We start from the raw sequence: 56756 nt of genomic DNA, 5'->3' as shown, positions 1-56756 counted from the left end.
GAGAACTTACTTGCACTAATTGACAGAATACATGACTCCAGTGTTTAAACCTGGTTTCAATTAGGGGGAAAATCCCATAACTCGATTCAGGAATGTGAAAAGTTCCTGCAAACACAGGAAAGAATATTCCTAAAATTGAAAGTTTTGTGGATTTTGCAACCTCACAGGGCCTCTGTGTGTGAAAAATGAAAATATTTCTTTTTAAATAATTCTAGTGCTTGAAAAGTTCTTCTCCATAAATTCTAGCCATGCAAAACTGGATGTGGTCTCTGGAAATTAGAACTATCATTATAACAAATACTGCTAAAATATATTATTTTTCTGGGGCACACTGGCAGCTTTTAGTGTTTCAGAAAAAACTGTGTCTCTGTTCAAGGGTTGCTGCACACAGGCAGCGAAGTCCTGAATTCATGGGGAATTTTTCTTTTATGAAGTTGAAGTGGTCGAGAGTCAAGGAAACACATTCTTTCTCACCTTTTTAAACCTTACAAGTAAACACTAAGACTAATTCACCTTCCTCACCTCTCTTTGGAATATTTCATTCCTCCTCATTAGTATTTTAATCACTGCTGGCAAAGGCAATGCTCTGTGGAACCTGAAAGGCTTAAGAACAGACACGTTACAACATCCTTTTAGGTGCTCAGTTTTGAAATTAATTTCAGCTTTTTTTCAGGCGTTGAACTGGCCCTAGTTTCTCTACTTCAAAAATTTAAGATCACGATTAATACCTTATAAATTCATCATGAATCCTACCTAAACTCTTTGCTACCTATATGCAGAGATCTCTCAAAGCAGTAAAAGAACCCAGACTCCCAGCTCCACATCCCTTCCTCAGCACAACACAACCCCATAGGAGAAGCACCTTCCCATGTTTCCTAATCAAAGTTTTATGAGAAAAGAGGCCCTCCTGAGTTTCACACTCTTTGTGGGAATACACTGCAGTATTACAAAAGGGAAAAAGCACCCCAAACAGACCAACAAGAAATACACTTGTTTTCAGGTACATCTGGAACGCGACATACGGTATCTGTAATGAGCAAACTCCTCAGAATTTCTGCTTAATTTTCTTTTTCGAGAAAATACACCAGTAAAACTATCTGCAGCAGGCAAAGAAGTAGTTCCCAGAAACAACCACTGTTCTAATACCTGTATCTTTAGAGAAAATGTAGCTCCCTTGCTCACCAATACTAAAATTGTTATGAATCCTATTTAATTAACAGAGCATGACCTGAGTAACTGTGGCATGAGCTGAGCTACTATAGCCACCACATGGCCCACTGTGAAAATGCCACAGGAACTTCTGCAGAAATTACAGTGGAACCACTATAACTGAAGTTCATGCGACTTACACAGCCCTGCTTTCTCCCAAGTTTGGTAACAGGCAGCATCCTCATGAACCCTTACATACAATCCCAAGATATCCAGCTCATTCAGAATGGTATTTATGAAATGTGGAAGTAAACTAGAAGTGTTCCTGAAGTTCAAGGCGAGAAAAGCTTTTGCAGTGCAGAGAAGCGACTTTACAATAATTGACGGGTTTTAGAGCAAGAGAGGGAGAGTTATTGCAGTTGACACAGCATCACTTCTAGCTTGGTTTTATTTCCAGAGTCATCAAATAGGCTGTCATATACAAACATTTGGAAAGAGAGAACAATGCTGAAGCATTTCAGTTTATGTAAGGTTTTCAGATAAACCAGGCTGCCGAGTCCAGTAACCAGACAAACAATGCCACTTGCAGGCTAAAATGAATCACTGCACCCTACAGAGAGCTCAGAGAGCAGTAAGGAATAGCACCTTCTTCAAGGCCAAAGCCACACTCCCCCACAGCAACCCATGGCCCCAGAACAAGACTGGTGACCAAAGGCAGCCCAGAAAGTAGCTACATCCCTCCAAGCCCTCATGCAGAAAGAGAGACTGCCAAGCAGGAGGCTTACAGAACTTTGTTCTCTTTATGTCACTTACTTTGGGGTAATACAAGCTATTCAGAAAAATAACAGGTATTTAAAACAAACAGAAAACATATTGGGGGGGGGGGGGGGGAGTAAGTGTGAAAATGCATTTACAAACGCATCTCTTTAAAGAGAGGAAGTCACACTATCTTCCATGACTCTGTCATATACCCACCATTTATACATTTATACTCCATACCTACGTAGGGGAAGCTGCTTCCCTGAGTTTGTCCCTCTCTCCTCCCGGTTTCCCTCATGCTCTGCATTTTAGCGACCAGCCCTTCCAGCAAAGCAGGAATGTCATCCAAAGCCGCACAGCCCTCAGCCAGGAGAGGGGGGAGAGCGACTGAGGCTGGTTCAAGGCATTTCCTCGTTGCAGGAGGTGAGTCCCCCACAGTAATTCCTGCCAGTCTGAAGAGCAAAGATCGTCTTCATAGCAGCACAGTGTGCTGCCAGTAAACCGCTGCTCTGGCCCACATCTCAGCAGTGTCTCAGCCATGCACTATTTATACAGATAATGGGTTGGAATATTTGTTCTTCCAGCCACGCACATTGTTAGACTTTATTTTTTTGAATGGGCACCACCTGAATGCAAGTTTAAGTGGTCATCTTACTGTGATTCTCTATGATAATTCAACATATTAAACTGTTTATTTAACTCCATAATTCTGTTTCCAAAGTTGTTAGGGTTTGATTTTGTATTTCCAGGGGGTGTGTGTTTTGATTTTATTTTTTTTAAAGTAGATTTTGGCATGTGACTAGCATGACAAATTCTCAGCCAGGAGAACAGGGAATTAAGCAGGCCATGCCTCTACAAATAAAAACCATGGCACAACTATGACACCATGGTGAAAATGTAGCCTGAAATACTTTTGTGTCCTTGGGAATGGAGCCGGTACAGCAGTGTGATGATTGCTGCACACTCACAGCCTTACACGTATCTTGGGGAATGACACTGGAGGAAAGGCAGTGCCAACCCATCTCAGGTTAACAACGAAACCACAGTGCTACAGGCCAACCACTTCTCAAGAGTGACTGATAGGTATCGAGGCCTTCAGTGAGGATGACAAGCAAATGGGTGTCCAAGAGAAGCTCCTGTATCTCCTTAGAGATTACAGCTCTGTTGCATCTTTAGGAAGCCAGCACTGGTCTTGTGTCCCCAGTCATCCCATCCTATGCATTGCCCAGCGCTCACTGTTGGGTCCTGTGGGGCACCAGCATAGAGTTACACTTGGAGCCCAAAAATTCTTCCTCTGAAACCAAACATTATCATCATTAGAGAGGCATAACAAAGGTAATTTTTCTATTATTTGCAAGAAGAAAAAAACCAAATGACCAGAAAAGGAATCATCATAGGCCAGGTAAGAGATAAATTATTACTACAGCAGAACTACTGAATTCCATTCCAACACTCGGGCACGTCTCACAATGCTGTGGAAAGTTATCAGGATACAAAAATCCATTCAAAACATAGACCATGCTCCTGGCAGGCTCTTTACTGCAGCAGATGTTTGTCAATAAACAGAAATTTAACTGTACCTCCATGGCATTTTGTTATCTAGAGCTGAAGAATACCACTACATATTTCACTTCTATATAGATTCATCTATTCTGCCTTAGTTTCTAATATCCATCATGATCTAATCTATATCAGCAAGACCGCTCCATTTCCCTGATGGGATAGGTGCATTCTATTAACATGAACAAGTTTTATGTATATCGCAGTCCTGGTGGCTATTTGCAAACAGACTTTCAGTTTACCAAAATGCAAGAGTCTTATTTATTAGGGGAAAAACCACTGATCTAGAATTAAACACAACAGCCTTACATTACAGATAAAGATGGGATGTTCTTTTCTTCCTTTCCACTTGCACGGCACTTTAAAACCTCTCCGTCTTCATGCAGACTTTGGGGAAGGGAGGGTTAAAGCGAAGCCCCCCTCTGCACCCCAAGTGCTTTCAAACAGTACATACCCTTTTCAACATAAGTGTGCTCCATAAAATCCTGACTGTGCTTATGCTCAGTATTGGTTTTGTAGCTTTTATTCCTGAAGGAATGTTGTGATAATTTAGCCTGAACTCCTTCAGTCTCCCCTCAAATTTCAGCCACTGATTACTACAGTGCTGTCACTTTTAGATATGCAACAACTCTTGATTTAAAAGGCTACAAAATATGGAGAATTTACCACATCCCATGACTGTCTTTTTAAGTAGCTCTGTTTCCACAATGCCATGAATGACAGCTTATTTTTTTATCCAACATAAAGGATATGAGGAAACCACAAGACATGACTGGGTTCCAAATCGTGCTGTTTACGAGCTACGTGCAAACATACAAACCCTGGTAGCTGAGTGTCTATCCAAAGTCCTGTATCAGACCTCAAGAGTTATGCTGTTTATACAGAATTTCATCCCCAGTATAGACTTTCAATGCATTTCTCTATAACACTCTTTACCCTTCAAGATTGACATAATTGACTGCAGATGTGCCTCAAAACATGCTTCACATTAGGTGGTTGATGGCAACTTCATTTTATAATATTGACTAACTCAGGCTTCCACCAGTGCCTTAAGCAGAAACCAGAACTACTTGATCTTCCTAGAACCAGGAGATTCAACAGCATTAACTTCACATCGTCAGCTGGGCAGGAGAAAACTGAACCCTATTCCTACAAATTACCACCTGACAGAAATTCCTGTGCTACCATTTAAACTCAGATCCTGCAAGCTTGCACACAAAGATCCCCTCCCTTGCAAGAGGAAGTATTTCCCCAGCACTTCCCAAACTACATCATTTCTTCATCCCCTTTGCATTTTGACTTATGGCAGCCGATCTGTGCTCTCAAACCACAGAGGTAGTTGCATTTTGGCACACTATCCCTCTACCTTTGTGTGTTAGACTATGACATACTGTTATGCTTTAGGACATCACGTCACCTGTTATTCAAGTTCGGTGAGAATAAATTAAATAATACAACTATTTCTATTTAAAAAGGAAGAAAAAATGTGCTTCCACAACGCTACTGCGTTCACCTTTTCAGGCAAAGACATGTATAAGGCCTGGACCAGCCTTCAGAGACTCAGACTCAGGAAAATGAGTCTTCATTAGAGGAAGAAATAAAAAGCAGCTCCACTTTCAGCAACAGTCAGTGTTGCATGTGACCAACAGATAAAGTAAATAATTTCAAGCCAGATGGACTGTCAAATGCTCCATGTTAATCCCTGTTCCTTTTATCATTTCCATCAGTGTCTACAGCAAAGCCTACTTCTCACCTCTCCAAGGCTCCTGCTTCAAAGCAACACAATGAATCAGAAACAACACAGATTACATACAAATTCATTTTCACTTTTTTCTTATTACTTGGGGAGTCAGTAGCATTTTCTTTCCAGAGTATCAACACCAGATTTACTCAAATAAATGAATAAAGGCTGTTTTCATTAAATGCATTATGTTTAAGCAACAGGGACAAATAATTTCCTGAAGAGCTGAGCACAAATACGAATACAGTCCACAGACATGGGTTTCATCAGTCTAAATATTTTCAGTCAAAGCAGCTCTGTATGCAACTAAAAATAAAATCAGAATAAATCCCAGCATTTTAACATCAAGTAATGCCCATTCTAAAAAAAAAAAAAAAAAGAGAGAAAAAAGAGCACATGTACGTGAGAGTCAACTGGATGGCAACAGGAAACTGTGAAGAAAAGCTCACAGGAATTCAGGTAATTCAGTAACACTCATACATTTCTCAGCATAAGGTTTTTCCTAACTAAAACCTGTTTGTGTTGCATCTCTATACCAAGGAGTGGTTCAAGAGCTTTGGGTAATAACACATCCTACTTCAAGGAACATTATAAACACGAACTAATTAATCCACAAGGCATGTCTGGGGGTTTGCTGGGGAGATGAGTGTGAAGCATCTGCTAATCCCCCCCCTTGCATGGCAAGCCATGGGCAGGCCATGGTGGAAGGGGCCACAACCCTCATAAACACGGAGCTTCTTAATTTTGGTGCTATTAGGGGTGGCTGGTGGTAGACTACTAGTGCTAGCCCAGAAAACAGCAGCTTTCTGATCCAGCAGCAACAACAAACTAGCTGGTGTCATGACTCTGCCTTTGGAGAACACGTAGGACAAAGAAAACAGTCTCCTTTTCAGAAAGGCACAGTCAGGGTGTCCGGCACTGAGAGTTATTGACAGAAATTGTACAATTTTTTATTGGACTTCTCTCCAGAAAACATGATAGGAACTTCTGCACCTGTGGCAGCACGTTCTAATTTATTAAACAACACACTCCCACATGGATGACAATCAATCCAGCATGCAACAGCACAGCCCAGAATAGCAGTTACCTTCTTCGTTATGTCAGTAAGAGTTCCACCCATGCTGCACCATGGATAAGCTCAGTGGCATTCAATAAGACCACTGTGTGACATCAGCAATTCTTCACATTGCTTTTTTTAAAAAATAAGAAAAAAATGAAGCACAACAAGCTAGAATGCTGTTGTATGACTGCATGCTAAAATCCCTGATTCTTCATCTGAAAGTTCCTTAAACATGATTATTCTTCCCACTGCGGCATGGATGCCAAACTTGGCCAGAAGCTCTGTGCTCAGCCAAGCTATGGCAAAGGAACCTCCTTATGCTCAGGAGAACCTATTCATTCCAGGCTATGCAAGCATTTTTAGAGGTTTTGACATACAATTCAACGTATATACACAAAGAATGTTTAGTTTGAGATAGAGAACAGAAAGCCAAAATCTCAAGAATAATCTAAGATTTCTCCAATGCTTCCTGACCTCCTTCATTGAGCTACTTTCTTCTGTGATCATCTCCAAGGGAGATGCCTTAGGTCTGTGTAAAACAGTGTAAAATTTTATTTAAAGTGCATTTGTAAAACTTAGGTCTGTGTAAAACAAGTGACTTTGCTTTCATTGAAAAGCAGTGCCACTGCCGGTTTTAGCCCCAGTGAAACAGATTTCCTAAACCAGCTTGGGAACGAATCCAACCTCACAGAAAAAAAACACCAGCAGATTTAAAAACATGACAACTCTCCAGGCTTTTTTTCTTTTTTTTAGTCTCTGCATAACTAAACAATCCACACAGCACTGAATATAATACAGGTAGTAATACTATTATTATTATCATCCTACTCCCTTACAGTGTTCTCTCTGGGAAGAATATGGAGGGAAAAAGAGCGCTCTGCATGACAGGTAACAGTTGTCTTACCTGAAAAACTCCATCAAACCTCTCAGAAACTATGCAGAGGAGAGCAGTACAAAAGCATGAAGAGAATATAAAACTGAAGTGGAGGCTATGCCCTTCATTCTGAAAATATTATTCGAGTGATATTTCTGCAAAGGATGGAGTCACAAATTGGCTTTGTTATACTGTTCTTTTTACTTGACTTGGTTCCTAAACTGACCCTCAAGAGATCTAAGTGAAGCATGTTGAAATGGCTACCAAGGAAAACCAGGCATATTTGCAAACATTTGAAAATATATCTGCAACTGTTTGACAAGGTTCCAAGGCTGTAAGCCCGATATCTGGGGAAACTAAAAGCAGTGACTGCAAAAGTTCAGTAGTTACCAAGGGAGATTTCAGACAAGGACAATGCTGGCCTTGCATTTAAGAAAGGAAGTCCTTTGACACCAGAGATAGCTAGCACTGAAACACAGCTGGCAGCAAAGCAGTAACACCTCCGGCATCCAACTCAAATGCACTAATGGTTACACTTACCCTCGCCAACCTCTGAGCAGCGTTCTAAGTGATACTTCGCATACAGTAAGTGGATAAAAATGCTATCAAGGAGAAGGTGAATAGAAAGCATTCTGATGGAAAAACTTAAATGCCTCCTACTAAGGCGTGATAAGCACTCAGAAATAAATCTTGTGCCGTACAAGATCTGCTAAGAGAAGTAATAAAATCTGGAGTAAGACATAAAACAAGAAGGAGGCAAAATGAGCTTATTACTGCCCTTTTGAAGGTTTTGGCTTCCTCCCTTCTCTCATTTTCAAAGCTTGAAGGTACGTAAAAACATCGCGAAGATCAATTCTCTATGGCATTTTTGCTCTACGGCCATGAATGACAATCCTACAAGCACAGAGAGGTTTTGGAGATTTTATTCCATACCTCATGGCCTCAACTGTGTTTTAGTCTGCTTGTAGGATTTACCACTGTGGTGAGAATACATTTTTTAAAGAAAAGGCAAACACTGCTATTTACATAGAAAACACATTTCCCTGCCTACTGAAACATAAGCTCTTAAGAAAAGTGTTTACTGAAATTTCAATATAATAAGGCAGCGGTTCAGTAGATTTCAGATATTCATTGCAGCACATTTTCCTTGAGAGGTTCTTTGTTTTGCTTTATCATTCTTGACATTTCATATAGCACGTTATGAGCTTTTGCAGAGGAACACCACTTCTACCAGAGCAGCACAAATTGCAGGGGTGGGGGAGGTCCATGCTAAACATTATTAAAAGATCTTCCTTTTCCAAAATCAGAAATGAAAGCAAAGGCATAAAGCTGTCTGGAAGCACAAATCCTTTTAAAAGCATCAGAAATGAGGGATACTCTCATTTTTATTAAGAAAGTCACCTGCACACCTGTCCGAGTTCTACTTATTATACAGGTCTTCAGTGGTCAGACGAGCACTGCACCCTGATTTAAGGAGGATGTACACAGAGTTTAGAAAAACCTTCTAGATTTCTGTCAAAAGAATCCAGATGACACAGTTAGAGCACAGCTTTGCAAGACCAATTCCAAGGAGTTCAGCCCCACACTGAAATTAAAATCAGATTTTATTTTAAAAATATACATTAATATTCACTTTTGTAGCAACACTGAGATTAACATTACTTTTAAATCATGATAATGGCAGCTTCTGGAAGTGATTTGTTGCTCTGCCTCTCCAGCCCATTTGGTGACTGCTTTGATATATAAATTGTTAGCAGATCTACATACTCTGAAATTCTTCAGAGCAAAAGCCATGCTTCTTGTTTGACTTAATAACTGTCAGAAACATCTCCCAAATATCAATACATATTAAACTACACTTATGTTGGGATAAATCTCCACAAGTTTTTTCCCCCCCACGCTCCCCCTTTCTTTCTGTTGGGTTTCTCCCCATCTACCATCATTTTTCAATCAGTGGTGCACAATATTTGTAACTTCTTTCATGGATCATATGATACATTTTAATGGCACATCCTTTGTTCCATTAACTTACTTTATTTTATGTTCACTTACTGCCAAAATCCCTAGGCTGTTGAAGCGTTCGCTTTTTTTTTTCTCCTGTACATAGCACTAAGTTAGCAGTTTCCTTAAAATTTTGAGTTAATAAATCCCTAAGTAATTAACTGACATATCAAGCTGTACTACACCATTGGACTACTGGGGTGAGGACTGGCACTGCATAATTTAGCCTCTCAGAAGTCCCAGATCCCTAGTTTTGGAAACTCTTTTATTTCCCTAAAGCTTCCTGACAAAATAGCATGATCCTCTTCAAACTGAAAGCAGTGACAGAATTGCCACTGACCTCACTGAGGACAAGGTTCCACCACCAACCCAAGGCTTCATGATTTCAGATTGTTTCTGTACAAGTCACAGGCATTAAGAAATGTGTCTCCACCTCAGAACTAAATTACGGAATCACAGAATGGTTTGGGTTGGAAGGGACATTAAAGATCACCCTCTTCCAGCCCCCTGCCATGGGCAGGGACACCTCCCACTACACCAGGTTGCCCAAACCCCAACCAGCCTGGCCCTGAGCACTGCCAGGGATGGGGGCATCCACAGCTTCTCTGAGCAGCCTGTGCCAATGCCTCACCACCCTCAGAGTAAGCAATTTCTTCCCAATATCCGATCTAAATCTACCCTATTTGAGTTTAAAATCACCCCTTGTCCTGTCACTGCACCCCCAGTCAAAGAGCCCCTCCCCAGCTTCCCCTTTCGGTACTGGCAGCCTTTGGGTATGCAGCAGTAGATAAAACCACTTGGCACTGAGATAGCACTTTTTATTGCATGCATTTTACAATTGATTATGCCTTTCAATCCCTTCTGCAAGACAGCCACACCATACTACACACTGGAAAACCAGCCCAGAGGTGCTGTCATTTACCCAGGGAAACACTGGTGAAATGCCAGCACCCAGCCCCTGTGGCTCCATGCTCCTCCACTGCTGGGAAGAAGCGCACAGGTCTCCATAACTAATCACCGTTTCTCTTTCTGACAACTGAGCTACAGCTCCATAATCCTTTGTTAACATCCACGTTTGTGATCTGATTCTACTGGAGAAAAAGAGGTTGTTAAACTGTTCAAGACACAATCCCAGTCTGTTGAACCTGCCTCAGTGCCCCAAAGCTCTTCCAAGCCATCTGGAGAGAGTTTAGGCAGTATTTCTAGTCCTAAAGCACATTTTCAGGCTGAAATCTCTGAGATGAGAAGCTCCAATACAAAACACCTGCAGCCAGTTGCAGAAATTTACCTGTCACATGCATGCTCTTCCCCATAGCTTCCTCTGCCTTTTAGCAGACCACCAACTTTGGCTACAGGCAATAACAACGAAAAAAGCCCGAGATTTATTCTTAATGCCTGACTAGCAACAGGTCCCGGCAAAACACCAAGTTTTCTACCAAGCCTTTTCCTTACTCTTCGCTCCTACTTTCTTATAAGACTATCATTATTTCCAACCTTCATGCTGTTTCCCTCAGAAAAAAAAATAAAAATATAAAAATAACAATTAAATCCAAAAATTTTTAACCTGTACCCCAATGTTAACAGTACCTCTCTGTTATGCACCTCATAGCAAAATTCTATCCTGATCCCTGTGTCGTATCAGCCTAATCTATGAGTACCTGTGTAAAAAAGATAGAAAAGACACTGCTCTAGTCCTCAGAGCTCCTGGGATCCCAACTGGCAAACAGCGCCAGCACCCAGCTTTATGACCATCAGCACCACATTGGCAGCACTTGAGAAGTCAGGGTGTGCTTCAGGACAGATTACATTACTGTTATTTGAGCTCACCCACCTGAATCTTACTGCTGCTCTTGTAATCTTGCAGCCACACCTGTCTTACTGATGGCATTGTGGTAACCTCAGTGTTAGCACTTTAAAAGGTATCCAGCAAAAGTTCTCAATTTTTTTTTTCTGGCCCGTTGTAAGAAGCCCCCAGACTTTAACCAAATTGCCTAAAGCCGGAGGACATCTTCCCAGAGTTGCTAGAAAAAAAAAATAATATTGCATGTCTTCCTTTCCCCCTTAATCATAGTTTTAATATCTTACTTTCCTAGATGCCTCAAGCTGAGTTGCAGATAGTGAGTTGGTTGGAAATGCTTCTTCTTGATTTTTTCCCTCTCAGCTGCTCTTGATATATAAAAAGAGCTGACCCACCTGCATACTTGATCTCCTACTATTGTGGTGCACTTAGAACTTTAAATATGATACAAATAGGACTTGGGTATCTTTCTGACATACGGATGAAGTTCTGGAGGGCACACAGTCATGGTAAGAATTACAGTAAAAAACACAATCACGTGGTTTTGGTATCTAATTTTGGTCTTAACTGAAACAGCCAAAATACCCGACTGTACTGAGAGAACCTCCGTGAAGGAGCTCGTGTTTAGAGTTCCAAACCCAGGAACTCCTGACTGTGACCAGACAGCCTTCAAAACCCCTTTGGCTTTGGAGCTGAGAAAACACAGTGAGTGAAGAGGTCATAGACCTTGTCTGGTGATTAAGAAAGGAATGGAGGAGACTAATTTAATTTAACCAGAGCGGGTGAGATTGGGGTTTCCACCCTAAAATTCCTCTCTGCTTCTCTTCCAAGCTCTGCTCGCTGCTCAGTCACATTGGTGCTTGCATTTCAGTAGCCAGCAGCACAGACTTGGTGCTATGCTCGAGGACGGCTCTGCCCTTACCCTGCAGAAACCAGAGGTGAGGACAGGTGACGGTCAGCTGGGAAAGTTGCTCTGGGCAGGACAATACAAAAGAAATGAGCTGAGGATAGCGCTGCTTGCTAACAGCTCCTTCCTACCATGGGCCTGAGGTAATGAAACGCTGGGCAAGGGGCCAGACAAGCCTCTGGATTCCTGCAACCAAAGGCTGCTTAAAGTTGTTGAAAGACAATATAAAGGTGGTTTTGTTTCAGCCACTTGAGACAGCCCCAGAACTCCATCTGGATTGTAGAAAGAGCCTCAAGAGTCTTGGATTTGTCTCCTTATTTAAAGGATATATTGGAAGTCACATCATTTGAGACACTGAAACTCAGCTGGGCATTGTACTAACACCTCAAGCAAGCGCCTCAGTGTGTTGCTAGAGACTTTGGACATTTATTTATTTTTCATATTAAGACACAGACTGAGAATATTCTTCAGAGGCCATACTATATCATAAATAATTAAGAATTTGTTCTAATACTGACAGCTTAAAAATTGCAAGGGCTGGGTCATTGGAACTTGAGAGCTGGAAGGAATCCAGCCCCTCCAAATAAAGGAGCTGGAAGGAACTCAGGTAACATCAACAGAGACATACAGTAATTTACTATACTAAACCAGTTCTTTTTTTCTTTCCTTTCCTTTCCTTTTTTCCCTATTCTACATAAAACTCCTGAAACTATTCTACCATACAACATAAAACAGAAATTACTGCAGAGAGGCAATGGATGTGAAAGTGAATAAATATACATATTTAAAAGGATAATAAAGTGCTCATAAAATTGTTTGCACAAATAGAGAAATCACAGTGCTAATGGCAGCTCCCCATACCGATATTATCAACACATACAGACTTCAAGTTGTGGTCTTTGCATTTAGATGAAATAACATTGCATTTGGTGGGGAGTTTTAACAGAAGAGATGCTTTGATTGAGGCAAAGGATTAAAGTTAAGAAATAGAAAATTCTGATTACCAAAGACACAGTTTCACTGTGAGGAAGAAATAAGCATATGCAACAACATTTAGGCTATAGAAAACTCTCCTGAAGAATATGCTGAAAATCACATTATTTGAGGCACTTGACATTAATCTGAATGTAATACTTGTAAGTATACCACGAAGAAAACATTTGCAGTAGGGGATTCCTCTCAATAACCTTTCCACATCCAGTTTCTACTAACAATAGGATCCACGGTGGCATGAAATGAACAGAGCCTAGCCTAAACATCCCATAAAACAAAAGAAAAAGAATCACAATATTTTATACAAGTCTCTCTATGTATCAGTTATCTAACACCATGCTGCTTTTTGTGACATTTTGCAGTAGCCTACTGCTCACTTGATCACTTTATAGAGGCTGAATAAAGATGACTAGGGATTTATCGCCCTCTTGTGAATAGGAAAAAGGTTGCAATCTCTCAGAAAAATGAACGTGCAACCGTTCGTGCAGTTGTTACTACTAATGAATCCTGTGGTAAAAATATATCTGTATAAGTAATAAACATAAATTTGGATTGCTAAAGGTAGACTCACTGGTCTGCTACCTTTAGCAGTGCAAATTTATGTTTATTAGCTCTACAGATATAATGGTAAACCAGGAGGTCGACCTTTAGGAACCAAAAGAATTTTATCAGAAAAGGATAGATTACAAAATTAAAAAACAAACTGAAATCAGACCAAACCAGGTATTTTTTCAATTAAAGTAGGAGATAGCAATCTAAATTCCCCAAAATCACTGCCTACAGCACTGATCTCAAAAGGCATGGCTTGCTCAAAGGTGAGTTAACCTTTCCTGACTACAGCCGCAAAATATCTTTCAATGTCAAAGCAAACAGGATGATGAAAAAAAACATCTATTTAGCCATGCCAGAGAAGAGGCGGCCTTTCAGTGGCAATAAATGATCATGGGTCTGAGTCCGCCTTTGTTGCAGTCCCTACTGAAGTCCCCAGAGAGAGGTGTAGGTACGTCTTGGCAGGCATAGGCCCTTCCTGGGTGCACACACAACACATCGACTGTATTAATACAAATTAATTCTACTTTTCTATCACCACACCAACTAGCCAGATAGCTTTCTCCTGTAGTTCTTCAACAAAGAAATCTTACCAAAACTCTCTCCTGAGATTATTAGCAAGCTGTAATACCAATAAGCCAAGTGCCATTTGATCATGAATAACAGAGGACTCTCATTATGAGAAGCAAAAATAACACTGTCTTACAGTAATCCGAGAGCATGTGTCTTGGTTCTACTGCCTTCCCTAATTTATAATAAACAAAACATAAATCCTACCCAAATGAAGGCATCCACAAGTCCTACTAGCACAACATAATAACCATTTCCACAAAAAGCTATGTATTAATACCACTTAGCATAATAAATATTTGAAGTGATACTGCAGTAAGGAATACAAATTCACCTATGTCTTTCCTGTTCTTAGTTGTGACACTTAATAAACACAGCTTTATAGCTACTATATTTAAATGCAATTAGTTCTATATATTTCCAGCTTAATAAGAAATAATACATATTCATTTCTGCTCATTAACAGTCAGTATATAACTCTTAGCTAATGAACATTCAATTACGTTCCCTGAATACATTGTGGGATAAATTCTCTTTTTGTTGCTCATATCAGTTCACTTCAATTCAGTTGCTTCTAATTAAAATTCTTTTGCTTCATGTAGACAAAACTAGTTTTTTTTGAGTCCCTTGAGACTTCTTTAAGAGTTGTTTTATCTTTATGTACAGTCAGCTCCCTAATTAATGCTTTAAATAGGGTAAACTTTACTGAGGCTCCTGGGTTCAGTTCAAAGGGAAAAAAAAAACGTTAATTTTATATCTCATTCTCACGCAATTCACTGGAGTCTCTCTTTTTCTTGTAAATCTACTTTTTTCTTTTGTTTTCAAGTGAATTTAATAATCAGGGAAGGTGCCAGCTTGAGAGCACTGGGAGTTGGAGATCCCCCTTCATCAGTCTAGAGTTTTCCCTACCCAGAGAAACAGAAGAGAAATTCTTGTCAAGTTGTCCAGTTTTGCAGCCACCACAGGTGAGGAATATTTACAGGAGGATTCTCCAAGGGGACAGCCCCAGTAGATTCCCTGAGATAAATACTACCTTTATTTTCAGCCAGCATCAGCAAGGCCCAATGCTAATGTATGTTTTCCTAACTTGTTAACTGAGCTAGCTCAGCAATCTATCTGCCTGTCTAGGACCTAAAATCTAACACAAGTCCTACTTACTCCACCAGAACCAACAACATGCAAGTTAAGCATTTACTCAAGTGTCTGCCTTTGCGGAGGTCATTATCAGGTATGACTTGCAAACTGAAGTGGCTAGGTTCTTGCCTCTGCTTTTACCTGCCTTCTGTCAGTTAGCAATGCAAAGAGAAAGGAATTCAGTAGAAGCACATTCAGGGCACTCTTAGAGGTTTCTCTCTCTAGTGTAGCATGCCAGGACACGTTCTTGACTATTTTACCTATACCAGAGAATGGGCTGGACTCCCATACTTAACAGACTGGGGATGGCAACTCCTCTCTAACAAAACATCTAGAAATAACTCAAATGTAATGACTCATTTACAAACTTACCAGGCAAACATTGTGTGAACTCTATGTACACCAATATAAGAGAGATAATACTAGAACAGAAAGTCCAATGTTTACTGAACAAGGGAAAGCGGCAGAGAAAGGAATTCTTGTTAAAAGAAACATCTAGTAGTACCCAGGAGAACCCTTAGCTTTAGAGGCGGTTCAGTTTTATTTAACATTAAATGAAAACTCCAAGATATGTGCATCTCTGCAACCGACTTGAAAAGAGAAAAACAAAGTGGGGGCTGGGAGGGGTTGTGTATACATGCATGCATTTGAACGCACACGTGTGTGTCTGCTTGGATGGACTATGTATGCCTGTCAGCACATCCTCTGGTCCACAACTACCTGAGCACCATGAAAGGAACAGGCCAAAACTGCTTCCGTTGTTTGAAGTAGGAATGAAACAACAAATTCTACTGAGGGACGTGCAGATCTAGATCCTCAGCAGATTGAAACTGATTGATGGAGCCCTAACAAATAACACCGTACATTATCCAGCTCATTGAATGTTCCCACGGATGGCATTTTTTATTGAGTGTTAAGTAGATATTAGTAATAGCGACTGTTCAGTAATGCTTGTTTCACTTACCTTATATAATCAGATATGTATTTTTTCCCCAAAGTCTGCCACTTAATTTGTCCTTTATCAGTATGGAACTTGAAACAGTAGAGGGTGTTTCTGATTCCTCTCCCACAGTAAGTATGCTGTCTACTATTGCAGCAGATACGGACTGCACAACAGGCCATGTTTACCCCTGTGGACATCATCAGGGAGACAAGTATGTGCACAGTGCTTAACAGTAAGCCTGAGTCTGCTTGGAGCCTCATGCAATGCCCTTCTGATTCTGAGATACAATTATCAGAAATGTTTGTGTTTTTTGTGGCAGCCTGCCGCAGTACTATTAGCATAGCGTGTTACTGAGGTTGTGTGTTGCATGACTAAGGCATGAAGACCTTTAAGGGTATATGGCTTACCAGGATAACACTGGAAGACTGTGCCAGGTGGAGAAAAACAAAGCTGATGTGACTTACATTACTCTATTTGGCTTCACTGTTCCCTGAAGAAAACATCCCGTCAGCTGCACCCAGATTTTCTCTTGGAAGGAATTAGTCGGCATTCCTCCAGGAGGGAAGCAGAGACTGAACTTGCGTTAGGGGACCACGGCCTGGAAAGAAAGGAAGGAGAACTTAAGTTGACAATGAAAACATACTAGGAATCTATTTCTGTTCTCATGCCCATTTTGCACAAGAAGTTCACATTTTATATCACAGAAAGTAAGCCAATAATCAGGACGCTACTTTGCATGAGGAAATGTTGTCAGTTGTTCTTGAGGAAGGGTCATGTTTTTTTCCTCACGAGCAGTTTACAGATATTGGGCTAAATTTTCTGTGCAGAAATATTACATGACCGTGGCCACAAGAGGGGGCATTTTGGTCAAAAGCAAACGCAGCACTTCAAACACGAAGGAGGTTTTCAGTTTCAGTATCAAAGAATGCCTTTGTGAGTGTGTTTTATAAAGTTAAGACAACAGGCCTAATTGAAGAATTAAAGATGAAAATGCTAAAAAGGGCAACTTCATTTAGCTTCTGGTTCAGATTTGGAATTGCTAGTGGAAGATTTAGTTCACAAGAATTCCTTATTCTGCAATGGATGATTTAGTCTACCCCACACTTTACAGAACTGATAAATACTGAAAACACTTATAAATTACTGTAGTTTTATTAAAATTATTATGGTAAGAAGATATATTGGAGTATATTTTTACAAATGCCAGGGAAAATAAGCTGTTCCAAAGGCAGTTCTGATGAGAGAAAGATCACAATCCAATTTAAGCTGTATATATAATTTATACTAAAAAAAGTATAAGTTCCATAAACTTTTTTAAAACTGTGACAGTTTATATGAAAGAAGAATCCCTGTTTACGCTGTGGAAGTGTTTACTGGGTTGTCCTCTGTCACTGATATGATTCACCTGGATTGCATACAGAAGCTACACCTGTTCTGGAGCCACTATTTTTACAGTTTCTGGGTAGAATCAAGACAGTATCGGGTAAAGCTCTTTAGGGAAATCATATGCCTTCCTACTGACCTGCAAAACTAAAGGTGTGTTTTCAACCTACAAAAATAATTAGTAACAAGCTAATGTTATTGCTCCCACATTGCCAGATACACATTCTGGTAAAATAAAGATATTGAAACGATTCCAGACATCAGTATCATAATAGCTTGGTGGTATTTTGTGTTAGTGGAACAAGGATCAAAGTTCATTCCACCACAGTCTCACAGACCAAAATGGATTTATTATTCAAAAGAGAGACTGATGTCAGTTTAGGCAAAGGATCATACCTTCTCACATTATGAACATTCACACATTTTTCTTGCACTGTTTGTATCTTGGTGCTTGCTTAAGCCTTTTTCATGATGTTACGGCTAACCAGCCTTAGATGAGTAAATATTTACAATCAGTATCACTGTTTTTTAACAAATGTACAAGTTACCAGAAACAGATTATTTTACACAATAAAAGCATCATGTCTGCAAAATTAGATGCTTTATTATTTCCTGGTTCTAGAGATAAGATCATTACAACCATTTAATAAGGACAAATGCTGTGTTTTATTCTTAGAACTTTGTGTTGTAAATGACAAGTAATTATTCAAAAATGGATCCAAGAGTTATGACTTTCAGTGTGTGTCACAAGGCCAGGCTACTGAGATAAAAGCAGGGATATATAAATGTGTTAGACAGAAATCAACCCTTCCTGCCCAATCAGTAGCACTGGTCAGTCCTCCTAGTGAGTAGCATTTCCAGTTTGGGTACTTCGAGACAGGTGTGGACCTATTGGAGAAAAGCCAGAGAAAGGCATTAAGTATAATCAGATATCTAGAAACTACGACCTGGGAGAGAAAACCTGAAAGCACTGAATTGTTGAGTCTAGTGAAGTCTTGAGTAAATCACAAAAGCACTATGAAAGAGTGCAAAAAGTAGCTGCAAAGAGGAAAGAAAACAGTTTTAATAGCCACCAAGTGAATATAAATTGCAAAGAGACTCTGCTCAGATATAGAAAAAATGTTTCATAATGTAACCAGAGAAGTGCTGGAACAAATAAGCGAATCATCTGTCAAGAATGACGGAGGCAGAACTGATCTTTCTGCTCTGGGGTTTCCCTCTAGTCTTACTTCCCATGATGATTGTGCTGCACTGGTTCACGCTCTGGTTTTTCAGAGGCCGGTGCTGATTCCAAGGACGGGCAGTCACAGGGTGACCCTGGAAGCCCGCCAAGGGAAATCCCACATTTGTCAAGCTTCCACTATTCGCAGGCTTCAGTTAACCCAAATATATTATTTTGATTATTCCTTAAGCACCTGCACATCAAGCCACAACTGAAAAATAATTTTATAATAATTAATAATTACTATCTTTGTGGAAGTAGACGTGCCAAACTGGGAACTGAACTGTGAGGTTTCTATAACAATTTTTTAAAGGAAATACAAACAGTCCAGTGACAGACTAACATTGTGTGAGGAAGTATCCATGTTTTTGTGTGAAGAACAGATGTGAGACAGAAGGGAGAGCCACAGAGAAGTGTTTGAACCAAGGCCACGGCCTGGAGGCCAGGAGCCACCAGTCCCTGAGCGCAGCGCTCTAGGGGCTCACCCTCACAGTCACAGCAGATCCAGCGTGAGAACCCACAGGCTCGCCTCCTCAACACCATCAAGCCAAAGCTTCCTTCGGTGCTGAAAAAAGAAGCAGCCACATGAACGTGAAGTAACGTGAGCGATGGGTAGCACCTCCGCCTCAGCCACCCCTGCCTCAGGAGCACGGCCTGACCACGGCCTCCCACCCATGGCCATGCCCATGGATGCTGCTCATGGTGTGTCTCTGCAAGGTGGCCGTGCCAGCGGAGGCCCTGCCTAACAGAAAGGCCTCGGTGGGCCTCCACACCTCACCTCCTCCTGACCTCAGCTCCTGGCAGCTTTCCACAGCACGGAAATGCACCCTCCAAGCAAAAAAAAAAAAAAAAAAAAAGGGGGCAAAAAAGCCTCCTGTTGTACACCCTGAGCGCATTTGCCTCCCTTATCTCTCAGATAACAGACGTGGTGCTTGCCAACGAGGCACACCACCCACCCCTCAGCACCCGGGGCTGGGCAGGGGAAGGAGGACAGCGGGCTGGGGGCGGCTGTGGCGGCGACAGGGGGGAGCCCCGCGCCTTCTTGCTGCCACCTCAGGAGACGGGCGGCAGGGGCGGGTCCGGCGGCTCCATCTTGCGGCCCCTGAGGGCTCCTTCCCTGCGGCGGGACGGGGCCGGGCGGGGCCGGGACAAGGGCTGGGACGGGGCAGGGGCTGGCACGGGGACAGGGACGGGGACATCGCGGCCCCCCCGCCGGCAGCTCATGCGCAATCAGCCGCCCGGCGGTGGCGGCCGGAGCATGGCGCCGCGGGTGCTGCCGCTGCCCAGGCAGCACTCCTTCTGCTCGCCCGTCGTCCCCAACCCCTTCGTCCACCCGGGCCGCCTCAGCGCCGGGGACAAGCTGCGGGTAAGGCTGGCGGTACGGCGTGCCGGGAGAGCTGCCCTGCCCTGCCCTGCCCTGCCGTGCCCTGCCGGGCCGGGGAAGGGCTTCCCGGCGGGGGGCGGCTGCCCCTGCCCCAGGCTGCGCCCCGCGGGCCGCCATTTCGCGACGGGGCTGCGCGGCCCTGCGGCGGCTCCCGGAGCCGGGCGGGAGAAAGCCAGCGGCCGCCTGAGGGAAGGAGAGAGGGGAGGGAAGGAGGGAAGGGCTCCCGGACAGCCGGGGCTCCCCCCCCCCGGGGCTGTAGGGCAGCCGCCGTTGTCCCCTGGAAGGGGGGAAAGCCTCCAGGTTAGCAGGGCCTGGGGCTGTGGGCTCAGCGCACCGGCCCGCCGACGCCGGGTTTGAACTCCTGATGCGAGGTGTGCAGCGAGCTTGTGGCAGGGATTGTGCTGTCCCTACAAATAACACGTCGCTTCTGAAACAGAATTCCCATGTCCCCACTCTTAAAAGTGAGATGCTGTCCGTGGTGCCAGATGCCTCTGGCGCTAATGGGAAGATGCTGACAGCTTCTCTCTGAAATGATGTGCTAAAATAGAAAATAACATTCTCTTTTTACAATAATCCCATTTCAGACACATAACTCGCTGTAAGCTGATTTTAAGCCTGCTTTGGGGGAGGAAGGAGTCCCCCCTTCTGAGTTCCATATCCCAAAAAAATGGGTATGCCCACCTCCCCTGCCTTAGTGCTGCTGTCGCTGGGTGAATTGAACCGGGCTCCTGCAGTCCCACTACAGTGCTGGACCATGCTGATGGTACTTGCACAACTCAGAAAGCAAACAGCATTTCTGGGTGTTGATTTCCAAATATCTTCACTTTAAAAACTGAGGAGATGAACCAGCTGTGAACTGGCATCTCGGTGAAGACAAGGAGCATAGCAGCACGTAGGCAAACTTTCAGCATTTTCTGCTGATTGTTACACATACCTAAGGCTGACATGCAACTAAATATTTTGTGTTCCATATAGCTCTCCCTCAAGTTATAAATGGTGTTTACCCTGAAGGTAGCTAGTTAGAGGAAATTTGAGAAATGTGGAAAACAGTTTCAAGTCTTCTTAACCCCTGTGTTTTACCAGCACAGCTCAAGTGCACCTGAATGAGAAGCTGTAGGCATGAACCCCGAGGTACAGGTAGCAGTTTCTTAATGAGGTTCCAGAAATGGACAGTTCTCTCTGCTGGCTGCTCTTTGTAGAGGATGCACAAACTACTTTTAAAAGCTTGCAATTTTAAGCTTCAATTACCATTTTATCTGTAATAAATATACCCTTTTCCTTCAGGAGGAAGGGATGAAAAACATGGTATGTTTTAAAGCAAGATACCCTCTATACATAACTCCACAGTGTACCTGGTAGGAGAAGCAACCCAGCTGGGACAGGACCCAGCACTAGTGAGCTTTGAAGCAAAATTGCAGTAATCACTACTGACTGCAGTAGTGAAAGGTTACACAGTTGTTGTACACAACTTAAACAGAAAGTACCCAGGTGATTCCTAATTTGGGGAAAAGTTCTTTGGATGACTCAGGATAGTTTTATCTTTGTAATTACTGCATATTGAAATGAGCAGATCTGATCCTACTTAAGAGTTACTGAACTTTAAACCTGTCTTTCTTCTGTACGTTTTTCTCCGGAACTTTTTCTTTTCTAACCTACCTTGACCTTTCTCTTTTCTTACCCTACTCTGCAGCTGATGGAGCAGGAATCAACTCTGCCTCCTTACACAGTGACCTAGAAAGCCAATAGCTTGCATCAGCACATCAGTACCACCTGTGCATCTGCCTAAAATAGATTAATGAATTTATTAGTTTTGAGGGAGGAATTGTTTTGCTTTTGCTACTGCATCCTTTATTTTTTCATTGTAGGTCAGTGCATACATTTACTTCTTTTTTTTTTTAATAAAGTAAAAAGGTATTTTAAGTGAAAACATGCTGATTTATGCTTATGCTGCCCCTTGCACATTATTGAATGCAGCTGAAATGTTGAACCAGGACTCAAGATCACGTTACAAGAGGACACACATGGTGGAAAAAATAGGGATCTGATTTTGGGAGGCAAGCAGGGAGTCTTGGTTGGTTTAACTTGCTACCTGAATTTTTCAGATTCTCTGTGACCTGTACCAAAAGAGCAATAAATCCCCAGGGCCAAATCTCTTACACCCAGCTACCGAATCCATTTGTGTGTATCCATAGTAGTCGTTTTCTTACTAACCCTGAAGTTACTATTAAATTTCCGTAACTACTTAGATACAACTTCTATGTAAAAAACATTGTATACTTCAAGAAGGATCAAATGATACCTGAACGTCTATCTACCCTGGAAACATGTTATGTGGCAGTGCTTAGAGAACATAAGCTGCAACACCTGCTACCTCTACTTATCCTAATTTACACTGCATATCCACTGTCAAGTTTGGTATGTTATTACTGTACCTTTTGTAACACAGAAGAGAGTCCCGAAGGCCCAAAATTCCTGTTAATCCCTGTCACTATCACAGGTATAGAGACTAAAGCCAGAGCCTCTCCTGAATATTGGCCAGAGGGCAGTAGGAGAATATTACAAAGGAAGAATGAAGGAGTTGGGCAGCCCGTGGGAGGACTGTGTCAATGAAAGGAAAATTAGAACCAAGCTACTGTATCTTGGAATTGGATTAAGAATACTTTGATTAATTGGATTAATATAAAGATGCTTATATTCCAAATGTCCTATAATCATTAGTTCCTTTGGAAAGGAGAGAGGTAATTTAAAATCCTCTGTATTGCTTAATAAACATCGTTCAAGTATTTAAGTACAAACAAATTTGGAAAACTTATTTATTATTCAAAGCCTTGTGATTCATGTACTGTAAGTAGTCATTGCTGAAAAGATGTCTAGAAAGGCTGAGTTTGTGAGAGGAGTGCTGTTGTGCAGTTGTAGGCTTCCTTTTAAAATAATAAAGCTCACAACTTGGCTAGTCCAAACTCATTATCTGATCTGGCATGACATAGAGAAACGTGTGTGCCTTCACATCAAAATCCACTTGACTTGCTGGCAGTTTGTGACTACAGACCATTCAGATTTAAATTCCAAAATGGGAACTTAGCGGCTCTCTCCTCTTACAACTATTTATTTGATTAGAACTGGTATAAAACTTAATGAATCAAATTCTTTTTGTAGATTTATATAGGCTGATACCTCCCCAAAAGACAAGATGAATATCATGCAGGCTTTTTACCTAAATTCAAAGGTGTGTTATACGTTATTAGAAACTCTGCAGAACAACAGATGTTATTACATAATTACAAGCTAAATGCTTATCAAAATGTGTAAGCTAAAACTACCACGCTTCTCCTTGACTAACTTCTGCCATGCTTCTGAACTGGGAGAGTTGTCAGTCTGTGACTACCGATGCAGCCATGTTCTAAGTTCTGAGGGACTTTTACAAACACAGCTCAAATAAAAACAATTATTCACTATAATAACTCTGCTTGGGCGTGCACTGCTGTGTGTGTACACACACAGAACTGATGCTCAGCATGCCCCGAGCTGGCCAGGTGCCAGAAGGCGTCGAGCTGCTTGCAGCCTGCCGGGAATGCTGTGCTGTGACTTCCGCAAGGTATCGCAGCTCATCTGCCTCCCAGCCTGGGCTTGCTCAATCCACGTAGGGCTGTTGTTGCGCCACAAAGGCCAACCTTCAGGATATAGTTTCTAAATTAATGTGCTGAGGTAAGACAGCCGAGAATTTCTTCCTGCCCTGCACCACAGGCTGCTAACAACCTTGTGCCAATGCACCTCCTTCCCAGAGCTGTGCACGGAAAAATGCAAGCTGAATATTCATTAGTAGGGGTTGAGGGTAATAATTGAGTATTATTTGCAAGCAGTGTTATGTCAGGTTTCTACTTCCCCCCCACTCCCCTTACAAGTGTGTATGAAGAACTGAGGAAGCGGTGAGGAGCAATGTCAGCTTGGGGCTGTTTCAGACCAGCTTTGCTACCCAGTGTGGTTGTCTGACTGTAGCAGAACTCTCTCAAGAGTTTCTTTGCTTCGAGTTAAAGCAAGCTAATAACAGCTTCCTGACTGTGGGGAGAAAAGGGAACTAAGATTTTTCAATTCATTCTGAAGTATGCAAGGAGATCCCAGCACAGAGTTAATAGCCAGGATGCTTCACACAGACAGGAGGCAAGAAATTAGTCCCCATAATCTGAAGGGCCCTGCTGTATGTGTACTGCAAGCAGTGAGCAGATGACTTCCAAAGGCCATCAGCCTTGAGCTGCTACAACAGCACTGTAAAGTCCAAACCCATGCCTTAAACCACAAGTATAATTTTACCAAAAAAAAAAAAATGCCGAAGTCCTAACTAGGGGCGATGAAGTTATGTGGCCTCTGCACTACTACAGGCAGTCGTACTGAGGATCACTTGCAGCAGTAGTGTGACTCAGCACAAGATCTGTCATTTTAAAAGGAGCAAAAGTACATTGTGATCATCTTAGCAATCCCGCTTGGCTTGTATACAGATGGCAGCTGGTGACAGAAGGCTCCAGAGTGGAGATGCACTTCAGCTGGTCAGACTCCTCTGACCTTGTATGCTGCAGAACAAGCCGAAGTATAAACTAAGGCAGGCAAACTGTTTACCCTCTCTGTCTAACAGCATCCGAGCCAAAAACCCAAACAGTCAGATGTTCTAATTCTAACTGAAATGGGAATGCAAAAATATTTTCTGAAACACTACAAATGACTGACTTCCCCATATGAAAACAGGAATCATTAGTGCTTTCATACATTAAATCATATGGCAGTAATGTAAATATTTCACAGTCCATAAAATGTAACTGCATAGATATGAGTAATTCCTGTTGATGCTATTTCTTGAGATTTTCCCCTCTTTTTTCAGACCGTTCTTCTGGGGATTATTTTGCTACCTCTCCGTGTCATATTTATTACATTCATTTTACTGCTGTCATGGCTGGTTGCATCAATTGCAACTTACCGTCACCATGGAGGAGGATCTGTGCCATTAAAAGGATGGAGAAGGTAAAGTGTGGCCAAGATTTATAAAAAGTCTGCTTTTTTTTTTTTTTTCTTTTTTTAAATAACACAAGACCAAGAGATTATGGAGAGTCCCGCTGAGGGAACATGTCCGAGGTATGGGAAGATTGTCACTTAATTGTTTAAAACTGATTAAAAAAAAAAAAAAAAAAAAAAAAAACAGTATCAAGAGTGATATGAGTTCATACAAAAAAGACACTGAAACTGCCAAGTACTCTCCCTGCTCTCCCAGTAGCATCATGCTAAAATGCTATGAAATTTGACCAGAGAAATAACAGAACTTGTTGGGGGGCACATTGTTAGGAGGTGCTGTACATTGCCTTATCTCTAAAATTGTAGCTGTGAAATTGTAAGCTCTAACACAGAAGATGATGGTCCTTCCCTCCCTCTGCTTCCTCCCCTTTACCCCATGCTCTCCTTGTGAGTAGTGTTCCTACCCTGTGCCTGGCCACAATGCTGGTGAGATCTATGCATTTGTTTAGAAAAGTAGCTGTAATTTGGATGATATTTTTGTGTTTCTGTTTACAAGGAGGATGATCCAGACAAGCCTTTCATGCCTAACTCGTACCTTGTTCTTCGTAATGGGTTTCCAAGTGAAAGTAAAAGGGAAAGTGGCAAGTCTGCTGGAAGCCCCCATCTTCGTTGCAGCTCCTCATTCAAGCTTTTTTGATGCCATTGTTTCTGCCTTAACTGGAATGCCATCGATAGTATCTAGAGCAGAGAACCTTTCAACTCCAGTATTTGGCAGTAAGTATTCATGAAAAAATAAAATGTTAAAAGTCTTATCTGTGAAACTGATTAAGGGAAAGACTTTTAAATCCTTGAGTTCCAAAGATACTGTCAGATTTTCAGTAAAATCACTTGGGGCAGCTTATCTTTCAGAATTGGTCAAAACATTTGAGCGTATACTGTTTCCTTTCAGGCATGGAATATAATACCACTTTAAATGTGCTTTACATCGAACGCATGTTTCCTAGCTGCTGAGTAGAAAATTTCTCTGAAAATTCTCTCAGTAGGTAGCTTAAACAATCTGTTCAACTGCTGTCTTTTAACAGTGTGGCCCACAAACACAGGACATGTTTTGGTAAAGGTTGTTTCAAAACAGACCTGAACTACAGCAGTCTGGAAAATACCATATTCGTAACTTGCAGGCACTGTTATAGATATTTTTTAATGGGAGTCAAACCAGGAAGGAATAAAAGAGAAGTTACTCAAAAAGGAAATGCAGAGAATGGGAAAGATCAGATGAGTCATGCTTCTATTATTTTCTCTTCCTTTTGGCACAGAAAGAATCCCAGTTTGCATTATTCCTGGAATCAGCAGCAGCCTTTCTGCTGGCTGTATCTGTCTCTTCTCTCCGTAGGATTCTTAAAAGAACAAGCCAACAGTAGCCCAAGACAGAACTCAGTAGGCAACACAGACAAGATGCTTGGTAGGAAATAAACTAACTGTTGATATAGTGATCTTATCTTAAAAACACAGGAGTGGGATGTCAAAGATAATTATTTCCTCAGTTTCTTATCACATTTCAGCATGTCCACACATTCTGATGTAGAGTTCTGATAAAATCAGTTTTGTTTTTTCTTTTTCTTTTTTTTTTTTTTAATTACTCACAAGCCATGTCTGCTTCGTAACTAAAAAGCACTTGCTTCTTCAGCTTGGGCTCAAGGTACTTCTTCGTTGCAGTCTGGATGCGTTGGGCCCCAGTGTGGCCTGTAAGCAGGTCTCTTTCTTACAGCTGTGTGGAAACGCTCAGTGAAGGATAACAGTAATATTAGTAGAATGTGTGCACGAGAATTTGATAAGTTCATACCTACTGTCAAGCTCCTCAGCTTGAGGACAATAATGATACTCTTATCTATTTAGTCTGAAAGCTGTTTGTGTAGTCTGTTTCCTAGTATGAGCATAACAAGTTTTTGTTACAGGGGAGCCTTGAACACGTGTTTTCTAGGCACTAGTGTAAAACAAATGAACATTTGGATCTCTTTCACAGCAATTTTAAGTTCCCTTCAGCCTGTAGCAGTTTCTCGTCAAGACCCTGATTCACGAAAGAATACAGTCGCTGAGATAACAAATCGGGCATTATCAGGAGGCCAGTGGCCACAGGTAATAAAGATATCACTACTCTTCTGTAATATATCCCAGATACACTGTGCATCATAATATCAGGCAGTGCCCAGATGAATAGGATTCTGTTGACATACGAAGTCAGCTCTCAGGTCTGTGACAGGTTTGGGAAAGGAAGAAGAGAGGCTGGTGCCCAGAAAGAGTTTTGTCACGACAAACAAATCAGTTAAATCCAGACAATACCCATTGCTGTTCTAAAATGCAGATGCTCTTGGATTTCATTCCCTATTTTAATTCTTAACTTGCTGTCCTCAGTGTAGCAGTTGACTTGTATTAGTATATGTGAATCACTATTCTCAGGCAAGCTCATGTGTGAGAAGCTGTGGTGCAGAGCTGCGCTCACAGCAGTTGATGAGTAACCCAAGCTGTGTGAGCTCCATCATAAACAGTACTTAAGCTTAAAACATTCATTTCACAGGTGGAAAACAGCTGATCTGAAGGTCAGTTCACTCGTCAGGGTAACAGTCCAATAAGAACAAGGCTTTTAGATTGGTCTGAATTGTGGAACAATTTTAACATGGACACAATAGTTAGTGATTCTGCACATTGCTTCCCATGGTCATTCCTCAGCAGCAAGCTGCTGTTGTGCTTCTAGGCCTTGGGTGGCTTTCCATCCTGAAGACCTAATGGGGCAGGGGCTGCTCTGAAGGACAAAACAGTTGAGGCAGCAACTCTGCTGCTTTTGGACAGGCAGAAGGCTGGGATAGAAATCTGCATCTACTGGCATCTTAGTTGGCATTGCCTCTCCACTCTCTTCTGATGTATTGATTGTGGTTTCCTGTCACCTCTATTTTTTTCCATTTATCAACTGTATGGAGGATTTTAAATATGCACTCGTGAAAGTTAGCAAGGCTTTTTGTTTTTTTTTAATACTATGCTTAGAATCTGCATTGATGTTTATGACTTGTTAAACTGTTGTGGATAAAGTGATCCCAGCAAAGTCCAAATACCTAACCTCTGCTGAAGACAGCACGGGGAGAAAAAGTGGAATTGTCTTTACACCAATTCTGCAACTATGTTATGGCATGAAGAGCCTATGAGTCAAGTAATCTGGGAATCTCCGAGACTGAATCAGCTACAGCTGGGGGTATCAGAGGGTGATTCCTAGTCCTGTGCAGCGGCCACACCTTCCTCCTTGACCACAAGATGATGTCTCCGATAACCTCAGCAGAGTGCCTGGGCTGCATTCTTTTAGCACAACACAAACGGAGGAGTAGCTGGATTCCCAATTCTTTCCTCCTCAAACCGAAACACGACAGGCTGGACAACACTCGCGCTTATTAATAGCATAAGCTCCTGATTATTGCTTCTCCCAACCCTGTACCAAAACAAAAGGGGAAGGAGAGTATGATAACTTACTGCTTGGGCAGTCACTAATATGTTTTCTGGGGCTTATGATGTATGCCGAGCAGAAACATACCCGTTTTTGTGCCCATAGCACCAGCATATCATATCTTAGAACGGCCTGTGTCTCCTGAGCAACAATCCCTCCTTCATCTAGCCTTGACCTGTTAATTTGGACTGAAGTGGGAGCACACCTTGAACCCTCTCAATCCAGACCAGTTCTTGTACTGAGATTTTTTGGAATGCTGCTTATAATCCTATAGTGATAGGAGAAATACAAAGCTTCTTTGTATTCCATAGGGGGCTGAATTCAGTGTGTCACATTGAAGCTCACTACACATCTAATCTGGTATTTTTCAGAAGCTAATTCAGAGCCCTTCGGGGTATTTGCTGTGTCTGAGTCATTCAGAGGCTGTGTAGTGGTGTGTAGTGCCATCAGAGCTCTACATCAGAGATACACCTACTCTCTCTGCCTTTTGCTGCTACCCCTTAAGCTGTGATCTTCTCATCATAGCTGGCATCTTGACTCATGTTGATAGCATCTGTACCTGTAAATGCTCAAGTGCCTCACGCATTTCATGTCAGCCCAGACTCTTGGTGATAATACACTCAGCAGTTCAGTAAGAAACTGCTGGCAGAGAAACAAAGAGAAGCAATTCTATCATTACCAACACTAAACATCTCAAGTCAAACACTGGAAACATTTTGTACTGTATTTCTGAACTGATAAAGGCCTTTCCCCAAAATTTCTCTCGTACAAAGCATTTGTTTCCAAGTCAAGATGAATCATGTTGTTATTACTGTGGGCATCCTTTACTAATTCATTCTATTCTTGTTGAAACAGTAATGGTATTCTTGTGATGCAGTGTAACATGTCACAGAGCTGGCATAAAAATTCAGCCTTCATATAAACTGATGCTGAAGTATAATCCTTTTGTGACACATATATATTTGCTTTCTTTCTCTTTAAATCCAAGATACTGATTTTCCCAGAAGGCACCTGCACAAACCGATCTTGTCTGATCACATTCAAACAAGGTGAGAAATTTTGTCACATCTTTGTTGGAAAACAATGTGTGAAATACTAGTCTGGTAGCTCTAGTATGGCTTTCTGCAGGTACATATCCACAACAGCATTGTGGTGATGTCTTCTGTCGTTAAAGTTTCAGTACTGTAGTAATGTCTTACATCACTGATGTTTCAGTCGCACTAAACCCACTATTTTATACTATCGTTTGACTTTTCTCATTTTTGGTGTTTTGTAGGTTGCAAAATTTCTGTGCTGCATACTTGCTTGTAGTTTTTTGTTTGTTTGTTTGTTTGTTTTAGTTACCCAGAAAAATGACTGACTACTATGACATAAACTACCAAAATGCATGCTACTTACAATGTTCCTTTAACTCAACCTACAGTCGTGCCAACTTAGTTTCCTCTAAATTTTGCCGTGCAAGACTTAGCAACTAAACTATGAGATCTGTTTGCGTGTGGTTTAGCAAGATAGGCCAATAGATTATTTTTAACACAGAAAGGGGCTTGATAGCATCACTGACCATTAGCTTGTCGTGCTGCACTTCAATTAAAGCTGTAGTACTCTCCTTTCTCACTGTTGTACAGTATCTTTGGTAGCAAAGTACAAAACCAGTACTACATGCTCAGATCTGTATCACCAAGATGATCAAAACAGAGAAGAGTTCAGGAAACACTCAATGGCCTTGTGAGAATCTAATCCTTTGAAACAAATGGCAATCAATGGGAGGAAATACACAGAAAATCAGTTTGAACAGTCCAGGAATCTGAGGCAGCTTTCTCCTTGAACTAGGGAGCAGCCCTTTTTTTGTCTGTTCTGACATCTTGCTAGTTGCACTGATGATTTTATGGGAAAGAAGGTAAAAAGAAAAAAAAAAAAAAAGAACACTTTCCATTCCTCTGGCCTTTTAAAAAAATTCTCCTTCCAGATATTGTATCTTATTTGAATCTCTTAGAACTTCCAGCTGCTGTATGAAGCTCAGTCTTAACAACCCATACAAATTTTTTGGTTGCAGGTGCATTCATTCCACGAGTTCCTGTGCAGCCTGTGCTGCTCCGATACCCCAACAAGCTGGTGAGCAGAACATTCTTGTATCACTAACTGGTAATCTGGAAGTCAAAATACTGACTTAAAGTGTACCTAGGCTAAATATTTTGCTTTGTAACTGAAGAATCTATTGCCCTGAGCTTATCATTGGAGAATTCCAGGCTTCCCAAGAATCGGCATGACGTAGTTGCTATTCTGATTGTGAAAAACTTACTTCTGGGCATCTTAGCTGTACTTCAAGGAAGAGGGAATGTAAGAAAATACTGCAGCGGAAGTTAGAAACTTCCTGCAAAGCCACAGAGTCTGTACTTTGAAGTCTAAAATGCACACAACTTCCCTACTAGTTATCCTTTTTTGGTTAAGCTTAAAGTCCTCTTACTGCAGACAGGCTTTCTGAGCAAAAGCGAAGCTGAACCATGCACTACTTCCAACACCCCTTTCTTTCAGGCAGTTCAAGAGGGCAGCTTTGCAGATGGTTCTTTTTGTGTAACTTTCCTTTGTTTTGCTGGGTAAGTGTTTACACTCCCTGTGAAGTATAGGGATTGAGCCATATGGCTCTGTTTCACCGACAGGTGTAATACTGGGACACGAGTCTAGCGACTGTTAACGTGTTTTTTTATTCCCTCCTCATTACACAAATCCAAAAAAGACCAAACTTTTCATTTATTATTTACAATGATTCCTATCTAAAGTCCTTTTGCAGATCAATTTCAAAACAGTGAACCACTTAACAGGGACTGGAACTGCATTTCACTGATAGGATGTAAGGATCTGCAGCACACATTGTAAAAGTTATATATAGGAAGTAATACACATAGAATAAGAAAAAAATGCAAAGCCAACAAAAAAAAAAAAAACATGATAGATTACCTATGCAGAGATGTCCTTGAAAACATATTTATGGACAATATAACATATATATTATGTCCATGTCCAATGTATTTAGGAGGCTGCCTTTCTAAGTGGACTGGTGAAGTCCACTTCAGAAGACTTACCAGATTTTTTTTTCTACTTCTGTTGTTTAGATTAGAATGAATGATTTAAAACATCTAAATAACCACTTAAGTTTTATTCCTAATTGTTGATAGAACACAAGTCTGCCATGCTTATTTCCAATTTTTTACGGCAAGAAATCCTAGACATATTGTCATCTTTATTTATTTTCACTACAGCACTACAACACCATCATCTGCTTTTACTAAACTTGTGCCTGTTTTATGTTGTAACCTATCTGCTCTCTCACTTTGATCTCATTTTGTCATACATTTCTGTGTTTTATTTTTATCCTTAGGATACTGTGACCTGGACATGGCAAGGCTATTCATTGTAAGTTTCTTAATCCTACTAAAAATTACACATAGATTTTTTTTCCCCATTGCTAAACAGTCTGCCGGACAGATTGGGCTAAGTTAAGACTCATGTTCTTCTAGATGTCTTTTTTTATGAGGGGGAAGTTCTTGGAGATAATGCTGTCATGCAGTAGATTTCATATCTGAATGGCTAGAGGAGGAGTTTTCAAATGGGAAAACATTATTTCCATCTCTGCCACTGCTTTGTTTAATTTTCTCCTATGTTTTGCATATTACACTAGACCAAGGGAAAATTGGAAATTCTTTTTCTTTTGGGAACAATCAGTGGCCATCAAAGGCCATTGATATTAACAGTATCCTACATGGTATACAAACAAGAGAAAATAAATGTTATTTTATCCCCTCCATTTATTTTTTCCCCACCTTCCTTGAAGAGTAACATGACAATAGGTGAAGAAGACAGGCAAAACAATTATGTTTCCCTGTCTTTCTGTTCTGACATCTAGGATTCTTTTTGCTTTTACCTGACTCAATAAAAGCAAATGCTTTTTTTGAGATGCCAGTGACAAGGCTAAATATATAGTTTCTGACAGTTAAACAATGAAAAAAGTTTTAACAGACCGTTTTGGCTATGGGTCTTGTTTTTTTGTTGCTGTTTCTTTTTGTCAACACAGGTGGTCTTCTGATATGATAAAATATTTTATTAAAAAACTTCCATAAACTGTACTGAAAATACTAAAACTACTGTCTGGGAAGCACTTTTCAGCTCATAAACACTCACTAGAACATTATGTGGATTTGCAGAATTCATAGACCATACTTTCATGTGGCATATGTAATACATCTAAGTGCAGCACTAATGATTTACTGTGTGACTAAAATTTTCAGACAACTGATTTGAGACCTATCTGAACTAGCAAAGTGGAGCATTTTAAGTGCTCTACTTAAAAGTGCCTTTTAAGCTATCATTAGTTAATCCTGGCACTCACAAACTTATAGAATGGACATTTTGAAAGTTGACCTAGATGAAAATACCCATCTTCTTTAGTTTCAAAAGATTTTTTGTATTATTGCTGTCACAGTTATCAGCATGCTGATAGTAATATATAGTACAGATTCAGTAGCATACTATAGATTACCCCGACAAAGTATTTATGCTCAAAGATTGAAAATAATTGTCTTTAGTTGTGAGAGAAAATGCAGAACTAGCAGTCTTCATAAAACATCTTGGGTATTGCAGCCAGAATGGACAGTACCAGTCTCCTTCTCAGAAACCTCCTGACCCAGTTTCTGCTTTCATTTGTTACTTTTCTACTTATGTGTTTTACTGAGTGTCATGCCTAAAATTACATACTAGGAAATCAAGCATTAAGGGTGGATTCCTGCAGAGAGTAAAAAGGATCACTTAGTTCTGCATTTTTTCTCCCTTTTATTTTTTCAAATTCAAGAACAGAAGAAAGATTGCTTTAAAGTTTCCTACTCTAATTTACATGATTTAAAGTAGAGAGCAAATGTACATGTCTGCTTAAAAATCTCAGTGAACAAGTCAGAAATAGAAGTGGTTATGCTTATCCTTTTTTCCAGCTTCTTCTTCCCCCTACCTGTTAAAACTTGTCCATTTCTTAAAGCACTGAAGGTCCTGGACATACTGACACTTAATTAACATATCTGTGTAAACATGACTATAATTTGCAAAATGGGTAGCAAATAGTTACAGATCCTTGCTTCAGTTCTGCAGAAGGAAGTTACTGGCTGTTTTGCAGATAATAAAAAATAGGGAAGTAAAGCTGCTTCTCAGAATCAAAGCTCTTAAAGCTTCAAAATCCATTATGTGTTCACCTCTTTAAAGATAAAATAACACATATACATTTTGCTAGCCAAAGAATTGTATAGTATTGTTAGTAAGTATGACAACTGATAACAGGTTGCCTGCCCAGTGAGCAAGCAGCTGGTGTATGCAGAATCCCTACAGAAAAACATCAGCCAACATTTCAGGAAACTTTACTACAAGATACTTAAAAACCTTGCCCGGTATCGGCTGTGTTTTCATCAATGCTTCAAAATGTTTCATCTTCAAATACTTTTTTAAAAATAATTAAAATGTCTTTTTCTTCCTCTCTCTTCCCCACCTGCAGAAAAGAGCTATTTGTAATGACGATGTGTCAGCTCTTCACAAGAGTAGAGGTTGAGGTAAGAATCAAAAATAATTTTATACTAAGGTTCAGTAACTCCTACTGAGTTCATACGTCAACATAAATGCATTATTCACGTTCTTAGTCACTGCTAATGAACAGTAAACAAATGTCTCAGCAACAAGAACAGTACACGGTGATTGTTGTCCACGTCGCTGTATCACTTAACCTGATGTGTTCCTAAATGAAAGCTGGCAGAAAAGCCTTTATTTTTAAAGCACTGTAAAATCATTGCTAAGTCATTGCATGGATTTTACAAATGTATAAACTAACAATTATAATACATTCTGTTAAAGGTAACTTGTGTTTTTTTCCCCACCTTCTCATTTCCCTGCTCCCTTTAAAGACTCTCTGTCTTCCTCACCACCTTCCCAGACTGAACTCTGAAAGGTTTCTGCAACTAAGAGCTCAAGGACTCTAGTGTTTGTACTGTGGAGAAAGCTGAGCCTTGATCAGTAAAATCAGTAGCACAGCACACAGACAGATGAATGATAACTGACACAACGACACAACATATACACTTCATAACAGCAGTACACTTACTCTAACAGCTTGCTTCCTGTCAGAGTCAACATTCAGAACACAGTAGTGAGGAGCCAGATAACAGCTGTGATCAGGTTGAGGGTTGTACTTCACATTCCTTGACAGACCCCAAAGATTGTCAGTATCGAGTAAGTTGGTTTATGGACCTGAGTGATGGGAGAAATTTAGACAGCTTTTGCTGTTTATTTGAAAAATACAGAATTCACAAAGTTGTGCAGAGCTCTCTGAACACAAGCAGTGTTGCTGCTACTAAAAACTAGCAATACAGTCTTTGTTGTCAAACAACTAAATTCATTTTAAGGGAGCATCTTGTATACTATAATACATGCAGTAAACAGTTATATTTATGGAATGTGTACTAAAGGTATAATTCTCCTCGCGATTTTGGACAGAAGGACATACCTGTGTAATTCATATATGTGGGAACAATAAATAATTAATGTAGCCCTTCCAGTAGAAGGTTTATTTCCCCCTACTTCAGAATGGAACTCAAACTTGCCTGTTAGAAAATAAGTTCTGTACCCAAAGGTGAAACCAAAACATGAAGAAATACACAGCTTTCACAGCAGCACGTGTCCTCAGGGTGAAAATAATTGCTTAGCATCAATGCAAAAGTTCTACCAAAAGGCCAAAGACAAGGGGCAGATTGACCTGGAGAGGGAGGAAATCAGACTACTCCTTTTAGCAGTGGACTGTCACATACTGTGAACAAGCAGCCTCTCCATTCCCATCCGTGTTGCTCTGCCTCTACCTACAGTGCATCAACCATGATGCACAACTGCAGTCCGAGGAAGTATCTAGCCAAATTGTGTATATTGACAATTAAACAGTGAATGTGGCAGTGAGTTTTATGGCTGCAAAAGTTGCAGCATTTGGCAAATTCTGTAAGAAGATAGTCCAGGTCAAAAGCAAATCAGAGAAGAATTTTTGATACCAAAAGTGCTGTGAAGAATTTTTCTTACAGGATTGCAATATGACAGCAAAGGTATACTTAGTAGTCATCACCTGATAAGCAGCTGGGTGTGTGTGAGATCATGCATGCCTCCTTGGGAGGCCAAGAAACCAAATCCTTCACCTCCTGCTCTGGTTTCTGGCAAACTGGTTTTATGAATAATTAGTGGTAGGCAGGTTTTTTGAAAAAGAGGTGGTGTTTCACCTGCCAAAAATCTAAATTGCTGTCTGAGCAAGACCTCAGCCTCAAATGATATAATGACCACCTACAAGACCATAAACCATGTTTACACAGATAAACTTCTCAGACTTGTGTTTTCATCTTACCCAGTGATAACACCATACTCTGTGTCTGTACAGAGTATCTGTGCTTCCTCAACCTAAGAGTTACATGACTTCTGCAGGGGAGTTGTAATAAGCAGGGACATCTGTCGGCCTTGAACAGAGCTGGCAGCTCCTTGTAGAACAAATGAAATCTCAAAACTTCATGCGAACTGCTGGGCCCCTGCTGTCCTTCCAGGAGAGAAAACTCCTGGCTATAAACAGAGAATTTTTATGGCTATTTGACAGATAACTTGTTCCATAAACTTACTGGTTTTGGTCATGAAGAGGCAGCATTCCTTAAAATCAAAGACAAAAAGGCTGGTCAGGATGGACTGCATATATAGTTACCAGCTGGATGTAGTTACCACTACAGCAGTGTATCACCAACAACTAGATAAAAAACTGAAGAAACATGTTGACAGATATTTAGCAAGTGTGTCTGCCAATGAAGTGTGCAACATCTTACACTTTTAGCATTGTTGTAGTCTAGGATTGAAGGGCAGGACTGCAGGATGAGAGGCAGCGTGAGGTAACTGATAACCATAACTGAGAAAAGGTATGGGAAGCTGAGCTGCAGGTGACCACTCTGTAGACTGAAGGAGGAAGAACAGAATACACATCCACACACACAACTGCTGTAATGGATACCTGCTTAGATATCTGCTATGTTTTCTGAGCTTGGGAAAAGAGTCGGTTGTTTTGTTGGGCTTTTTTATTCTCTGCTTGGGGTTGCAAAATTTTATAGCATCAGTATCCATTTAGTGCTGTGTTGGTAATTCAGAGCTAAGATTCCATTTTTACCACAGAGGAGAAACTTACAGGAAACTTGTCGATCACATCCTGACAGATACAATTAACAGGTACTGGGTGCTACTGTGGCATGTATGAAAAAAAACCTTATAAATCTTACACACACTTTTCCACTAATAACTTCATTTATAAGGAATCTTTGAAAAGGACTGTACAGGATTTCAGATGTGCATTCTTACAGACACGGCATTTAATTTTCTAATTATGTATGTATTTACTTTTCTTCTTTGGAGTTTTTATTTTTCTTTTTTAAAGCTGCTTCTACCAACCTTTAAGAAGCAGTTTGGACTAATCTCGTTTGTGAGCCGGAGTTGTTTCTAAGGCAGTTGAGACCTCTAGTGTCCAGTTCTTTCATTGCGTGGCTGACTTTTTCTCCTGTTTTTCCCCTATCCCAGACAATAATAAGAAACTGTCCATGTTGCTAATAAAGTGGTGACTATTAATTGATCCAATAACTCATTTCTTTCAGTTTTTGCCTGTTCATGTGCCTACTGAGGAAGAAAAGAAAGATCCCGTTCTTTTTGCCAACAGAGTCCGACAAACCATGGCAACGTATGTAACGTCATAAATAAAATCTTAGAGAACTTTTCTTTCATATCTCTCTATATATACTTTTATATATGTCCATACACATCCTAGCCACGTACTCCAGGTACACTGTCACACAGTTAAGTCCTATGTGCTATACATAGGTGTCAAATTCCTATACCAAAACACGCTTGGATTGCTTTTATGTAGAGCATAAAGCAGATTATGTTGGAACATAATATGTTCAAAACATGGAAAGCTGAAATAAAATGTTGCCTTACTTGCTTGACAAGAATATGTAAATTGTTCTCTAAGGTTACTGGGCTGTATTTACAAGACTGTAAATCTTAAACCATCGTGACACTGCCATAACGTTTCACAGTATGGCTTCACAAAATGTATTGCTCTATCCCACCTTCAGCAAAGCAAGAATGAATTATCACGTGTTTTGTATATTAGCATTAAAGCCAAGCTGAGGTGGTGGGAACAGAAACAGTCAATTCAAAGTCATTTTAATGTAAGAAGTTGATTTTCTTTTTCCTTAATTTTCTTAATTTGTTTTTCAGTGCTTTGAATGTGCCAGTCACTGATCATACTTTTGAAGATTGCAGACTGATGATTTCAGCAGGACAGCTAACTTTGCCCATGGAAGCAGGGCTGGTGGAGTTCACCAAAATTAGCAAGAAACTCAAGTAAGGGAACTTAAGCTATTGGTGGTAATAATCACTGCAGTTCATTTGTTATCTACAGAAAGATAAATGACCTGACAACTGACCTGGCATGGCTCTGGTCAAATATAAAGTCTGTGCACAGTGAATCTAGACTTGTTACATATGTGCCACACACTTATTTATACAACTCCGTCTGGAAAAATCTTCAGTAGTTACATGACAATCATAATTATTCTTACCAAAGTGCAGAGCTGTAATTTTGTAGAGAGATCAGATACTTCCCAGGCTGCAGCAATATTAGTGTTTGGGTAGAGAGTTAGCTAACAGTGTTGAGATATATACCCTTCTGTTAAAGAAATATTCACAGTAACACCTAATGTAGCAAAATAATGTTATACCTGAATTTATGGCAATGAAAACAAAACCTCTCCACTGAACTAGCCTTGATAACAGGTTTGGGAAGGTAATCTAAGGAATTCTGAAATACCCAAGGATAGAACTGGCTGCTTTTAATAGTAATGGCCATGGGGGGGCAGTCCTTAATTGCTGATTTCATACAAAATATCAGCCTGGAAGTACAGCATTTCCAGTGCTGTACACTCACGCTCTTGGCTATTTTTTGTCTTTGAACACTATAATAACTCCTACTGAAATTCCATCTGTTCAAGATCTGCTGTATAGAAAAACCTCCTCTCCCTCATGTTTGCATAGCCTAAAATGGAATCACGTCAGAGAGCAGTTGGATACCTTTGCTGCTATTGCAAGTGCTTCCAAAGGGGGAAGAATTGGAATTGAGGAGTTTGCAGAGTACTTGAAGCTGCCTATTTCAGATGTCCTCAAAGAGCTGTTTCAACTCTTCGATAGGGTGAGTAGTCTGTTACCTGGCTGGAGATCTTCTTGGCAATGCTTTGTTAAGAACTACATCACAAAGGATATTTAATTCATTACGTCCAGCTTAGTAAATGCTTCTTGGTTAGCAATTCCACAAGCTAGACAGGCGACTCATACAGTTACCATTTTTTGTTTCGATGGAAAGAAGTTGGTCAGTTTGGAGTTGTGAGATGACAGCCATCTCTTGGAACAAGTTGCTGCACCACCACCACCAGATGATAATCTCCATGCTGGTAGTGGCTGAATATTTGCTTTTGCCTATCCCAGATTTTGCACTCATTTACATTCTGACAGCTTAATTAAGTGCTGTAGTTGTAAGTAGATAATTTAAAGCAGATTGAAGCTAACTAGAGTGTGTGTTCCTGCTGTGTTTGTGAAAGGTGCTATTAGACACTGTAAAGACTCCTATTGCCTGTCTCCAGCCATAAAGAAGGCATGTGCCAGTGCTAATCTGATCATCTAGGCTTTCCTCCATAGTCAGTGGTGATCTCTCCCATTTTATACTCATCCCTGAAGATGGGGAAAATTGCTGTATGGATGTGCCCCTCTGACTACAGCAGAAACTTAAGTAACTAGAGCACAGTGTAGAATTCATCTTACTGTATGTGTCCCATATGTGCTACACTGGAAGCAGTGTGTTTTACTGGAAGTGCTTATGAACCAGAGTTTGTTTCTCATCTTGGGAGCTTTCCTAATGCAGCATCATTCTTCCCAATCAAGTTAGTTCTAGCAGTACACCTGTCCTTGGGAGGGCAAGTTGTTGTGTTGATTTGAACTTCCAGGATTTTTCCAAATACAAAGGATTTACGGACTTTAAAATAGAGATATGTCAAATGTATTTCTGTAGTTGCTGAATGCACAGAAGCTCTAGCAGATAAGGTACTCATCCTTTTTCCATTCCTGCCTCCTCACCTTGGACTGTTGGCTCCTACAAACACGTAGCTAAGTTCTGCAGCACAGCACAAATGTAAGAGAAATACAGTGTGGCAACCAAAATAACTAAAGGCAATCAGGACTCTTTTCACCTCCCCTTTCTGGCACAACTGCTTCAGTGACTGGAATTAACAACGTAATGCACAGTTCACTAAAAAGTTGAAGGCATAAAAGACTGCAAGAACAGCTGAGACTCTAGTAAGCTTTCCCTGTATTCATCTTTAGGAGAGAAGCTTTACTGAGAAACAGTCACACTAAGGTGGCAGGGCTCTTTTCAAACTGCTTCAGTTATGAGCATATGTATCTTGAGACTTCTGCTTTTTGGCTTTCAGTCTCGTCAGGTTTTTTGCTAAAAAGATTTATCAAATCTCATAAAGCTAAATATGCAGACAAGAAGAAAGAAGCAGAGGAATATCAACAACTGGCAGAAACTGCTGAGATCTGCAATAACTCAGGCAGCTGGAGGCATGCAGAGACACGGTAAAGTCTAAGCATGAAGATAAGCTGTGTTCTGCCCACACCCAGCTCAGACACAATACGGCTTTGGAGAGTTACAGAAGCACTGGATCTCTGAGTAACTCCCTTCAGAAAATCTTCACCATGTTCCTGGCTAAAGCTTTGCTGAGTGGAGGAAGCGGTAGTGGCCGTGGAGGAAGCCTCGCACGTGGCCTTGGAGGTCTCCTCACAGGAGGTGGACATGGAGGGAACCTTGGAGGACTTGTTGGAGGTCTTGTCAATCTCATAAGTGAAGCAGCAGCTCAGTATAATCCAGAGCCACCTCCACCTCCTCACAACCATTTTACGAACGTTGAAGCTCATGAGAGCGAGGAGATTAGACAGTTCCGTCGCCTTTTTGTCCAGCTGGCTGGAGATGATATGGAAGTGTCTGCTACCGAGCTAAGGGACATCCTGAACAAAGTGCTTTCCAGACATCAAGACCTGAAGACAGATGGCTTCAGCTTAGACACATGCCGTAGCATGGTAGCAGTCATGGACAGCGATACAAATGGCAAACTGGGCTTTGAAGAGTTCAAATATCTGTGGAACAACATCAAGAAATGGCAATGCGTATACAAGCAGTATGATACCAACCAGACAGGCGCTGTTGGGAGAGCTCAGCTGCCGGAGGCCTTGCGGGCTGCAGGGTTCCACCTGAACAAAGAGCTCTGCCAGGTAATCGTGCGCAGATATGCCAGCGAGGACGGTAGCATGGATTTTAACAACTTCATTAGCTGCTTGGTGCGGCTGGACAGCATGTTCCGGACCTTCAAGTCCCTGGACCAAAATGGAAGTGGGCAGATCAAAATAACCATTGAAGACTGGCTGCAGCTGACCATGTATTCCTGAAGGCATAGCAGAGAAGAATAAGCTTCATCTGAAAGATACACATGGAAGACTGCGATCCTGTATTATCAAGCTGTAGTCTTTTCCTTATTCTAAGGTAGATGTTGGTAGAGGTACTTAGCTTAGCTTGAAGTGCTGTGATTCCTCTTGTGCATGTGTTAGTCTGCTATTCTGGAGGGTTTGTGCAAGTTATCAGTTGCGCAGATGCATAAGTCTGTCTCAGAAAACTATCTCTAGACTCTGAAATGAGGGAATATGTTGAAGGATCAAAGCTTAATTATTTCCTCACATAAAGCAGGCTTGTATAGGAATATAACTATTATTAAAAAAGCTCTAAGTTTGGTGGTGTTTTGTGATGTTACTGTTCCAATTTGTCAGCATTCAGTAAGCTGAAATAAAGTTCTGCTTGCCTGAAGGCAGTCACCAGTGGAATTGAATGGATTCATAAGTTGTACAGTTATTTCTAACAAGGGAATAAACATTAAAGTTGCAATGACTGTAATGATCAATGAATTTACATAGTCATATTTTACTTCCTTCCTACTTCTGCTTTTTCATGCTTGTCTGCTGAAACAAAACCTGAGTAGAAGTGTCAGTTCTACCTGGTAGCCAGGACAAAATTGAAGGCATATAAGGCTACTTTTACAACCTTTTTCTCCTTCCTACGACTCTATTACCATATCTTTTTTCTCTCTCTCTCTCTCCTTGAAACCTTATTATAGTTATAATGAAAACAACTTAAAATACTACATTTATATTTAGAGAAGTTTGCTGTAGTAATGCAGTCACACAGCAGCCAGCCAGCCAAAATCAACCTCTGGCTATCAGACATAACTTTGCACCGGGGTGCAGCATCCCACTCAAGCTAATAACACAGTTTCAAGATGTCAATTTTTGAGTAATACAACAAGAAATAACACAAACCGTCAAAGGCACGTTTTTCTGAATTAAGGACTACGTAGTTAACGATAAACAGTTCTTGCTCTGCGAAGTAACAAGGAAGATTTCCCAGCAGGGTTGCTTTAAAAGCAAGTTGGCTAGGGTGTGTGCTGCCCGATGGGAATGTGACACCATGAGTGGAGCAGGCAGCAGCTGCACACAGCCTCCATGTGTAAGAGTCCAATGCCCCTGCTCCTCCCGATGTCTCCATCAGTGACTGAGAAATACCACACAATACCTGCAAGGCAACTGGATGCTAATGGAGTACTGAGGTTTGGTTTTGTTTCTACATTTCCATAGCTTTGATTTCTAAATCTTACAGTTACACTCAGCAGAGTATTTTGTAAACTGATGAAATCTCCCTGATATGCTTACAACAGCTTTTTACTTGCAACTTAGGAAGAAAGTAACTTACAACTTTTGCTTTTTTTTTTTCCTCCTGCACTGTGTTTAATACCAAGCCAGGTAACACAAAGAGTAAAAATATTGGTGTTGGCTCAAACTGTGATGAAAGAAGTCGGTTCCTTTCAAATGACATTCACCCTTACCCCAGGTATTCAATGGAAAAGTGCACAGTTATCCACAGGGGCATTTGGGCTCTCTGAGTAACAGAAAAGTAGGCGTTGAGAGAAAGTGTGATGCCTCCAGGTGAGCACCACCCTACCAGGTTTGCTTCAGAATTCCCTTTCTGACAAGCTACAACTTGCATGTAGCAACAGGCAGTTGAAATTTTTGAGTGAGAGCAAAAGCCTCTTATATAATGAGCCTGAATGTGAACACGAGCCATGCAAGTGCAGTTCCTCTCCAGGTGGTCCAGTTGTGGCTTCTCTCTGATAGCCCTGTAGCCAACTCAGGGTTTACTTAGCTAATCAGAACAGGGATGACCAGTGCACATGTGCACTTGATTTTTCCTGTTGCCTTTGTGCAATACAAGTTTTGGGGCAGTAGTACTTCAAATTTTACCGACTGCATCTGTCTTGCAGAGAGCTTTGCCAGCTGCATAAAGCTAACTGGTTATCTAGCTTTGATCTCCTTGTGCAGCCATAAATGGAGACTGTTTATGGCAGTGGAAACTTCCTTCTCTAAAGAGTAAGGTTCATTATATTATATAAAAACTACATCAAAACCCTAGTTACCCCACATGCTGTAGCAAAAACAGTAGCAGAAAACTTGTTTACTTTAAGAAAACAAGGACTGTTGAGGCTACACTCTTTTGGTTATTTTAATAACATAATTAAAAACATATAAACATGTTCTACTTTGATATTTAGAGAATTGGAGCTTAGCTCACATTTCCTTAAATTACGCTTGGGTGTATAGGCTGCAAACACAGCTAGATATGTGTACAACAACTGTTGTAGTTGCTCTTTTGTGTTGGTGCTACAGAAACATGGAATGTTTTCCAGTGTTTTCAGTTTTACTTCCATCTCTCTTCCCAGGCAACAAACCCTATCATTTCTCCTTAACCAAAATGCCAGAGCATATGGAAGTTAGCCAGCATCCTAGGGCTTAGTAGACCTAGTCACAACATGATCTTACAAGTACAGTAACTTCATTTCATACTCAAGCTGCTGGCGTTCTCTGTATCAGATTGCTCTCAGTTTTGATTATTGGGTTTTAATGCTTTAAGTAAAGTAACGTGAGCCTTGTTAGCTCTTGTCATTTTTCCACGTGCAGCCAAAGCTGTGTTAACTGAGTTCAGAAGTTGTTTTTGAATTAATTTTAAAGTTTACTGTCCAATTCTTTTTCTGTGATAAATATTCTTAACTTTATGTATGTTTATATATTCTAATGCCATCAAACAATCCTTTGCTAAGAATGAAGTCTATAAAACTGTCCAAAAATAATATTCCAAAGCCCTTTGGACAAGTATTATCTACACTTTTGCTTCAGTTGTTTTAAGAGTTTAGGTTTATAATGTTACATTTTAAATCTAGGGCTATTATAGTTTGGAGAACTGTGACACAGCCAAAATATTTAAAGTGAACCTCTGCTGCACAATGACACAACTGATTGTTAAATTAAAACGGCATTTATGAGAGAATATTGTCCTTTTCCAATGATTAAAAGCTGTCAAAAGTTGTATCCCTTGACATGCACCAGAGTGACTTAAAACTATTCATATTTTTGCTAAAAAACTATCTAATCTCAGTAACAGAAATCCCTGTTTCCTAGAGCCCAAGACTTCCAAAGCACTCTACAGAGCAGCCTTAGCATTTCTCCACTGGGGAGCTCCATATTCCACTATTCAGCAGGAGAAAACCAGGAACAGAAAGGTTAAGCATGGTATGCTAAAGTGGGCATTGGAAGCTGGTGGGAGAGCCAGGAATAGAAGTGAGTTCTGGCTGTTTGCTACAGATTTACCCAGGAGACCACCCCTCTTTCACATGGCTGAAAATGTTTTGTGCTGTTTGTTCTCAGACTTAGGGAGTCCACTTAGAAAAAATAAAATAAAAATCTTGAAATGTACAGCACATTATCCACAAAAGGAACTCTGCTTTACATTTTTGTTTGCTTTTCAAATGTTTTTGACGAATGTCCTTAACTGTGAATGTTCCAAACTATGAGCTGTGAGTCATCACAGCTATGCTTTCATTAGCTGCTCTGGGTCCCATCACCAACACTAACATATGGCTGCTTCCCTAGGCTGGATGTTTCCCAAAACCCTCAAGAAAACTTTCAGTGTGGTCACAGGAACATTACTGACTTAAACATGTATTCCAGTGGGTGTCTGCAGTTTTCCCTGTCTGGAAATACGATGCAGCTTACATGGAATTAATCACAAATCCCATCAATGAAAGCATCAATTGAAAGAGCTGTGTAGTTACCGTGTGGAAATGTTCATTCAGGTCAAAGCTGCAATTATCAGACAGGCTGCTACAATTAACTCATTGCATTTCTAGCTTACGATGTATTTGCTTCAAAACAGCATGTAGGGCAATGCATTTGCTTCAAAGAAAAGCTTAAGATAGACCATGTTGATTTACTGCGTCGTCAGGCTGTACTTTTGCTGGCATATATTTTATTGCTGAAGGTTCTTAGCGAGAATTAACTCAAGGCAACAGCCTCACTGTTGCCCTTTTTATTCTAGGATGTTGCATTAGTCTGAGCTAGTGCTACATGAACGGTTTCATTTACTTTAAGCACCTGTATTCCAGTTCTTGTTAGAGGCTTCTTGGAGGCCATACACAAAAGAAAATGTCCTAAGTTGTTTTAAATCTTTTCATTTGGGTGTTTATAAGATAGAAATTGATACCCATTGATGCCCCAAATTGGGGATCAATTTCTGTCTATTGGAAATATGTACATTGCTACTTCATCCCTATTATTACACAAATTTAGAAAGCTGTTAGTATTTTATCCAGGAAGAAAAAACACCCTTAATGTTGTAGCTGTCTTAGTGCATGTTGCATAGTTGATTAGTACAACAGCTTTTAAAGTGATTTGCACTATTAACCATAACTCCTGCCATACATATTTTGGTTTCAGAATGGAGATGGCACCATCGACTTCAGAGAATATGTAATTGGTTTGTCTATTCTTTGTAACCCAGCCAACACAGAAGAGACTATTCAGATGGCATTTAAGGTAAGTTCAATTTAGTGTAAATCTATAAACCTGACAAATCAAGACTGACTGTGAATCTGTTAGTTTTCAAATCATAAGTTTATAGCTTCAATCTGTTATGCAAATGTGAGTAATTCTCTTAAACCAATTGACATTTAGAGTGTGAAGGGGAGGGGGAGAATTGCAGGCATCAGCTTCATAGAAAAGGGTTTCAAAAGCCATGTGGAGGCACTAATGAATATGTAACTTGGCAGGCTAACTCCAAAAATGATTCAGCAGCACTTGCAGTTTTTTCCCCTGAGGTTTTTTTCTGCTGTGATTCTTCAGTGTCGCAAGTAGACAATAGTTGAAACAATATTGGAACAATATCCTCTTGGATCAAGTGCTCAGTAAAGTCCCTCTTGTTAACAGCCTAGGAGGTTGGGGCGAGAGGAATCAAGAGGGCTATTCAGGACTGGCATATCCAAAATTGGGCTGCATCAGAGATCATCTATTTGCTTGTCCTATGGTTTCCTGATAGTTTGGGCAGTTGAGGAGTGGTAGCACCTTTCACATCCCAAGTACAAGCATGCAGCATGCAACCAGAGATGCCCATTTATTAATCCTTGAACACAAAAATGCCTAAGTGCCTTTTTTTTTTAGTAGATATTTGACACAGATTCAGGTATTTTACCCACCACTCTGCTCTTATGAACAGCATTGAACATTGTATTAAGATATTGATCATATTCATCTTAAACTGTATACATTTTAATATTGATTCTTATTCAGGAAGTGCCCATATTTTTGTGGCAATCCATTATACTAGTTGCTTTGCAGATAAGTGCCATAGCTGTTCAAAGTTGTTAATGCTTCTGGAGGATGTTTTATTACTATAGATTCCTCAGAAGAAGCAAGCCTTTGGTGTTTTATTCTTTTGTTTTCTAGACTACACTCTTCAGTAGTGTAACAGTTGCATTGATTATAAAAATTGTAATTCACTGTAATTCCCAATTTCAGTGTGAAATGACTGGTTCAGCTGGTAAGAAGTCCATTTTGTCCTGAAATGGCACTATGGGTTTTCTTTTGCTACTTGTTTTCTTTGCCACTAAATGTACTGTCCTTCATAATGGGACTCTTTGCCTGTAGCAAGTGCTTAAGAATTACAGCCATCTATCCCTTGTATTTCTCAAGGGGGTGATTCATAGCAGATGCATGTTGTCGCTGTGCTGGGAAGGATGGCATGATCAGTGTACATGTACTGCCTGCATTCCAGTCACCAAAATTCCTTTTAATTATAATAATTCCTTAGTGGGTGACAGGTCAGATATACTAGAAGTTAGGTGTTATACATCAGAGCATAAACTATGGCAAGTTTATCAGATGCCAGATGTGCCATAACTGGAAGACTAAATTGGAAGACTAAAACCTAAGATATAATAGTATGGAGTTGTTGAATCCAGCAGACCCTCAGTATAGCTCACAGTGACAATTATCATAAACTTTTGTTTTTAAGTGTTGTATAAGTTCTCTTACGGAACTAATGCTGTGAGGTTTCTTTGCTCTCGCAGGTTTGCTGCATACTTTTCCTAGTACAGAATATTCTAATCCCAACTACAGCATGTACATTGCTCTGCTAAATTTCTGCTTAGTAGTATTCCAGAGAAAATGCATAAAAGCTCTTGTAAGAGAAGGTAGCTGAGGTGGAACCAGTTAGCTGGTCAACTTTTCAAATCCCAGGCATTGATCGCAAATCATCTCTTGAATACTTGAAATCTAATATGGGTGGCTGGTTTGTACACAGAAGCTTCACAGGCAAGCGAATGCTAAAGCATTTCTACATATACGTCTTTTCCAGCTCTTTGACGTGGATGAAGATGGCACTATAACAGAAAACGAGTTTGCTTGTATCATTCAGTCAGCTCTGGGAGTGCCTGAGCTTGATGTTTCTAACCTCTTTAAAGAAATAGATGCAGATGAAACTGGGAAGCTGTCCTATGGTAAGTTACATCCTTTTATAATGAAGAGCAGTCTGATGGTCATACCAACAGTGAGACCTCTTTTTCCCAAAAATATCTGCTGGTTCTCATATAGTTTCTGGGGAAAACTGTTGAAGCACAGTCCTAGATACTTTGCATAATATGTCTGAGATGCTTCAGAAAAACCTTACTGGAGATCACCTTCATTAAAAGGAGCAGGCTCTGAAATTTTCTTTGATTCTGTTGCCGCACTGTAGTATCTGTGGTTTTTATATTTTTCAGATGAATTCAAAGACTTTGCACTCAAGCATCCAGAATATGCCAAACTGTTTACTACATACTTAGACCTACAGAGATACCAGCTAGGTATGTTGGAGGAAGATGACATTCAGCCACCTGAAGCCAAATACACTCCAGTTGGAAATGCAGTCCCAGTCTCAGAAACAAGACCAGTGGCAAGAAATAAAGTCTGTCCTGCAGACAACGAAGAGGATAACTCAGGTACCTCAGACAAAAAGGATGACTGAAAACAGTTGAAGAATTCATCCCTTGAATTCTACAGGAATGTTTTCCCTACCTATTCATAAGCACAACTGATAGAAAATAGAGATGAAAATTATGATTCAAAAAAAAAAAGTTTCATGTTTTTTTTACTTTCATATCTGGAAGAGCTATTCCTGTTTGAGTGTAAGGGAAAAAAACACTGTAATTATTCTGTCCTTGATGCCAGTATCACACCATTAGGAATGTTGCTCACTGTCTTCCAAGTTCATGCTTCCACAAAAGTAACAGATGTACTAAGAGGGTTAAACGGCTCCAGTGCTGACATGACCTCTCACAATAGAGACTGAGGAGTCCCAATGTATAAAAACAGGTAGAATTTTTGGTGCTGCTCAATTCTTCTACATCCTTAACACGTCTTAAGGGAAAAAATAATTATACCAGAGTGTTTTAATTTTCAAATATCCCTTAGCCTTTCTTCAGAGAGACAGAAATTAGTTACAGGAAGCTGAGAGCTGAAGCTGGTGTTTTCTTTTAGTTGTCCTTAGATTTCCCTTAACTACTTGTGAACTATAAAGCCTAAGCTTCTGAACAGGACATGCTGTTTCACTGATGTTAACAGTAACAGCTTTAGGCTTAAAGGCTAGTTAAAGATGGAAGTGGCTGCATTTCTATACAACAAAAAAACTAATCAGAGTTCCAAGATAGCAGTTCACAGACCACAGGAAAATGTAGACAATAAGACCCAAGAATTAATGGACTATTTCAAAATAAATAGAATGTTGCTTGCAATAACAACTGTTCAGGACCACATTAGGAGGAACATTTCAAACCTCAGCATATTTTTATTCTAATAGTTATCAACAGAGGAATGTGACCTTGCTCTGCAAAACTTGAAAGGTAAATATGTTGTCAAACCATAGTTCCAGTAGTTTATACCTACTCTAAAATAGTCTCCTAGAAACCGTATTTGCATTACTGTGCCATTACTCATTATGGTTGTAGGGTCTGATTCAAAACCAAGCTCTTTCTGGTCAATGATTTGAGTATGTTTTGCCTCAGTCCCGTCTAGTGCACTGGAAATTGAGCCTTTTCCTTTTTCTGTCCTTCATTTGAATGCACTTTATACAGCATTTTAAATATATAGGTATTTATGCAAATAGCTTCTAAATAAAAACTTGGAGTGGAATGACAGGATATTTTCAAACTAAAACTGAGGTGACCAAAGTCTAGAATGTATAGTACCAAAAAGAACCTATTTTCAGGTGGTTTTCATATGTGAAATGTCAAGCTTTGCCTCTAAATTATTGTTTGTGTTTTCTGGCTCCAAGTATATTGCCATGTTTAATCTTTTCTGTATTTATAACTGTGCCTATCCTGATGTTTCACATGCTTAAAATAAATCTATATTTTTACTTGAAGACTTTACTTGAACAATGCACATCTTTTAGTACAGTCGGAAGGGCACTCTATCGTGAGGCGCTGGGGGGATTTCCAGGAAATCATCCTTACGATGTCTTACCTTGCTAAACACAGTGCAATTCCAAGTGGGTATTTCCAGTTTGGAGTATGATGGCACTTTTCCTTATGCTATGGCTAAAAACGTAGGACAGGACTGATGCTCTTCCAAAGAGTTACTTCTGCTGCCTGCCTCAGCAAGAAGGAATATGATACAAAGAAGACTTGCAGGTATCTGGAAAGATCTCCCTCTCTTCTGGCAGAAAATAAGGCATCACCATTGGTATGTAAAATGAGCAACTCCAACCACAGTTACTGAGAAGTAACTAACATGACTTTGTGTGATTTGAACATCAAGAAAGAATGAGAAGCAGGGGATACCCTAACCTGGCTGCACAGTTAAGTGAAATGCATGTTAATTCCTTGGCAAGGATGCTTTTGCCTATCACTTTAAGTGAATTCCTCAGCTTCTCAACCAGCAGTAACCTTTTCAAAGAAGGCTTCTGTTCCAGCCAGTAAGAAAAAGATGGGTGGGCAAAGATGACAAGAACTGCTCCTGATCCATGACTGCTGAAGCTGCCTTATACATGTTGCTGTTGAATCCAGCCACGTTAAACAACTGGAACACTGTGCTGCCCACTAGTGCAGCACATTGAGGACTAGTGATTTTATAAATACATGCAAGTCACACAAATGCCTGGTAATTAAAGCTAAAAATACCGTGTATATAAATCTACATATCTCTATAGTTTAAGGAGGAGAGGCCACAAATGGGTTTGGTAGGTAGCAGTGATTCAAGTATCCTCTGGAAAGAACTCGGCTAAACGTTAGAGACACTAACTCAATATACACACATCTGCTTGATGTGCGGGAAGGGAATACATTAATTTCTAGGCATCATTGTGCCTCAGGAAGCTTTTAAAAGGACCAAACTAAAAGCAGGCTGCAACAAACAGGCATTGCATTAAGTGGCAGAGCAGGAACTGAACAGAAAGAGAAGGCTAAAAATACTGAACAGAAAATGGTTCTCCATCAAGCGCTGAGGAGTGACACCTTTCTGCTCCTGCACAGAGCATTGCCTCACTGCCTGAGACTTCCTGACATGTGAGATCCTGTCTAAGCAGCCCTGCTTAAGGATCATTTTGAGTCCCGTACAGTAGAGCTAGAAAGGTATCTTTGGTCTCCTGCCACCATAGGAAACATCATGTGTTTAAATCAGTACTGCTCTGTCCTGCTGCAACATGGATTCGATGACAATACCTTCTCAGGTACCAAAGTAAGACACTGTGAACCTTACACAAACTCCATCGGTCTCAGCAAGGATGAGAACCAAACGAGGACAACAGTCCACTGCAAGAGGAAAGCACAACTAATTCCCAAGAACAGATGCCCATGGGCTGCTGTTTTTCATGTTTTCTGATAACGATGTGCATGCGGTACATACAATCAGTCTGAATAGATCTTATTTAAACTTTTAAAGCTAGATTCCTGCTCCTGAACACAAGACAGTCAATGGATGCTCACCCAGAAAACTGGACCTTCCTTGTTCACCTGGAAAGAGAGAAGATACTAATACCATAAATCCTGACCAATTTGTTTAAGGAAGGTGAATTGATAGGGTCTCCACTGGCCACTCCAGAGGCTGATTTCTTAGGGAAAGGTCTGATCTGAGAAAATTAAAAGTGAAGGGTTCTGTCATCTGCCCTAGCAATTCTCATCTAAGACAAAGCATTCCCTGGGTATCAGAAGTCTCAGAAACATTTGTTGAGATCTTTTTTATGGTGGCCAACACACTGGGGCCCTACTCCTGGGTAATCCCTCAGGCACTATGCCAATGCAAATAAATTTACCATTCTCCTGCTTCTGGTGGTGGTTGCATAGGTGCCAAGGGCTACTCCAGATACATGGATGTGAAAAATCAGGGCCTGAAGCTTAGAAGCTAAACACGAAAAACACACAGACTTACACTGCTCTGTGGACAGCCTGAACCATTTGAGCACAGCCTTCAACAAGCAAAGCAGCCCTAAGTTTCACGCTGAGGCTTACAGAGTTCTCACTTTGAGAATGCCACAGGAAAAAAAAATTACATCAGTTTTTTGTGAAAGGCTTGGGAGCTTTGTGGTTACGTTCTGTACAATTTGCTAGGACAGCTGGACCATGCTCACAGCGGCCTTGGGCTTACCTTTTGCCTCTGATTTGCCTTACTTGGAACAGCCCGCCTTTCCCTCTACTGTCTCCCTCCACATTTCCCCCCAAAATACAGGCACCACTGACAAAAGCTGTATTCCACAATGATTAAAATTAAGAAGTTGTAAGATTAAAAAATGAACCATTACTGAATTGGGTGAGATCCTGGCTGCACTTACATAGCACTTAGGTAGCTACCTTTACTGGTCTGCAGTGAGATCAAACTTGTCAAAGGTTGTAAGGGATTGTAATGACATTTAATTAATTAATTTTAAATCTTTACTCAATGAAATAACATTTATTAGACTGACTAGCAGCAGGGAGACGTTTGTCAGCAGTGCTTAAGTTGGCAGACTCTCTGTTACTATACATAGCCAGAGAGGCAGAAAGTAAACATTTTATAGGATTAGCAGCTATGTTGATAGCTGAGATGAAATTTGGACATTTCATTAGTATAAGATTGATTCTGACATTTCCTAAAGCCAAAATGCAAACAAAAAGTGTGTCTGATATAAATACAGTATGCAGCACTCATTCAGATAAAGTTCAAGAAGCACAGCAGGTTTAGAGCCGTGACAAAGGAAACAGAGAAGGGTCATGTAAGGACCCAACTTCTGTAAGCACTGAAGTGTATGCTTATCCTGTGGCCATCACTGAGATCCTCTGAGCTTATTAAAAGCACACAATAATACTAATAATTAGAAAACATGAAAAAAATCTATGGTAAGCCATTGATAATGGTGGTAAGAATTAGATCCCCCTCACCAAGGAAAACAGTATCACGATTAATTAAACTTTATGAAAGTTTTCATTTTTTGTGCCATCCTCTTAGTTTAAGATATTCACAGCCTGACTGGTGAGACTTCGGAGACATGAGACACGTTATAATAGGAAATCGTTCATTACCTTAGCTAGACACTACCTAGTGTTGTCTTTGTTAACACACACGAACCCCAGTGCAACAGGTTGAAAGAAATATATGTCCCTCCTCTGTTCTCACATTACAGTTACTTTGCACTTTAATATTATTAAATACTGAAACGAAAAACTGAACCCTTCAAACCAGGCATGGCTCTTATGTAGGAACTAAGGGAATCTGTGTTTTCTAGGAATTGCTAGCAAAATTGAGGCATTTTGAGAACGTTACATAGCTTATTTTTCACTTACTATTGGCAAGAATACCCAGTAAACACGTGCAGAAAATCATTCCCTTCCCATAACCCAGCAAACACAATTTTTCTGCCAAAGCGAAAATTCATTAGGTGAAAGCTGTCATTAAAGACCTGCAGAGAGGACGACTGCACAGCCTTGCCAGCAACCTAGTCCCTTGCATAACCACTTGGGCTGATAGAAAAGCTCTCAAGGTCAGACCTGAACTCTTCTGTGCTGAAGGCATAAGGTCTTGTTCACACCCTGCTCAAAGAGAATCCATTTTCTACTTCTTTGCAGAGCATCTTCCTTTCTATCTATGTACCTCCACATGTTCAGAGATTAGCATCATGGCTATTCCACTCCTGTATCTCCCAGCCTTCCTTTCCTAAGCCAAAAAGAAGAAGTTCCTTCATTCTTCCCTCACAGCTGGCACTTTCCAGATTTGTGTTATTTGCATTTAGGTTCTCTGGAGATAGCACTTGAGCTCTGGCCCTACCATTCGTAGGTAGAGGAGACGGATTTCTTTACACTCTGCACACAGTTTGCAGTCAACATCTCTGCTTCCGCATGCCCAGTGTAAGGCTTGGCTTTGCTGAAGCAACATGGCACTGCCCACTTACATACAACTATCATCAATCTGTGAGCCCCAGATCCTCCTTGAAGGAACTGCTACTTAACCAGAGTCCCCCTTTCTCTCTTCTTACAACCGCTTGTTCCTGCTTAACTGCAGTGTCTTAGCATTGTCCTTACTGAATGTAAAAGATCAGCTTATCAAGAACATTTTGATCAGCACAGATTATCATTAAAGAGAGCTCTCTTCTAACTACGTATGTATTTTTTTTCCTTTTGTTAAGGACATTATCTTCCTAAACCTTCACCAAGCATCTGACAGGGCACTAGAAGCAAAGCGCTACGAATTGGAAAGCCATGATGAAAGCTTAGAGTTCATAATTGTTCAAAAAGAATAATTTCCTTTCCAAAGGTAAACATCAGCCTTGCAGACAAAGATAAGGCCAAGTGCACAATTAGATACACAAGTCTGTGTTTCTGCTCGTATCTCCTGATATCAAAGATTGCAGGAAAATTCGGAATGTTTTCTTAAAACGTAAAAAAAGAAACGAACAGGAAAAAGTGCAGGAGACTAGAAGGAGTCAGAGCAGCACTGCCAGCAGCTTTTAGGAGAGCTGTTTTCCTCCCCGCCGGAAGTCTTTTTGAAACTGGAGATAACCAGCCACGAAGGACAGCAGCTATTCAAAGCAGAAATCATTTCAATGTTTAGATTTGGGACGCTGCTGTTTTGAATGAAAGCATGCCAATCTCCATCATGTTATTTAATTACATTTCTTTGACAGCCTGTCTCTTGTAAGCAGAAAAGTATATTGTCAATAGACTGGGGAGAGCGAAGCTGCAGCATTTTCACCCCTCCCAGTGCAAGTTTGGACTACTACTAACCCAAAACTAATCCTAAGCCAGCCCTTGAAATAAATACAAGCAGGAGCTGTTGTCTCTACTTTTCCTACTGCCAATTTTGAAGGCCAAATTCTAGGCTTTCTATAGTGGAAACCTCTCTTTTAGTAGAAATATTATGCTGTGGAGCATAGATCAAGCCAGTTTCTTCAGAAAATACCTAGTAATGGGAAAGACACCTCTGACAAAACTCTCTTATATTACTTGTTGTATTACAGTGGGCCTTAGCAGCTCTAAAAGATGAAACAGCCACTGAACTAAGTACTGTGTAAAACACATAAGAAGAGTTTCTATCCTTCCTGAATGTTTACCAGTTTACAAATAGGCAAGGAAAAGGAAAGAGACAACCCTGCCTAACATTACTCAGGAGGGCATGTGGGAGAGGAGATGGAAATCCAGGTGCTCTGACTCCTGATCAGAACTACCCCCGAGTGCTCACTGTGTCCCAAACCCGATAACCGATTTGATATTTTTTGCTTTAACACTCCCACTGATGGTTCTTTTCAGACGCAGGAAGGCAAACTCAGCATCCAGCCATGGAAAGAAATGCTGAAACAGATTTGATCAGCTGTTTAGACCATGCCTTTAGCATCTCTCCCCACGGAAATGCTCATACTGCTCACCGGCAGCTCTCTCAGACCTGCTTGCTATCACTGAGCCTTTTCCTTGATACCAAGCCTGATTCTTGCTCACATGACTGTGGTGCACACCCAGATGCAAAAGCAAGCCCTGCGGTCTCCATATGACCATCACAGAGGGCACACGGGCAAGCCCTGCTCTCGCAGACACGGGCCTGCCAGCACCCGTCAGTGTCTGACCTTCTGCTGGAGTCGGTCAGTCTCGATTTACTCTTCTTCCAGCCTAATGTGAATAATTTCACAGCAGACAAAAAGACCCTCCCCTCCACCTAATCGCTTATTATTCTCCCAAGTGGAGTCCATCTAGCTCACATCAAAGAATTGCTCTCGTTAAACCATTGTTTTATAAGTCTGCTAATATTTTTCCTGTCCGTAAGACAGAAGACACCGCTGATAGAAATATGTCAACAGGAAAACAAACAGGCAGCATTTGACATGCTATTAGTCCAAGTCTGGGCAGATAAATAAATCATAGATCAAATATTCATGAGGGGGAGAAACGGTGTTTATTTCCACTGGGTTCATTACGCACACATCTCCCGTACAGCGTGGTGGCAAACACATTTCTCAAAAAGGATGTCACGACGTACCCAAGGAAGGAGTGTTGATGCTGAGAGGACAATGTATTCCCTCCTTAGAAAGTGTTTCAGTCCCTTGGGGAAATATCAGAGCGGCCATGCAAAACCATGCCAGCTAGGAGTGTCTTTAGCTCAGGCAGGGTGCAAGGCAAGGCCTTGGGATGAGAAGCCCTCCCTGCTCCGATTGCCATCCCTGCACAGCCCCGCTCAGCTCACCCACACAGGCTCTGGGGCTCTTTCCTCCTCTCTTTCTGGCAATCCGTGCCCAGGGTCTGGGTCTGCTCTATCCTTAAGTACTACTTGCCCTTCACTGAGAAGTCCAGCTCAAAGATAAAGCCCTCACCATACCCTGCAGTGCAGAAACCCCAAACAAAATTACAGCCTGGCCCAATTCAAACAAATAAAGAGCACAAACTCAATCTATTGAGACAGTCAGAGTTCAAAGTAACAGCAAAAGGCATATGGGGGTAAGCACTGCCAGAGATGCATCTGTTCTGTTGCACAACATGACAAATTACACTTTCTAAAGTAAAATGTAGATATGGAGGAGAAAAGGAGGTGGGATCAGCAGGCTGCTGGGAACCAGGAGCCTGGGAGCACCTCCTGGTTACTGAGAAAAGAGACAGTGTTGTCTGTTGCCAGAGCTCCCCATCTGGCTCCTTAACCTGTCAAACTGACTGGTCTGCTGGAAACTGCATCTTTTGCCCCCAGCACAGAGTCAGGGAACAGCTGGGGGAACAGAAGAGACCTCTGGAGGTGACCTGGCCCAGCCCCTGCTCCAGCAGGGCCACCTCCACCCGGCTGCCCAGGACAGTGTCCACCTCCCAGGAGACAGCAAAACACCCACACTGTTCGAGATGAAAAATGTATTCTAATCCTACCCTGATCCTACATCTGGATAGTTCATCAAGGTATCCAACCTTCTTCCAAACTGAGAAAATATAAAAGAATAGAGAAATAAAATAATAAAGAAAGAACGACGACATTAAGGTGTTAGGTGTCTACATATATTTTGGCTCACAATGCTCTCCATGTTATATTATACTTGACAAAGCAAAACTGAACCCAATTTATTTTGGTGATGCTACCTAATTAAAAAAAAAGTCATTAAAGAAAACACCTTGACAATCATTTGTGTTCTAGCTGCAACCTCAACTGTAATAAAGACAGGATGATCAGTTTAGCACCTCTTCTCTCCCAGAAATGCAGTACAAATG

At 40.8% G+C, this 56756-nt stretch overlaps 2 protein-coding genes and 1 long non-coding RNA gene across 4 annotated transcripts; all 3 read left to right on the top strand.

Moving 5' to 3' along the window:
• Positions 1-11373: 11373 nt before the first annotated feature.
• Positions 11374-12797, top strand: LOC308176845. The gene is made up of 2 exons (XR_013938688.1): positions 11374-11451; positions 11774-12797. It is a non-coding gene; the product is annotated as an uncharacterized lncRNA (long non-coding RNA).
• Positions 12798-19715: 6918 nt separating this feature from the next.
• Positions 19716-49480, top strand: LPCAT2 (lysophosphatidylcholine acyltransferase 2). Of its 2 annotated transcripts, XM_080553042.1 has the most exons (15): positions 19871-20009; positions 23184-23253; positions 24898-25037; positions 25582-25799; positions 27046-27158; positions 29501-29561; positions 30566-30624; positions 31889-31923; positions 34043-34097; positions 37197-37279; positions 37822-37947; positions 38638-38791; positions 45523-45621; positions 47438-47579; positions 47841-49480. In XM_080553042.1, the coding sequence occupies exons 2-15, from the start codon at positions 23218-23220 to the stop codon at positions 48083-48085; spliced, it is 1566 nt and encodes a 521-aa protein (XP_080409168.1). In that variant the 5' UTR covers positions 19871-20009; positions 23184-23217; the 3' UTR covers positions 48086-49480. The 2 variants fall into 2 exon arrangements, with proteins under 2 accessions (XP_080409167.1, XP_080409168.1); XM_080553041.1 differs by lacking the exon at positions 23184-23253 and having other exon boundaries at positions 19716-20009.
• Positions 40217-41607, top strand: LOC308176829 (calpain small subunit 2-like). The gene has a single exon (XM_080553099.1). It carries the CDS (start codon positions 40351-40353, stop codon positions 41095-41097), a length of 747 nt encoding a protein of 248 aa, XP_080409225.1. The 5' UTR covers positions 40217-40350; the 3' UTR covers positions 41098-41607.
• Positions 49481-56756: the final 7276 nt, after the last annotated feature.

Source organism: Anser brachyrhynchus (genome assembly GCF_964034855.1).
Source record: "Anser brachyrhynchus genome assembly, chromosome: 12".
NCBI classification, from domain to species: domain Eukaryota; kingdom Metazoa; phylum Chordata; class Aves; order Anseriformes; family Anatidae; genus Anser; species Anser brachyrhynchus.
The sequence above is the reverse complement of the archived record's forward strand: the minus strand, read 5'-3'. Positions and strand labels throughout refer to the sequence as shown.

Bases quoted from the DNA above. Each gene is read 5' to 3' on its own strand.
- LOC308176829 (XM_080553099.1), top strand. From the start codon at position 40,351: ATGTTCCTGGCTAAAGCTTTGCTGAGTGGAGGAAGCGGTAGTGGCCGT.
- LPCAT2 (XM_080553041.1), top strand. From the start codon at position 19,866: ATGCGCAATCAGCCGCCCGGCGGTGGCGGCCGGAGCATGGCGCCGCGG. The intron at 25,038-25,581 runs GTAAAGTGTGGC...TCTGTTTACAAG, and splicing joins CCATTAAAAGGATGGAGAAG to GAGGATGATCCAGACAAGCC. The intron at 25,800-27,045 runs GTAAGTATTCAT...TCTCTTTCACAG, and splicing joins TTCAACTCCAGTATTTGGCA to CAATTTTAAGTTCCCTTCAG.